General features: G+C 48.0%; 4 protein-coding genes across 7 annotated transcripts; 1 reads left to right on the plus strand and 3 right to left on the minus strand.

The window, feature by feature from the left end:
• Window positions 1–13,664: 13,664 nt before the first annotated feature.
• On the minus strand, window positions 13,665–23,873 carry Pigt (phosphatidylinositol glycan anchor biosynthesis class T). Its single transcript, XM_021660464.2, has 12 exons — window positions 23,647–23,873; window positions 23,348–23,525; window positions 21,411–21,538; window positions 21,012–21,112; window positions 20,766–20,852; window positions 20,191–20,278; window positions 20,010–20,107; window positions 19,756–19,921; window positions 18,945–19,145; window positions 15,029–15,194; window positions 14,848–14,931; window positions 13,665–14,273 (listed from the first exon to the last, which is right to left on the minus strand). Exons 1-12 carry the CDS (start codon window positions 23,831–23,833, stop codon window positions 14,021–14,023), a joined length of 1,737 nt encoding a protein of 578 aa, XP_021516139.1. The 5' UTR covers window positions 23,834–23,873; the 3' UTR covers window positions 13,665–14,020.
• Window positions 23,874–31,355: 7,482 nt separating this feature from the next.
• Dbndd2 (dysbindin domain containing 2) lies at window positions 31,356–35,761 on the minus strand. The gene is made up of 4 exons (XM_021660453.2): window positions 35,625–35,761; window positions 33,413–33,559; window positions 33,084–33,221; window positions 31,356–32,014 (listed from the first exon to the last, which is right to left on the minus strand). The coding sequence occupies exons 1-4, from the start codon at window positions 35,716–35,718 to the stop codon at window positions 31,815–31,817; spliced, it is 579 nt and encodes a 192-aa protein (XP_021516128.1). The 5' UTR covers window positions 35,719–35,761; the 3' UTR covers window positions 31,356–31,814.
• On the minus strand, window positions 33,421–57,801 carry Sys1 (SYS1 golgi trafficking protein). Of its 4 annotated transcripts, none has more exons than XM_021660459.2 (4): window positions 57,578–57,796; window positions 57,150–57,386; window positions 55,768–55,835; window positions 33,421–33,559 (listed from the first exon to the last, which is right to left on the minus strand). In XM_021660459.2, exons 2-4 carry the CDS (start codon window positions 57,309–57,311, stop codon window positions 33,553–33,555), a joined length of 237 nt encoding a protein of 78 aa, XP_021516134.1. In that variant the 5' UTR covers window positions 57,312–57,386; window positions 57,578–57,796; the 3' UTR covers window positions 33,421–33,552. The 4 variants fall into 4 exon arrangements, with proteins under 4 accessions (XP_021516134.1, XP_060238840.1, XP_060238841.1 ...); XM_060382857.1 differs by having other exon boundaries at window positions 33,451–33,589; window positions 57,578–57,801; XM_060382858.1 differs by lacking the exon at window positions 33,421–33,559 and adding an exon at window positions 44,418–44,993 and having other exon boundaries at window positions 57,578–57,800.
• Tp53tg5 (TP53 target 5) lies at window positions 45,330–47,572 on the plus strand. Its single transcript, XM_021660448.2, has 3 exons — window positions 45,330–45,401; window positions 45,596–45,726; window positions 47,101–47,572. Exons 1-3 carry the CDS (start codon window positions 45,330–45,332, stop codon window positions 47,570–47,572), a joined length of 675 nt encoding a protein of 224 aa, XP_021516123.2.
• Window positions 57,802–69,150: the final 11,349 nt, after the last annotated feature.

A 69,150-nucleotide genomic window follows, 5' to 3' on the forward strand; every position in this document is an offset into this window, starting at 1 on the left:
ACCCTGTTCTTGACCTGGACGGGCTCTGGTGTGACCTGAGGGCTGACAAGACTTTCCAGACCTAAGCTGAGGGGAACGGATGTGATGGAGGAACTGTGGTCGCATCTGTTGCCTGGCCTCGTCCTCGGCTCTGGCTTCTGGGGTCAGGCGGCTCAGCAAAGACACTTCACAGACATGTAAGCCATCTGAGATCTCTCCCCGATCTGACCTTGCAGATGTGGTGGGGTCTAAGCTGTCTTTCCAACCGGTGCCTCGGTAGCCCCAGCATCTTCCCCTACAGTGTCAGCACTGAGCAGTGCTTTGAGTAGCAGGATTAGAAGAAGCAGAGGGAAGGAAGAAGGTGCCTTACCCACACTTTGAAGAGCTGCTGGACTCTGGGGCCTCGTAAAAAGTAGCAGAGAAGACAAAACGAGGACAAGGCGAGCATCCAAAAACCAAAGCTGCCTCTTCCTCATAGAAAGCCCTGTCTGAACCTTCACTTTTATGCCTCTTCACGGCTCAGTGCAGGTCACGTGACTTCTGCAAGCATGACACAAAGACACACAGATGCACAGCACACACACACACTCACACATTCACAGAGGACTCCTCGCACAGACTCCGATACATCAACCCACACTTTGTGCACAGGTTGATAAGAGCAATCATTAGTGTCACCGTTGCAGCAGCTCCTATCAATGCTGTCCAGGTGTGTGTGTACTGTGTGTTGCTTATGTGTATCGTGTGTGTGCTTGTGTGTTGCCTTTGTGTTGATGCCTGTGTGTGTGTGCACTTATGTGAGTGTGCATGTCCTCTGCTGCCCTCCCAGCCTCCAAGGGTCCAGCAGTTCTTCAAGTGGTAACATCTTCTCGTCAGCCCTGATGAGGCTTCCTTCAGTCCTGCCACTCAAAGAATGTCCTGTGCTGTCACTAAAAGAGGAGAAACTGGGGCCACAAAGGCAGCTGTTGGAAGGCGGCTGCTTGGGCCCCAGTGCAGACATTACCCCACTTCTGCCAGGTCAGAGCCTGTACCCAAGAGGTGCCAGCTCATTCTGTTATCGCCCTTGAAGGAGCGTTTCTCCTGAGTGTGTTTTAACCAAACCACTGAGACTCACAACAATATCCAGGAAAGCCTAGAACTCATAATCCTCCTGCCTCAGCATCTAAGTAGCTGAAATCACAGGTATGCCTCTCCTCAGCTAGCACTTTCAAAACTTTGTTTGTTTGTTTGTTTGGTTGGTTGGTTGTTTTGTTTGTTTCTTTGTTTCATTTTGTTTCCTTTCTCTGTGTAGCTCTGGCTCTCCTGAAACTTGCTCTGTGGACCAGACTGGCCTTGAAAAGCAGAGATCTGCCTGCCTCTCCCACCACTGCCTGGTGCAGGGCCTTCGAGTCGTCATGTGATTGAATGAGGACCCATTAACACACCAACTTCTATTTGAAAGAGAAACACTTTTCCTGTCCTAACTAGAGACAAACTCCTCAGGGTGTGGAGGTCAATTTTGTGGACGCCATAAAGCAACCCTCATCTCAAAGGGGATAAGAGGTAACTTATTGATGCATGTGGGTGGCACGCAACTTTAATTCCAGCCCCTAGGAGGCAGAGACAGGAGGACCTCTGAGTTGGAGGCCAGCCTGGTCTACACACTGAGTTCTCAGGACCACACAGAGAAACACCGTCTTGAAAAACAAAACAAAGAGGTAGCTTATAATAGAGACATGACCCAAGGACACAAATTTGAATTATCCTGAATGTTCCAACTGTTGCGAGGTAGGCCCACTGGAGACCACCATATGGACACTCTTACAGCTGAAAAGAAAGTCTTTATTGCTTGCTGGCAGCTGCACAGGACACTTGCTCAAATCATGACCCCTGGGTTTTGCAGCCCTTGGTCTTCTATGCATAACATCCAGGCTGTCACACTTCAGTCAGCAGAACCACAGAAGCCAGAAAGCAAAGTTAGTTCCTTTAGGGACTTCCCAGAACTCTGAACTAGGTCCTTGACGGGTTAAGTCTTTGCTCCCACTTTGGCAGGTTCTGGAGGCCTATGTGCTAGATTTTAAGGACAGACTGGAGCCTTGAACATGGTGTCAGTTGTGCTAAGTTCTGAGGGTAGGAGGGGGCAGTTACCCAGCATGGTAGCAGTCTGATGATGCTTCTATAGTGGAAAAACAAACAAGGTCATAAGTCAAAACACTTTTCAAGGGCACTGATAGAAACATTGAATCAGGGGTTAAGCAAAGCAGGGAGAACTTTGCCATGGGGCTCCTATGTTATCTGCTGGCATTCTTTGCCCTATGATTGGTTGGAAAGTAGGTAGAGATCTCTCAATACATTCCAAAGGATTTACCTAATGGTCATAAAGTTAATGGCATTAAGTCATGTGCAGAGGAGTATAATAAGTGGCCATTAAGGGAGCAAAATGATGCCCCAAGATAGTTTGATTTGAGACTTACAACATTCCAAGTGCTCCACATCATTACAGTTCTAATCGGCTCATCAGCCTTCTGGAGGGCTCCACGGAAGGCGCAATTCTTTCCAGGAACTTTTGTTCACAGCATTTAAATGGCTACCGTGTCAAATGGTAGGTAAGACAGCACATTCATCAGTCCCTCACTGGACTGCCACTGTGTAGCTCAGCTAGGCCGATCTGGGTTACTCAGAACACTGTATTTCTTCTTCTCTTCTTTCTCCTCCTCCTCTTTCTCCTCTTTCTCCTCTTTCTCCTCCTCCTCCTCCTCCTCCTCCCCTCCTCCTCCTCCTCCTCCTTCTCCTCCCCTCCTCCTCCTCCTCCTCTTCCTCCTCCTCTTCCTCCTCCTCCCCCCCCCCTCCTCCTCCTCCTCCTCCTCCTCCTCTTCCTCTTCTTCTTCATCTTCTCCCAAAGCCTGGCCCTCCTTTCCTTGGGTTTTCTCACTGTTTCTCTGAAGCTAACCACCTCCATGCAGGAAGGCTGCTTACAAGCCACGTGATTTCTCTCTCCTCTCCATCTCTCTCCTCTGGGCAGCTGCCAAGGCTTACAGTTTGCCTGCCTGTTGTTAGTCTCAAATTCTAATAAAAATTGTCCTGGAGCTTAAAAAAAGAAAGGAAAAGGACAGCATTTTTCACAGTCACATGGACTGGGAGTTTTAGCAAATTAGTGTCTTGGAGGACTAAGTCTCTGAGTTTACAAAATGTAGTTTATAAAAACAGCACACTCCCCCACCCTCCCAAACACACACCGGAACATTAAAGCGGGTATTTGAGACTACAGAACAGAGAGGGCTGAAGTTGGAAACCATAAATAATCCACAGCTTCCAAGAGAAAGGTTTGGATCTTATCTCAGGCCAGCAGAGAATCCTTCTTTTCTCTGCCGGCCAGATAGGGAAGTCAGAGGCCCTAACAGCCTGCACCTGTTCTCTGAGCAGCGCATCTCTGCCTCTTACCCTTATTCCTCTGAGCCGCCAATCAAGCAGCTGCTGATGGAAAGGGTGAGGCGTCTACCAAAGATGAGAAACCGAGGCTGCCGAGATGGGCTGCAGGCAGCCCACGCACTCTTTTGATGTTGATGGCGGAGGATGACATCTGGGTGATGGTTGACAGCTTCTAGGCTCCCCAGCACGCCTTGCAAAGCCATTCCCCAGTCAGACCAGGAGGGGGCGACAACCCCACCCCGCATTAGAAAGCGATTATACAGAGGGAGCACCTAGCAGAGCAAAGAAAATCCATTTGGCCTCCTAAATCCTGACTATTTAGTTCAATATATCAGCACCTCCATAAATGCTTCTTAAAGTTTTGTGAATCTTACTTGACCTCATTCCATCAGAGAAAAGCCACAGCAAAAACCTCTTAGAGATGGGCTCACCTCCATTTTCAGACCTCTCTGAATATTCAAAGACTGTTAAGATTTTTTATTTTCAAGGCAGGGTTTCTTTGTGTAGTCCTGGTTGTACTGGAACTCACTCTGTAGACCAGAATGGTCTTGAACTCGCAAAGATCCACCTGCCTCTACCTCCTGGGTGCTGGAATTAAAGGCATGAGTCACCAGCCCAGTTTGACTGTTAAGATTCTTAAAAGCTACATCTGAGCAGGAGGTCTAGGTCCTCTCCATGCATGGTCCTTGGTTGACGCATCAGTCTCTGCTGGCCCCCATGGGCCCAGATTTTTTGGCTTTGTTGGTTTCCTGTGGATCTCCTGTCCCCTCCCGGTACTTCTATCTCCCCCTTCTTCCATAAGATGTCTGCCCAAAGTTTGGGTATGAGTCTCTGCATCTGCTTCAGTCTTCTGGGTGGAGTCCTTCAGAGGATATCTATAGATGTGTGGTAGGCTCCCTTTCTGTTCCCTCTCTTCCACCGTTTCTCATGTCTTTCCTGTTTGCCTTCTGAAGAGAATTAAGCATCCTCCCTAGAGCCCTCCTTGTTGTTTAGCGTCTTTAGGTCTGTAGATTTTAGTGTGGTTATCCTACATTATATGGATAGTATCCGCTTATAAGTGAGTATACACCATGAGTGTCTTTCTGGTTTGGGGTTATATTACTCCCTGCTCAGATGTAGCCTATAGGCAGCTCAGTCTCCATGTGGGCTTCCTAGTAAGGGGAGCAGGGGCTGTCTCTGACATGAACTTAGTTGCCTGCTCTTTGATTACTTTCCTCTGGCAGGGTGACCTTGCCAGCCCACAGAGGAAGAGGATGCAGGCAGTCCTGATGAGACTTGATAGGCTAAGGTCAGATAGTAGGGGAGGAGGCCTCTGTCTTTCAGTGGACTGGGGGGGGGGGGCTGTGAGATGAGGGAGGGGCCTATAATAGGGATATAAAGTGAATAAATTATTTAAAAATTAAATTAAACTTAAAAAATTATTGAAAGCAGTGAGGTGGGGATGAGATGGGATGGGGTAGAGTCGGGGGGTGGAGAGAGCGTTCAGACTCTAATTGGAATCCCAGCACTTACCACAACCAGCTCCTAACTCCAGCTCCAAGGATCTGGCTCCCTCTTCTGGCCTCTGTAAGCACTGCACTCATGTGCATACCCTTAAAAAAATAAATCTTTAAGTCAGGCACGGTGGCACATGCCTATAATCCCAGTACTCAAGGAGGCAGAGACAGGTGGATCGCTGTGAGTTCCAAGCCAGCCAGATCTACAAAATGAGTCCAGGTCAGCCAAGGCTACACAGAGAAACCCTGTCTCGGAAAAACAACCATAATAATAAATAAATCTTTAACAATTTTAAAGATTCTTTAAATGACTTGCTTATTAGAACCAAGAACTATAAAATATTCCCTCATGATCTTTAGAGAGAGAAGAGGTGTACATGAGTGGTGGAGTACATACTTAGGACATTTGAGGCCCTAGATTTGGTCCTTGGAATTAAAAATATCGATATCTTTTGAAAGATTCTTTCCAGGAACACCTACACATAGCCTCTTCTGGCTGTGTGGCTTTCTCAGAGCACAGTGGCCCCAAGAGAATCAGAATTAGTCCCATGTCAAATCAGAGCTCTGAACAGAACACAGTATAGTTGTCATGGGAAAGCCCCTAAGCCAGATGAAAGCGTCAGGTTACCGAGTGCAAAAAGATGAATCCAATCTTTTAATGTCTTGGCTGAGATAAAAAAGATACAAGGCTTGCGATTTCCCAGTGCCAGGAAACTCTTGTAGGGGAAAAATCATAGTCCACAGCCAAAAGCAGCCGACTGAAGAAATGAACATTGAAGAAATTCTCCAGAGAACAACCCAGACAGCACATCACAGTGAAAAGACATGACAGTGGAACTCAATTTTTCTGTGCTACTCAGTTTTTCTTATTTCTGTGACAACATACCTGGCAACAGCAACTCAGGAAAAGGGTTTCTTTTGGCTCACAGTTTGAAGGGACGTAGTCTGTCAGGATGGGGAAGGCATGGTGGGGATGACAAGTGGCCGATCTCATAGGGTTTGCAGTCAGGAAGCTGAGGCTTGGCTCGATCTCTCCTGTTCACCCATCGAGGACACCACTGAGGTGCGTCTCCTAGGTGACTCTGAACCCCAGCATGCTCAGACTCACAGCCTTTTCTCAGAGTGCCTTTAGGCTATAGAGCACTACACATTAGAAGCCTCAGGCTGTTCTGTGGGGCCGGGATAAGAACCACAGCAGATCTCAAATTCCGGAGAGGAAAATCAAAGAGAACTAACTGGAAAGGACAGGACAGAGCTGCCCATACCAAACACGAGCTGATGAGTGAGAACCACAGAACAGGTCTGTGCCACGTCACGGCTGGTGCTTTGGCTAATACCAGTCAGTCGGTATGGCTGGAGCCTTTAAAATAACCATGGCCATTCATACGAGACAATAATCACATTATTTCAAAATGAAATAAATAAACCCAAGACAAAGAGCTGCTTTCTCTCCGGGGATGTTGAGACAAGTAGCTGCGAGGCCCTGGATGGGGACCAACAATAACAGAAGGAGAGGAGGCGTTCTCTTTCCCTCAGGGATCATGCTCTGACCATCCCACTCATTTTTCAGATCAGAAAACTGAGGCCCCAAGGAGTCACTTACTGGTTCAAGTTCTTCTGGACTCATCTACAACAGTGACTCTGAGGACTGAGAGTCTGAGAGAGGGCAGTCCAAACCTACGAAACCGGTTCAGTCCCCACCACAAGACCCCTAACACAGACAGTGACCCCACCTCTGACACAAGGAGTCCTGTTCCTCTGATGCAGCTCATATCCCCTTGCTCACCCATCAAATGCAAAGCAAGATTCCTTCCAGGGGCCCGAGGGCAATCAGGCCCCCTCTTCTTCAGCTGCAGGTATATGCCCCATCCCAGAACTATGAGCCACTGATACCCCAGAATTCAGCAGCAATTTGTCCTCTGTCTGGTGGGTGTGGCAGGATTAGAAAAACCCTCAAGTAAGCCAGGAGATAGTAGCCCACAGCTTTAATCCCAGCACTCAGGAGGCAGAGGCAGGCAGATCTCTAAGTTTGAGGTCAGCCTGGTCTACAGAGTGAGTTCCAGGTCAACTGGGGCCACACAGAGAAACCATGTCTGGGGGGAAAAAGAAAGTTCTCAAGTATGTCAATGAGCTGAGAATTCAAATTGGGCTTGAATTTATTATTTTATTTTAATTAATTGGTTTGCTTATTTCTTGCAGTACTGAGGATTGAACCCAGAGCTTCTCCTGCAGAGCTATAGCCGCAGCATTCTTTTTAATTTTTTATTTTGAGCCTGGGTCTCATTAAGCTGCCTGGGCCAATGGCCCACAATGAGGGCTCCCTGCAAAGACTGTCCCCATCAGTACTTTTACAATTCAATGTCCAATGAGTGTGAACTTCATCCATGGTGGTTGTCGGCACAATGCCAACAATTTGAGGCCAAAGAAATGTGCTGGAGCCCTGCTGTCGGGTGGATTCTCCCAGTTTGCTGAGGTGGTGGCATGAAGGGCGTGCCGGTGACGGGGCAATAGTGGTGCAGATGTAACCGATGCGTGGCTGGGTTTGCAGCTCAGTTGCTGTGGTACTTGCCTGCTGAACAGAGTCCAATCCACAGCACCATGTAAATCTCACAGGGTAGCATTAGCCCGCAATCCCAGGAGACAGAAGCAGAAGATCCGAAGTTCAAGTTCACCCTTGAACTTGAGGTAAATGGTGAGTTTGAAATCAGCCTAGGACGCTTGAGACCGTCTCAAAAACCCACCGAAACAAGGCAAAAACCAGAAATTGGTGATGAGGGGAAGGTCAGGAAGGAGAGGTGTGCTACCAAGGCGTGGTAGCAATGCTTGTCACAAGGAGGTGTGGGCAGCAGAGCTCAGGTTGGTATGATACGGAAGTCAACTCAATGAAGAAAGCAGGGTGGGCTATTATAGTCGTGGCTTTAAGACATGTGAGGGTGGTGGCAATGATGACAATGGCCATGTGACCCTCAGAGGATGACTGTATCTATAGAGATGATATGAATGTGGCAGTGATCACAGGGAGGTAGTAGAAATGAGACGAGGAACCCACAGGATGGCAAGTGTGAACGGCTTGGAGGAGCAATCCAACTTGGTGGATGTGGCTCCAGGCCACCGAAGGGTCAGGAGAGGAGAAGTGATTGTCCTCTGTCAGGGATGAAGGTGACGTGCAGCTGAAGACCATGCCTGTGGGTCACCTTTGGGATGAGGTGTTGTTCTGAACCCCAGAAAGCTGACAGGAGCTTCTCACAGGGCCCTGGGTCTATCCTGGAAAACCGTTCAGAGCTATCACAGCTCTCAGGGGCCACCAAGCCTGCCTCATCCCAACCCCTACCCACAAGCCCTCACTTCCCTGTGTCCTCAGAAACAGGATGAAGACAACAAAGCAGAATTCCCTCCTAGGAGAGTTGAGGCGGTGTCTCCCAGGAGCTGGGAATGTTTGCATCGTCCCCAGAGCCTGGCCTACTGTTCTCTGCCACCTGCGGTTCCATTTCAAGCTCCTGGAGGTTCTTCCAGCCTAGCAGGAAACATGTGCTGGAAGAGTGTGCAAGGGGAGTGGATCAAGGTCAGGGAGTCTCCACGAGCCTGGGTGGGACCCCATTCCCCACCCACAGCTGGTATAATGTCCCCAAGGCTCATCCATGTGTCAGCTTCCTTCCTTTCTAAGGTTGGACAAGTGCCACTGTTACATTCTTTGACAATGAGCAGGGGTCTGCCCTGGCCTGGCGTGGGGATCCCTCTCATTCTCAATCACTGCTTCTGGTCCTGAACCTAGTATAGCCATTTGCTCTTACAGTAAGGGAAAGAGCTACGCAAGCTCAAACAGAAGCCATACACTGGAACTCCATGCTGCCATTTCCATGACACTCTCATCCTTGAGGATGACATGTCTGGGGATGCCTTTCAATGTTACACACTGCAGATGCCCTGATATCTATCTCCTTTCAGTTGCCAAAAACCAAGTGAATCCTGTGAAATCACATCAGAAAGAGCATGTCAAGTGGCTAGCCCTGGCCTGGGCTGAAGTGGGGCTGCAGAGTGAGTGGAGCCCTGACTGTGGCTTTAGCCCAAGCTGAAATATTTAGGTCAAATGGCCGGGGACACCCCCTCAGAGGCCTCTCCTATTTGGCCCCTCACATGCATCCTGTCTTACTCTTCTTCATAGCACGTTTGTATCTGCCTCCTTTGCTGAACTTGATTGTGGAGGTTCCCTTTGTGGGTCATGGCCAGGTCCCCAGTGCCTAGGACAATGCTTAACATACAGACAATGTTGGATAAAATATTTGTTGAAGAGTGGGTAGAACAAAAAATACAGAAAGACCAGCAGATGTGTGAACTAATTTCCGAGCATCTGTAGAAGCCCAGCTGAAGACAGGACCACTACAGGAGTGGGAAGGGTCCGCAAAGGCTTCACAGAAGCAGAACAAAATGAGCAAGGCCTTGGAGGCAAGAGCACAGGCCCAAGCAGAGACTGGAAAATATGAGATAATCTAAGCAAGGTGGTTCCGCCCTTCCTCCCTCTCCCAGCACTTCCTGCTCCAGGTAGAGGCTCTGCCTCAACCCAGGCTTCTGTGCCTCCTGTCTGTCCTGCCATGGGTGGAAGTTCTTTCCAGAGCCAGGGTGAGGCCCTTCCAGACCCTGTTTACCCAGGGCCCTGCCCTGATCCCTGTGAACCACCCTGCCTGAGAGCACCTGGCAGGTCAGCTCTCTCTCCACGCCTCCTTCCGACTAGAAGGACCTCCTAGCTCAGAACATTTTCTCAGTGGGGTGAGCACAGTCCTCATCTTCCTTTCTTTGGAGGACAGTGGGCCACTCTCCTCTTGAAAGGGTTACTGTATGAGCACAGGTTACAAATCGGTAGCTTGAGCTCTAATCCCTGCCCCATCCCTCACAGACTCTGGGTCCTTAAGCCCTCAAGTTCATCTGTAAACAAACATAATACTTCATGGGGTTGTTATGAGAACAAAGTTATCTTAAAGAGCTTAGCCCAGTGCCTGGTCACCCTATGCTCAGCAAGAGGCTGTGTCCCTGTATGTTGACTACCCTGGCCTGCAGCTTCCCTGCTCCAAGTCAGACACAGTTTGTAACACAGAATTCCCTAGGTTTTTGTTTGTTTGTTTGGTTGGTTGGTTTCTTTTAAACTTGCACTCCTTGTATTCCAGCAGAGGCAGAGGTCCCTGTACTCCTGTAATCTACAAGGAACCCACTACAGTGTCCTGCAGGGGTCCTGGCAGCCATGTAATGAGTGCTGATGGCTAATGAACAGAATGGACGTTGGTTACAAGGCTTGGTGGATGCCCTGAAGAGCTTCTTCATATTTTCAGCCCCTCACTGACTCCCTAACCCTTTCCCTAAGAGTTTTCAGGGACAGGTGCCCTCTTCTTCCACCCTCCCAGCCACCCCATTTTCCAGCCCAGCTCACAATGCCCAAGGGGCTGACCAGGCACCTCTAGCCCTTTCCTCAGATGCCACTTTGTGCCAACTCTGTTGGAGAAGACAATGGTCAGGCCCACACCAGGAGAAGCCTTAGTGGGCTTAAAGGAAATGTTCTTGTCCCAAGTGCAGGGATAAACAGTTGTTCCATTGTTGGCAGAGCAGGAATGCCAGGGTACCAGGTGTAGCTCAGTATGGTCCTGGAAACTTGACTGGGCAACAAGGGAATGAAGAAAAGGTAGACACACACACAGAAAAGCCATGGTCAGGTGGGCAGTGCACACAGCAGCACCAACTACACAGCAACCCAGAACCTCATCAGCCTATTTATTATGCCCAGAACCAGCTGGGGTGAGCTTGCCTCAGTAGGAGGTCTCTGGTAGTCTCGAGTTGCAGTCCCCTGGAAGGAGGAAGCTGCGGTTGCTAGTTTTCTCACACACTGGTCAAGACTTGTCCTTAAGACTTGTCCGTGAACCAGAGAAGGCTTTGCCAGCTGCCAACAGTCTGAGGTGTTGGTCCTTGTCAATAAAACACATTCACTCAGGATTTCATCCACTCCTTACATGTTCACCCAAGGCTTCCTCCACACACTGGGACCCAGAGGCTGACAGCTATCTGGCCTGACTTGCTTAGCAGGGAGCTTTCTGTGACCTTAGGTCTCTCATGTTCCTCCAACCTTCCAAACACCAAGTTCCGTCCAGCCACTGCGGCCGAGGAGCAGTTACCATTACAGTATGCTAGAAGGTGGCAAGGGGCAGAGTGGAAAACAACCAGAAAAGGAACAAACTTGGGCTTAAGAAGCAACTAGAAACAGGGTGTGACCAGGAACACCCCTTAGAAAGCTTGATACTGAAAGGAAAAAAAAGAAGCCAGGAAGGCTGGGAGATGGCTCAACTGGTAAAGGGCTTGCTGAGTCAGCGTGAGGACCGGAGTTCAATCCCCAGAACACACACAAAACAGGCACGGTGGCTTGTATGTGTAGTCCCAGTGGTGTGGAGGTGGAGACAGGCCAATCATTGGGGCCTGCTGCCTAGCCAGCCTAATCTACTTGGCCAACTCCAAGCCAGTGAGAGATCCTGTCTCAAAACACAAGGTTGTGGGCTGGAGAGATGGAAGTTAACAGTGGTTGGCACTGGCTGCTCTTTGAAAGAACCTGGGTTTCATTTCCAGAACCCACATGGTGGCTCACAACCATCTGTAACTTGTCACAGGGGATATGACACCTTCCTCTGGCTTCCGTGGGCACTGTATGCATGTGATGCACAGACCTGCATGCAGACCAAACACTCGGCACGTAAACATAATTAAAATAAAAAGCACAAGGCAGACAGCATCCCTGAAATGATACTTGCCATTGACATCTCGTTTCCGTACACACCCATGAAGCGGCGAGGGCCTCAGCTTGTTTTGAAGGTGCACGTTGGATGTGGAAGAGCTCAAAGATGACGAAAAGGGCTGGGCAGATGGAAAGAGAATGAATGCCACTGACAGAGGGGCACCATGGGTGAGCGCAGTTGGGGTTGAGCAGAGACTATGAGAAGCTCGGCTGTGGGGACTCTAGCCATCCAAATGGGAAGGCAGCTGGGTAAATGACTCCTGGGTGAGATGAACAAGACATGCAGGCACAGTCAGCACCATCTCTAGCCGACCCACTGGAGAAGAATCGGGCCAACTTCGTGCTCTCCTGATTCGGCCCACATCCCACACCATTTGGCTGCCAAGACTGCTTAGCTTTTGAGAGCCACCCACCCACTTACATTTTTGTTTTGTTTTTGAGACAGAATCTCACTATGTAGCCCTAGCTGCCTTGAAACTCACTGTTGACCAGGCTGTCCTCAAACTCAAGAGATCTACCTGCCTCTGCCTCTCTAGTGCTCAGATTAAAGGCACTAGCCAATATGCCCATCCTTTCTTTTTTTTTAATTTGTTTTTTTGTTTTTTGAGACAGGGTTTCTCTGTAGAACTGTCTGTCCTGAACTCACCTTGTAGACTGGGCTGGCCTTGAACTCCCAAAGATCTGACTGATTCTCCTGTGCGCTGGGCTTAAAGGCATACACCACTACACCCAGATCTTCCTTCTTTGTTTTTAAAGAGGGTCTATGTGGCCCAGTTGAGCCTTGGACTCACAATCTTTTTAAAAATATAATTTACTTATTTTTATTGAGTGTTATTGAATGCAGGTGTTTTGCCTGCATTCATGTCTATGTGAGGATGTCAGATCTTAGAATTATAGGCAGTTGTAAGCTGTCATGTGGGTGCTGGGAATTGAACCCAGGTCCTTTGGAAGAGTAGTCAGTGCTCTTAACCACCGGGCCACCTCTCCAGCTCCTGAACTCACAATTTTAACTCTAACCTGGTGTACTAAGACAACCAGCTGTATGCACTGCTCCTAGCCTAGCCACACTCACACCCTTCACAGCCTGCTTATTTGCTAATTTGGGAGAGAGTGCACAGAAGATCATCTAGACCAAGCTGCTTACATGCCCAGGCTGGTGAAAGAGCCAAGTGGCCCAATGGCTGAGCTGAACCAGATAGCAGGAAGTCCGGTGCTGTGCTCACACCTACAGAACTTCAGGGTACCCCTCCCCCCATCCCCATCCAGACGTCACGCAGATGCCACTGCTGACCTGGCACTGGTGGTGTGTCCTGAGATGGGCCACACCCTGCTGAAGGACCTCATGTGGCAAGCACTGGGTAGTGGAAGTTAACAGGCATCTGTGACAAAGCACAAGATAAGTGCAAGGGCCTGTGGGAGGACAGGCAGAGGGCACTGATGACACCCTGGCATGTCAGAGACTTCCCAGATGAAGAATGTCTCATTTGGCTTAGGAAGCAAGAGACAACCAAGCAGCTAAGGGGTGTGTGGTTTGTGAACAATGCATTCTATGTCAAACTGCCACGTTGGGAGGAAGATGTGGGGTAAGAGTGGAGAGAACAAGCGAACTCAAATATGCGGGAGGAAAAGCCAGGGGTGGGAGTGGGGAGCACTTCATTGTTTAGGGACCTGTTCTACAGGGATGTGGGTAGGAGGAGGCTTGGAGCCAGTGGCCTGGCTTTGGAGCTGGTAGGTGGTCTAAGGAGTAGTCCTTAATACCAAATGTACCACAGAGACCCGGCCATTGTGACAGTGCAGTTAGCTGTTCCCACCTCTGCCCTTGCTGGTAGGATTCATTTTCATGATCATAGGTTATATTTACAGAAAAACTTCCAGCCAAAGCCAGAGATGGGGAATGACTATGAGAGGGGTGGGGGAGATACAAGAGAAGGAATTTCTGGCAGGGATGGGAAGAGCACTCATCATACAGGCTTTAGCTGGGAGCTCCTGCCAGGCCTCAAGGAGGATCAACAGGCTAGGAGGACAGTCACTTTATTACAATAGTAAATACAGCCCGCACACAGCATCACAGCTCTTCTGCACACCATTACCCGGGCCATCAGAACGTCCTGCAGTGATGAAAACGTCTCTCTGGGCTGCCCAGTATACAGCAGCACTAGCCACTTCTAGTGGCTAGGGGAGGGAAGAAGGGAAATGAGATCTGGCTGGAGGCTACCACACTGGAAACGTGTCTAAGCCCTGGCCAGGCCCAGGGGGAGTTTGTTTCAAAAACTAACTCTGGGGACAGAGTGGCAGAAAGAGGCCTGCCCGGGCTCCCTTGTGGGGTGGGGAGATGCAGCTGTAGCTGCTGGGAAAAGGGGGCACTGGAGTCTTAGAGAGGAGGGACTCCACGGGCCCGTCGGATGAGGTTGGCCAGCCGCTTGGCCAGGCCGCCTGATTTGGGCTCTTCAATGTGAAAGGTTCGGGTGAGGAGGTTGTAGAAGGAGCCGTAGCACACGGCCACCACGGTGCACGTAAGACAGATCACATTGTAGGGCATGCTGAAGTCAGGGGTAGGCAGGTTTACCAGCAAGGGCTCTGTGTACAGTCGCACGAAGTAGCTGGATCCATCAGACACTGGGAACCTAGGGATGGGAAGAAGCGTTGAGACAGGACTGGCTGCTTCTCCCTCTCGCCCTGCCTTCCCCAACCTCCCGCCACAGCCTGTGCTGCAGTCCTAGTAAGGAAGCATCTCACAGGAAAGTGTGCATACTCACATGCATGCACACACTCTCTTGATTAAAGGAGAGCCACCAGCACTGAAAGGGCTTGCCTTGTCCACTGCCTTAGCCTAAATGGCCTTCCTCAGGAAAGTAAGTAACCTACTGCATACCCCCATCTTCACGCCACCACCGCCACCATTCCTACCTACAATAATCTGCCCTCCGGGCTATGAGCACAGGGGGACAGACCAGGTGCATCAGGTACTTTCTTTAGTCCTTGATACGTGTCCCATTGATGTTATTAAGTTCAGTAGGAATATACTACTGCTCTCACCTATTTGTCTTAGCTGAAGCACCTTAGATCCCTTTTATACATTCTTTACAAATTTCACAGACCACCAGGATTTTCCTGAGGGCTGGCTAAATCTCACATGACTTTGGAAGAGGCCTGGTAGGCAGGGGAGGATGTAACAGCAGAGGATGTGGTCACACTTACAGAGTATTGAAAAGAGGGCTCCCTTCCCAGTCCACTGGTTTGGCTGCCACCACACTGGGCACAAGGGCACTGAGGACAGATGGGCTGCAGAGAAGTAGATAGACAGGCTGTGTTCTTTACTGGCTCCTCCCACCAAGAGTAAGAGGCAGACGTGGGGGCAGTCTATTGGAGAGATTCCCACCTGACATAGAAGCCGTGGTTGGGGTCTGGTGTGTACTCTGTCCACTTGAGCAGGGCCCGCTCAAACTGAATGGAGACCTTGGTGACAGAGTTGGCCGGCAGCTGAATGAGCATCTCCAGGAGGTGGGGCTGCTGCCGGTCCTGGGCAGGTTGGTAGTGGATGTAACCTGGATGGGATAAGAGCCACCTAGACTCTATTCCTAAAACCAGACTCCTCCCGCTCTGTCTTGGGGTCAGAAGTCAAGCTAGGGAAGCAAGAGGATTCTCCACGAAAAGGAGGAACATATTTCCTATATCCCAGGATAGTTAAAAGCGGTTGCCATGGATGCGGCAGACAATCAGTCTTTACATTGCTAAACCTGGGGCAGATGCTATGGGGATGGCTCACGGGTAAAGGCGTCTGCTGCCCAGCTTGACAACATTGCTTGCTTTAATCCTTGGAACCCATATGGTGAAGGAGCCTCAACTCCTGCGAGCTCTCCTCTGACCCCTTCACATGTACCCCAGAACAGACACCCCTCAAATAAATAAATAAATAGACAGAAATCTAAACTGGGGCACCAGACATCATTATCTAATGTAATACAAGAGGAAGCCCAGAGTCGCTTGGGAATTCTTCCCAAAAATATAGGACATAAATCTAATCAGGTTTCTAAATCTAATACCAGCTCACAAGAAATGCACGGGTGAGGAGTACATATTAAATAGCAGCCCAAGGACAAATCCAGAATGTCAAATATTTCTTACACATTATATAACAGATGACCCAGTTTCAGCAAATAACACTTTTTAAAAAGTATGTATGAGAGAGCCATAAGAAAACCTGTTACTTTGTAAGTGAATTAAAAGGTAAAATTAGGTTGGGTGGTGGTGGCATGCACCTTCAATCCCAGCACTTGGGAGGCAGAGGCAGGCAGATCTTTGAGGCCAGCCTGGTCTACACAGCGAGTTCCAGGACAACACAGTTCTAGGCTACACAGAGAGACCCTGTGTCAAAAAAACAAAATAAGCAAATAACTAAACAAAAAGCTGTGACCTGCTATGGACTGGTATTAACACTCACCAAGCATGAGGTTCTGGGTTCACTCTCCAGCACAATCATGTTTTCAGTAGTTCTTTTCGAATTACTTTATTTTTGTTTTATATTTAGGTATGTGTCTGTAAGTAGGTATGTGCACGAGTACAGTGCTCAAAAAGGCCCCAACAGGGGTCAGATCCCCCAGAACTGGAATTAGAGGTAGCTGTGAGACACCTGATATGGATGACAGGAACCAAACATGGGTCCTCTAGAAGAGCTGAGTGCACTTCACCTGCTAAGCCATCTCTCCAGCCATTCCACCACCAGCACTATTATTTAATAAAAATGGTGGTGGGGCGGGGGTTGGCTGAACTCAGTGGCAGAACAGTTGCCTCACAGGCACAAGGCCTTGGGCTCGTCCCCAGTATTGCTAAAAGATCGGGAGGGAAGCACACACAAAATGCAGCACGTGACTAATAACAGAACTGAGTGGAGGAGATCACAAGCTTTCCGAGATTCCCGCTTAATTTTTCCTCAAACCTAAAACTACCCTAAAAAATAAAGCCCGCTTCCTTCAATAATGGACTATGATATGAAGTAGAAGCAAATAAGCCCTTTCCTCCTCAACCTGTTTTTGGTTATGCTGTTTTATCACAGCAATAGAAAGCATAATTAGGACTGAAGTTGGTACCAGGAGTGGGCTATTGCTGTGACAGACATGACCATGTTATTTTAAGGAGGACTGTAGGACTTTGGAACATTGGGCTAAAAAAGCCATTGAGTGTTGAGAATTCAGTGAGCTGTTCTGTAAGATACTGTGCAGGGAATCTTATGAAAGAAGTGGGAAACAGTAAGATTTGGAGTGAACAGGAACTCCACAAGGAGAGCAACAGAACCAAAAATTCTGAGCACAGGGGTCTTTCCTGAGACTGATACTCCAACCAAGGACCATGCATAGAGATAGTCCTGCACAGTTGTAGCCCATGGCAGTTCAGTGTCCAAGTGGGCTCCATTGTGATAGGAACAGGGACTGTCTCTGACATGAACTGATTGGCCTGCTCTTTAATTACCTCCCCCTGAGGGGGAAGCAGCATTACCAGGTCACAGAAGAAGACAATGCAGCCACTCCTGATGAGACCTAATTAATTAGGATCAGAAGGAAAGAAAAGAAGACCTCCCCTATCAGTGGACTTGGGGAGGGGCATGCATGGAGAGGATGGAGGAAGGGAGGGATTGGGAGGGGAGGAGGGAGGGAACCACAGAGGGGATACAAAGTGAATACAGTGTAATTAATAAAGAATTAAAAAAAAAAAAAAAGAATGTTGAGAGCAATACAGACAATGGAGGCCTGGCTTATGAAGTTTCAGAGGGAGGCAAAGACTCTACCAGGCCATTTATGTGAAGAATCTGTGGTGTCAGCTGGAGCTGAAGAATTAGCCACGATTAACAAGAGACCAGAACCACTAAAGTAAAACCTTTGCTTTGCTGGGACAACAGATGCTGGTCAGCTGGGGCTGAAGAACTAGCTGTGATTAAGAAGAAACCAGCACCACTGAGGTGAAATCTTCTGGGAAGTGTTTTCTGAGAGTCACCTAGGTGGTGCTGGTTTGAAGGTATGAAGGTGTCATGACAGCACCCGAGGCTTGGCACTATGTGGCAGGGCTGGGCTCTCTCTGAAGAGAGTTCAGGAGAGGCTATTGGTAGAAGTGCAGCCAAGTTGCAGCAAAAGGCCCTAGCATTTTGGAGATGGCAGTACCATGGGATGACCACCAAAATCAGCTGTAGCAGAGGAGTAGAGCCAGTGGGAGCCTAGAGGATAAGCTATGTATGTTGCAGAGGGCAGAGCCAAAGACATGACCCAAACTCATTTGAGGAGCCCAGAGTTATGCTGAAGTTGTTTTGTGATGCTGTTGGAGTTTGCTCTTCATTTGTTTTCTGATTATGACTGTTCCCTGGTGAGAAAGTATTTAATTTTAATTTTATAGGAGCCTACAGTTGAAAGACTTTTGAAATTTTTGTTTGTTTTTTCAAGACAGGGCTTCTCTTTGTAGCACTGGCTGTCCTGGAATTCATGGCAGACCAGGCTGGCCTTGAACTCTCAAGGCCTGTGCCTCAACTGCTTGGCTGAGACTTTTAAGAGTTTGGATTTTAAGAGACTGGATATTTTAAAAAGATGGAATTCTTTCCTTCTTGACTTCCTTCGTTTTTGGCTTTTCAAGACAGGGTTTCTCTGTGTAGTCTTGGCTATCCTAGATCTAACTCTACAGATCAGGCTGGCCACAAATTTACAAAGATCTGCCTACCTCTGCCTCCCCAGTGCTGGGATTAAAGACATGTGCCACCACTGTGAGGCTAAGAGATAGAATTTTTAAGCATTTGAATTTTTAAGGACTGTGATATTAATGTGTGATTTGGGGGAAGAACAAAAAATGAAAGTTTATGGCTTAACAGTGATGTGTTTGTGTATCAAGTCAACCTCTTTACTTTCCCAAGAAAGGGAAGAAACTATATACCCTACCTCTGCTGCCTTCTCAGCTTCCACCACCTGTTTCTCCTTGCCTGTCCTGTTCTGCTTAGAGGCTAGGTGTCATGAAGCATAAGGACATGCTCAAGGGCTCAGAGAGGAGAAAGGGAGAATGAATGAAGCTGCTGGCCACAGAATGCTCTAAGAATCATCAGCACTATGTGCTCTAACTGCTTTTGCTTTGTAACTTACTTCTGAATCTAACACAGTGCCACTTTCTGCTGCATGTTTTTCAAACTGTTCCTAACCCTCTCTTTCCACCCGCACAGGCCTTCAGGTTTACGCTGGGAAGTACTAAGAAGTGAATCTGGAGGGCTGAAAAGATAAATGCGCCTAGGTGAGCTGGGAGGGCCTGGTTGGGACTTAGCTCCTCACTTGGTTTGTTCTCCTTGCCCTTGGAGGTGATGGTGAGAGTGTGCACATACAGCCGCAGGTACCAGGGCACAGTGTCCAGCAGCAGCACGGGGAAGGCCCGGTAAGGATGGGAGTTGTACAGCAATGTACTCAGCTCGCCCTTCTGTAGCCCGTAGCCACTCACATACCGCTGCGCATGCAGGAAGGGCACAGGTAGGGCCTCTGTGAGGAGAAAAGAGAGTCAACACTGAATTGCTCTTACAGGACAGTCACTTCCCACCCCAGATTCTTGGGCCATGCTCAGAGTCCCAGATCAGGGAGTAGGTGTGGAAAAGCTTTGGCATCAGAACTGGGAAGCCTGGGCTCTGGAATCATCCATCTCCCCTCGCTCCTGAGGATAAGATGATAACTACTACCATGTGCTCATATGTCTAACGCTGTGTCCCCTTCTTGCCCATACCTGTCCCCTCAGGGTGTTCCTCCCTTTCCCTTGATGACAACGATAATGAACAGAAGCTTCTCTTTTAGCACTCTATGTCTGCAGCATGGCATAACTTCAGAACTATTTGGCTAACTGAGTGCACAAATAAACTCTATTTTATATCAATTGTTAATCCCACCCACTAGGTACTAGTGTCCCTGCTTTGTTATAGACAGTAGGGCTTAGTGGAGATAGGCACTTGCCTGGTCACTGCAATTGGCGGACCTGGGTTTAGAACCAGGGACACAATAATGCAGCTAGTTGGGTCCAAATCCCCATGAACTTTAAGAAAAGACATAAAAAAAGACATAAAAAAAGAGAGTCTGCTGCATGGGCCCCTCATCAACTCACCATGATCTGGGGGTCTCTTCCATTTGAGCTGGAGGTTGAGGTTGCGGGAGTTATTGATCATGGCTGTGTCAAACAAGTCATAGACGGCATAGGTCTTCTTGGTCCCCAAAATGACATCCTGATATGTGGAAGTCGGGGGAGGGCTCACCTCCAGTGTTTCGTTGTCCTGGCAACACAAGGGCAGCACTCAGAAACACGCAGGGGGCAGGGTCATGTTGGGGAAGAAGGGTGTGTGTGGCTAGACACCTTGGTACCTGGCTGTAGCCTGTGATGTCCACATACACCAGGCTCTGCGATGCCAGTGGGCAGGCCTCTGTGAGAGTCCGGGAGAACATGCGGAAGAGGGACCAGTCTGGGGGGAAAAAAACAGGGCTGAATAAGGGCAGGGCTAGGTTGATCCATGAAGACAGAGCAGGACTGTGACAGGCAGCTTACCCTTCTTCCCCTGTCCTGTGATAAAGGCATCAAAAACAACCGAAAGGGTCTGCCGCAGCTCCCAAGAGATGCTGGTGCAATGAGCATTCTGTCATAAGGACCAATGGTAGCAGTCAGGGACTTTACTCCCATCCAACATGCAGCCCCATCTCACTTCTACTTTCCTTCCCTGTGGAGCACTTGACCCTGAGCCAGATCCCATGTCAACAGCTTTAGTGCATCAGTTTGATGAACCATTACAACCACCCCAAAGTAGAATCTATTATCCTCGAGTGACAGATGAGAGAATAAAGTTCACGGAAATGAAATGATTTCCTCAAGGTCATGCCAGCTGGCGAGTGACTGAGCCAGCAGCTGCACTCACATGGCTGCTGTTCCTGACTTTGTGCTCCACGAGGAAGATTTATTGAGTGCTCCCCAAGCAACCACTCAATTACCCTGGGGCACAGCCAATGACCCATATAATGAGTATCGTTCCTGCCACGCACTGCTCACTCAGCCAGAGTCAGACATAGCTACCTGCACGGCCTCTCAGAGCCTCTGGATAACACCTACCCCAGCTCCCCATGACTTACTCTACAGATCGGACGGATGTGCACTGCCTGGGAGTGGTAACTGGTGTGGAACAGACGATCTGCCTTGAGCAGCACGGAGAGACCTGCCTGAGGGAGGCAGGAAGAGATATAGGGCTGGCCAGTACCCTGCATGGGGCACCTGACATGGGGGCACAGATTCTCTTAAACATACTCTGGCTGCCAGACTGTGAGGGGACATCTGCCAACTCCCTTCCCCTTGTGGGGCTCTCACCCACCCACACCCACCTTGGAACTACATGGCAAGAGCTTCTTCCATGGGGTGAGGTTCTCAGTGCAGACGACCTCCCGAGGTAGCACAGCATAGCGCAGGAAGTAGTGATCAGTGTCTGAGGGAGACAGAGGTCTATTGAGCGTATATCTGGGTCCTGCCCCTCAGGAGCCACACTCTAAAGATGTGGGTGACCCCACCCGTTCCCCATACCACTCTAGTACCACTGCCAAGTGCTCCCACCTCCAGGTCAGGGAGTAGGCAATGCAGAGACAGCAGTCTTAGGAAGCTACCTGGGACCCGCATACCCACAGCAATTAGGATCTAGCCCAGCTGCAGAAAATGAGACCAGGGAGGAGGCGAAGAAGGTACAAGGGGTAGAAGGTACAAGGAAAAGGCCACAAGGGCTCTCTCACCATTGGCCAGCCCCAGAGGTTTGAAGGAGGCAGTAGGAGTGACAGTATTGGTGGAGTCAATGAAGTTGAGGGATGCGCAAAAGATCCCTGAGAGGACATTACTGAGCTCCTTCCAAGATTTATCCACACTAGAGAGAAATAAAAACCTACTTACTGTCCTGTGGTTATACCTGTGTAACTCCAAATATTGCGTGGCCTCCGTCATATGGCCACAGCTAACGGCCAAGTCCATAGTCGAATGGGGCTGTGTCTCAGCCACAAGACAGGCCAGGTGATGGAAGTCAACGTTACTACCCCTGCTCAGTGATGCCCTCGCCTCATCTTACCTCCTCAGCCCCTTCTCTGGGCATCTCAGCAGCCCTGGAGTCTTTGTCCAAGTGGTTCATCTTTCCTGGCAACACTCTGCTGCCTTCAAATTCTGCTCCAGTCTTATCCCCCTCCTCCAAGGAACATTTTCGCTCTCCTCAAGCACAGCTCGTTTGCACTGCTGTGTTTCTGAGCATTCAAAACCCCACTTAAGTCCTTTTTAGGAGACAGCTAGGTGGTGGTAGCATATTGCCCTAAGCTACATGCTACAGTTGGTGTGCGTAATACTGACCCATATAACAGTCCACAAGTCTAAAATTACTTGTTGATACTTAAATGTCAATTATTGTGTAAAAGTCTGTTCGCTCTTGAAAGTAACACATAAGCTCTCCACTGTCATGGTAACAATCCCTAGGAACTGAGTGGTGGCTACCTACTTCAGATTGTCACACGGGCTCTTGGATTTCCCACAAACCCTGCCACTATTACTGCTCTAAACCTGGTGATATTTGCACTACTGATCCTTAGAGGTCGGTTAAGAGGAAACACCCTTAAATACTCATTCCGGTGCTTCATCAGTGCTTTTACTCCCTCAGTCACTGGTACTTTGTGGCCTAGGGTGAAATAAGTTTGCAACCTCTGCATGGAAAAACTACTCCAGGATGGTCACAGCAGCTACTGGGAGAGTCTCTGTAGCTCACAGGCAACAACTAGAAACTCGATTCTGCTCTAAAGCAAAACACCCAACGGCCCAAAGCTACCCCACAAATGTTTTGTTAGGCATCAATATATATTTTTTTCTAATACAAATGAATGTCTTTTAAAAAAAAATCTAGGGGCTGGAGAGATGGCTCAGAGGTTAAGAGTACTGGCCGCTCTTTCAGAGGTCCTGAGTTCAATTCCCAGCAACCACATTGTGCCTCATAACCATCTATAATGAGATCTGATGCCCTCTTCCAGCATGCAGGTGTACATGCAGGCAGAACACTGTATATATAATAAATAAATCTTTTTTAAAAACTCTATTTGCCAGTTATCTGCGGCCTAGCATCCCACCAACAGGCACCAATCACCAGCTACTTTTCTCTTTAGGTAAATGCTTGTACTGCTTGCAAGTATTCAGGACAGGATTTCACTGAATAAAGTAAAGACTGTCATTCAGTGGTAAGTAATTTCTCCGTTGTTGTCTGTGCATGCACACTGATGCATGTAGGTGTGGAGGCCAAAGGTCAACAACATGTGTCTTCTTTATTCCCTCTCTACTTTTTGGAGGGGTTGCTGGTGGGGGGGGGCATTGGGTCTCTCATTGAACTTGGAGCTCAGTGATTGAGCTAGACTGGCTTGTCCAGCAAACCTGTTCTGCCTGTTTCCACCTCCTCAGTTCTGGGATTACAAGCCTGCATCACCAACCCAGCTTTTTAAACTGGGTTCTGGAAATTAAACTCAAGTCCTCAAGCTAGAATAGCATTTTACTGACTGAGGCATCTCCCCAGCCTTGTAATGTCATTTCTTACTTCCAAAATCAGTTTTAGCTCGGTGGGATCACCTCCTATTGGAGCAGCTGATCCCAAATGACAAAATGACAACACCTTCCCCTGCCACACTTAACAGGCCTCAAGGTGGGAACTCACTCTGTGACAGTGTCTTGGAACCAGACCCAGAGCTCTGCACCTGATGGAGCCTGAAGGAAGGGTGGCCCCCAATATCGGGTCCTCCAAAAGCCTTGCGTGAATGACAAGTGTAGCTCCCTCAGAGAATACTTGGAGATCAACTGTCCAAGGGCTTTGGGGAAGAGCCTGTAATGAGACACTGAAGAAACCAGGGAAGGTGAGTGGTGACCCAGACCCAGAACCTCACCCAGGGATCAGGCCCGCCCCCAGAGATGGCTCTCTTTACGAACTCAACAAGGTGCGACAGAAATTTTTCTCACCTCCTTCTCGCTGCAGATCCGAGTCCCAACGTGTGCGAAACTGGAATGTGGCGGCCACGTCGCCGGAAGGCAGCGGGGTGATAACGAGCTCCTCTCGCAGGCTGTCGCGTGGGCGCTCTGCGTTGGCCCAGCAAGCCTGTCCCACCAGCAAGAGCAACAGCACAGCGAGCGGCATGGCCGCCGCCATGCCTGCGGCCGCTTCCGCCTCCCAGCAGCGCCCGCGCCCATCGAAAGCGGTTATCCAATAGCAAGAGGGTATGAGGAAGGACTTCCGGTACCTTCCCGGAAACCACAGTGTGGTTTCCAGCGGTACACCGCCGCCGCTGCACAAATCCTGGCGATTGCTACCCAGCGTGAAGGTGCCTTGGGCTTGTAGCGGGGGAAGATGGGGCTGGAGTGAGGGCCCTCAAGGTGTTTCCACCCGCTAGGAAGTGCGCAGCGCGCAGCCTGGCCATTTCGTAATTGAGGGAACGTACTGAAAAATCCCAGGATTGAGTTCTGGGATTACCGGCGTGAGCTGGAAATGTCTGTTGTCTCTACTTACCTGGTTCTAAACCTAGCCAGCAACTCTGAAAGCAAAACTGTCCTGAAGGCGAACACCCCCCCCCCCCCCGTGTTCTTTATTATAAATAACTTAAAGTGTATGGCAAAACTGAAAGCATAAGCTGTTAAAACGTGTTTCTCCAACCTTGTAAAAGAATTCCACCGTTAACTGGTTGTTACGGGTGCACGCCAAGTGCACCACAGAGTAGATTTCACACGTGGTTATGCTGTATTCTCGGAATTCCGCTTTGTTCAAATTTCTCTCTTGTAAAATTAGCTGGGTTTTTGATTAATATACCACCGTAACTTGAAACCTCACAGATACAGAATGTTCCTAAAACCTGGGACTGGGGATGTAACTAACACAGTGGGAAAGTGCCTCGCATGCAAGAGACCTTGGGTTCATACCCAGCATAGCACTGCGTGTTGGGACGGAACCTCTACATTTAAACCTAACAACCTAATGTGCCAGAAAACAGTCTAATGCCTCTTTCCTGTCAACATCTATCTCCAGGACGCATTCTAGAGGCAACCATTGTTCTTGTAATAGATTAATATGTTCTAGGACTAAACGTAAATTATACTTGTAATGTTTTGTCTGTTCTTTCCCAAAAGGAATGATTTTGAAACCACACTGTGGTTTGGAGACTGAAACCATAGCTTCATGGGAGTTGGCTCGACAGCACCCTCTCATCTCTAGGGACACAGTGCTGCGTGGCCTCATAGTCCCACGTGTATACGGTTATTTATTCCTGTGCAGTGCTAACACTTGTATCGATTAGCCAGTTTCTCCATTCTGTTGGTGGGCATTGGTATTCTTGGCAGTTTTGCTTACAGTGGGCAAGGCTGATTATGGTCAATACAAGTTGCTTTGCACACTTCTGTTTATGTCCCTTGGGAGAATATTTAGAAGCAGGATGGATGGATCAAAGAGAAAGTGTAAGAAATTGTCAGACCTTTCTCCAAAATCTGTCTCTTAAAATATGAGAGTTCAGCCAGATGCAGCAGTGCATGCCTGTAATCCCAGCATTTGGAGAGGAAGAGTAAGCTTAAGGCCAGCCTGATATACACAGTGAGTTCCAGAGGCTACGCAGAGAAACCCTGTATCAAAAATGAAACAGAAAGAAAAGAAAGAAGGAAGGAAGGAAGAAAAGAAAAGAGAAAGAAGAGAGTTTAGCTAGTTGTAGTGGTGCACTCTTTTAATCCCAGAGGCAGGTGTATCTCTGTGAGTTTAGGCCAGCCTGGTCTACACAGTGAGTTCCAGGACAGCTAATGCTATAGTGAGACCCTGTCTCAAAACAAAATCCCAAATAAACAAAAACAATAAAACAAGAGCTCTGATTGCTCCACATCCTAGTTAACATTTGGTATTTTTAGGTTTAGGAGTCAGCTATCTGGATGATCTCACTGTAGCACCAATGTTCATTTTCCTCACTAATGGTGTTGAGCACCTGTTTGTGCTCCTGTTATCCATTCATGTATCTTCTCTCATGAAAGATCTGCTAAATCTCTTTTGTACACTTTTTTTTTTAACTTTATTATTGAGCTGTAGCTGTTTCAGTGTTAAACTGATTTGGTTTTTCCACTTGCCCTCCAGGAAATACATTCATGAAGGATTTTGTGAACAGACTCTTGGTAAATCTCAGAACTGTATTTCTAGGAAGAGCCCAAACTTTGGTGTTAGGATGGCCTACCAAGATAGACTCCAACAAGAAATGAATTGTTAAAAAGATGACTTGAGGGAAGCTGAAGAGATGGCTCAGTGGTTAAGAGCTACTGCCTGCTTTCCCAGAGGGCCTGAGTTCAATTCCCAGCAACCACATGATGGCTCACAAGCATCTATACTGGCATCTGATGCCCTCTTTTGGCATGAAGGTGTATATGCAGATAGAGCACGCAGATAAATCTGAGAAGGGGGAGGGAGAGAGTGGGAGAGGGAGAGAGATGACTTTAGTGGCTGCAGAGATGGTTCAGTGTTTAAAGAGCATGTACTGGGTGGGCCACTTATAACTCCAGCTCCAGGAGATCCAGTGCCTCTCGCCTGACGGCACTTGCACTCATGTGCACGAGCCTACACACACACATACACATAATCTTAAAAAATTATTGAAAAGATGGCTTCATTCTCCCACATCTAGTATTTCTGATTCCATCAGACATGCTGTAATAAGAGAGAGATTAGGTGTCAGGTAAGGGTACAGATCTCCACAGTGGCCTTTAATCTGCACAAGTATGAGCAACCTGGCCATTGCTTTTTCTCATCTGTAAAAACCTATATGCAGGGGGCTGGAGAGATGGTTCAGTGGCTGGAAGCACTTGCAGAAGACCCAAATACTGTTCCCGGCACCCACTCTGATTGCTCCACAATGGCCTGCTACTCTATCTCTAGGACATCTGATGCCCTTTAGGGCTCTATGGACACACATACACAAATAAAAGGACTTTTTAAAAACCAGCCTACGTTCAGGGTCATGATTAACAGACTAAATTAAATTATGTACATGTTTGAGATTAATAGCCAAACAACCCTACCTATCAGTTAAATAGGACTATCTTCATTTAAAAGATTAAAAACAAAAACCTAAATTAAGCTCACAGAGCTAAGAATAATGGCTATATTGCCAGCCTCCAAATTCTTTTTTTTTTTTTTTTTACAAAGGAAGCTGCCATCATAATCATTTCAGCTTATGCTGTTTCCTTCCGAATTGTTTCCATCATCATGGGCCTGTCCATCTCCTGTTAAGTCTTGCCCTCCTCCTCTTGTAGCAGGCCATAATCATCCATGCAGTTGTACTGTTGCCTGGGTGGTCTCAGTGGGCTGAGTTGAATGTGTTGAAATCAGTCTTTCTGGGGAGGTTGTAGATGCTTCAGGTTGAGATGTGTGGGTGACCTCAGCTGATACAGTTGTTTTGTGAAAATCAATTCTGTTGAGGAAGTTGTAGGTCCCTGAGTGAAGACTGTTTGGGATGTGTCTGCTATTGGAGTTGCTTGTGTTGAAACTGGGGTTTCAACCTAAGGGGAGGTGTGGTATCTCCTAAATGTTCTCCTTCCATTTTCCATGGCATGCCTGCTCCTGAAGCTCTTGGTCAACTTGGTATTTTTGTTGTCTGTGCAAATACCAGCATATCATCAATATATGCAGGTCATGTCTGAATTGAACAGACCTGAGGCCACAGTCCTGTTGTCCTCGCATTACCTTGCTGTTTGCAGGATTCTGCACACTCCTGGGGGCTGTTACAGGATACGGTGACCTGCTGACCTGTGATCCCTCCTGTTTTCTCCATAGCACAAGGTTCTGCAAAGATGAATTTAGTCTTCTTCAGAGTCTAACAGGATGTCTACACAGAAAGCCTTGCAATAGAAAGAAGCCACACTGTGGCTTGGAAGACTGAAAGCTAGGCTCCTTAATTTGGAGTTGGCTCTAAATCAGCATGTCGTCTCCAAGGATACTGTGTGGTCTGAGGAAACAGTGAACTGTAAATGAAGCCTCTGAAGGCTAGCCAGCCCCCTGTGGTTTGGCAGAAAGAGGGGTCATTGTCCCAACCAGGAAGTGGTCTTGTGGTCCCACTGACCCTAGTCTTTTCCAGACAGCGCTGGGGCTCACACTAGCTCAACTGGAGATTTCCCAGGGGATCACAAACAATTCTGTTTCTCAAGAGTCCTGTAGATCCCACCCCCAAGAAGGCTCCTGCCTTAAACTCCACAATCTTAGCATTGTGTGTCTAGAGGACGAAAAGATTTATTGGAATGTTGTTGGTAACCTCACTCTGGAGAAAAGAGGGGTGGTCCTAAGAAGCCCCGTTAGAGCTTGAGTGGGTCCAGAGGCCACAGTTCAAGAGAAGGATGGGCCCATTGAGAGAGAAGTAGACCTTTGCCATGGTCAGGGAAGGTGGGCACAAGACAAGGACTGTTATCTGTAACAGGAGCAACTTAGAGAAATTCTAAGGGTTAACTTGAGGCTGGGTCCCTGGCCCAACTTCACAGATGATCTCAGCCTGGATCCAGACACTTTTGGGCAAAAGACACAAGTTCACAGAGACAGGAGAAAGCTGAAGGGAACTCTAGCTGAATTGGAGATCCCACAAATTTCTCAGTAATGTTAGAGACAGTAGAATACAATGGCTTCCTGGTGGAAAGAATGAAATAGTAAGCAGAGTGTCACTCAGCCTGAAAAGCTTTGGGATTTAGGCTAAAGGTCATTTATCCTGCATGTAGTGTTTTGATGCATGAAGGGGTTGGGGGAAGGGTCTAAATGACCTTTAATGTGAGAAATGAACTGAAATCCTTAAGGCTGGGTCCTAAAACTTCTCTCATTCAACATTCTCTGGGCAAGTTCTTTCTCACTACGGCTTCACTTCCCACCCATGCACTGACTAAAGCGTATTTGCATGTTCATTTTTCAGTCAAATCCTTTTACCCAAATTCCACACTCACGGATCCTGGTCCCTGCTTACCGTGTTGTCTTGGATGTATCAAAAACACTCAAACTCAGTACTGCTAAAAAATATTTATTACAACCTTCAGCCCAAACCCTACAAATCATTCTATAGCATGAGGTGGAAACAATGCTCTACCTTTGTCTCCTTCCTTCCTAACTCACCCAATAAACAGGTTTCCAAGCTTGCCTCCCAAGTCCTCTAAATCTTCCATCTTTCTTTACTCCATCACTTCTACCCTGGCTCTTATCTCTTATTTAGGTGAATGCAATCATCTGGTTTCCAGGCATTTGATCCTTGTAATCAGTATGCCACAAGGGGCCTTCCAGCCTTTCTTTCCTTCCCTAGCCTATTCCTCCTTATTACTCAGATCTCAGCTCCAATGTCACTTCCTCAAGGGAGACTCCCTGGTGACCTCTCTGAATAGGCTGGCTGCTTTGTCACATTAGTCATAGTTGCAAATTTGTATTTGGGCTCCACTACACTGAGCTCTGTGACAGAATCGACTTTTTGTCAATACTGTAGTTGTGATTTATACTTGTTAAGTGACAATATGTAATATTTATGAAGCAGATAATGTCAATTTGTTTATACCCTGCTCCAGCCCGAGTAGGGTAATCACTACAGCCTACTGGACCACTGTTACCACTTTCATACATTACTATATTATTCGTCCATCTAAAGCCTGCCTTCTCCAGAATATTCTCTAAACTGTAGCCAGAATTTTTATTTTTTTCCAACAGGGTTTCTCTGTGTAGCCTTGGATGTTCTGGACTTGCTTTGTAGACCAGGCTGGCCTAGAACTCACAGAGATCTGCCCCTCTCTGTCTCCCTGAGAGCTGGAATTTCAGGCATGCACCACCCTACCTGGTCAGAAATACATTTTAAACAAGCAAGTCCAACTGATAAAGCAGCCTGCTTCCATCTTAAGCCTAAAAGCCATTTTACTGTAAGACAAACTAGGTTTTTCCTGTTTTATAATTAACCCTCTGTTTCTCGAAGATTGGGCTACACCCTAGCTGTAACCTTAACTACAAATGCTTCTGTACTGCCTGTCCCGGGAAGCAGCGACCATGTCTTTGTTTCAAACAGTTGTTCAACCATCTTGAAAACCTCCCTGTTTCAAAAAGTTGTAATGACCACCCTGCTGTGACCATCCTTGTTATGTTCTACTTCTGTAGCCCCACCTATTTTTCCTGATAAACCCCCCATTTGGAACCCCCTAGCCTGAACTATAAAAACCTTATCTTCCCCATGTTTAATGTTGATCTCTTGAACCCTGCCTTTAGAAAGAGGCAGCTTGGGTACATGAATAAAAAAGTTGCTTTAATCAGTTTGACCATGATGACTTAGTCAGTGGTCTTTCTCTCCTTGTGTCTTTGGGATTAGCACAACAGTCCAAGCTCTTTAACATGGCCTCTGTCCATGAAAACTGCTTATGACTACTCTTCTCTTGCTCCTTAGTAACAAAACCCTGACCTGTCAAGGCAGTAGGGGCACCTATTAAAAGGGACATTTCAGCCTCCTACTAGGTGCTCCTCAGAGCAGTTATGTGGTGCTGGAATCTGGTGTACTGACAGTGCGGCCATTTGAAAGGGTTATTATCTTTCCAAAAGCTAGACTTTCCTTTTCTAGAAAATGCTGTGTCACAGTGTCTATAAAATGTCTAAAATGAAACATTTTCTGTTACAAAACTCTGGGCAATGAAACAGAAGTGAGTACCATTTCTTACAGCTTCCAGATAGAATAGACCCTAGACTGTGCCCTCTTTGCCCATTCCCCATTTCTTCTCTTGTTTTCTGCCATGTTCTGCCATGCTAGCTGATGCTGTTAGCCATCTTAAACATGAGATACGGGTAAGAACTGACAGCATATGCCTTGCATGGCTAAGGAGAATGACCCAGAAAGCAGCTGTTGCTCAGTTACTATGGAGCTTCCCTACGGCCCTATATTTTGGGCTTCTTTAGTATGAGGAAATAAATTTGTATCTTAAGTCATGATCTTTTACTAGCTGTCAAACTGAAACATAATACAGGCTTCAAAGCATTTCACAATCTGACCTTTGTCAAGTTTACCTCTCCCTGTGTATTTACAAATCCAACAATTTAGCAAACCTGAATGCATTTTAGCTTCTCTAGGTTAGTCTCTCAGTCATTTCTTCTTCTTTTGCTTATTTTAACTTTATTTTTTTTTTAATTTTTGAGAGTCTCATGAAACAAGCTGACCTCAAATAATGTAATGAAGCCAAAGCTATCCTCCTGCCTCCATCTCGTAAGTGCTAAGATTACAGACATGATTCCCCCATATGCAGCTCAGCTTTCCATTTAGTGTTTAAAAGCCACAGCTTCTCCCTGGACAGGTCTCTTCCCCCCACCCCACCCCACCCCCGCCTTGCTTGGCTACTCTTCAGTGTCCTACATTTCGCTGCTTAAGAAATCATTTCTTCAGTTTATTTCCTGATACCAGAGGAGTACCCGACCATGTTATCTACTATACTGTGAAGTTTATATGTGAATCATTGACCTGATTTTCTCCACCACAGACTAAACTCTGTTGAAACAGGAAAACATTTCATCTTACTCAGAACTCTTTTTCAAATGCCTTGCAGAGATGACATTAAATTCTTAAGTACTTTTTGACTACATGGAGTAAATGAATGATGGAGATATGGCACTGGTTAGTTAAAGACAGTGGGTTTTGTATCTTTGCAATATGAAGAATGAGGTGAAATGAGTGGTATATTATTATTTATTATTTATACCATATCCTGTTCCAAAAACGGACTTAAAGAGGCAGGACTGCTGGAGTACAACCTCACAGAGCTCTGAGTGGAACTCCTCAGAACTCCTGCTCGGAGACACAGACTTTGGAGACCCTAATGGAAGACTACAGGATCACTTGGGGCAGGAGGGGGACTAGAAAAGCAGTGGCATCTTGTCCTACCTCACCTTCCAGCTTCTCACTAGGAAGTCCTACCTCAGAAGAAAACCACTGGTGGGAGGGTCGCAGCAGGAGAAAGTTAGCAGTAAAGCAGGGGAGGCCAGCTCTCAGGCACACCATCCACCATCGTTTCCTCCCCTTGGTGCTGATGTAAGTAAAGTGTCAGGTCTTCTCCGGAGTACCCTGCTGGGCCTAGGATCTCCTCTCCATAGAGAGTTATAGATTAGTCAGTCTGTAAGGGGCCCAGTGCTAGCTGCAGGGGCCAGGCTCCGCCCCTCCATCATCCCCATCCTCCTCGTCAGACTGTGCCAAGGGTGTGTCTGCTCCCCCATCACTTGGATTAGGACTTTGAAGGTTGGAGGAGTCAGAGGACAAAGAGGAGGTCCGGGATGTGGTTCTGTCTGGTGTGGGTACCAGCAGGCTCAGCTCCTCTGGATGGTCATCCGCTCCTGCCCAGAGAAAAGAGCTGGTCAGGGCCACACAGACAGGGCTTTGGAGAACTCAAGAGATAAAAACTGAAGTACAGAGAAAGGCGGGCAACTGTCCAGAATCACTTCCCCAGTCAGTAAGGAGCCAGAATTAGGACCTCTAACCCCTTCTACATCACTATAATCTCTTATGTTCTGGAGTCAACCCAAGAGTTCAGGCTCTGCCTCACTTCTTCCTGAGGAGCTTCAGGCAAGTAATTTTTCTCTACTAACGACTGTTTTTCCTGTGAAAGGGATACCTACATTTCTAAATTTTTAGGGTAACATCCTAAGAACGTGTATCAAATTTCTAAGAGGCTGTTAGGAAATAAAAGCAGTTTGTTCTTTTCAGGCTAGGTAGGCCTTGTTTTGTAGTTGGCTTCAAGCTCATGCCTGTCCTGCCTCTGTTCCTGAGGGCTATGATTAGGAGAAGCTGTCAATCTCAGAAGCAGTTTTAAATAAGAGTAAGAGTCTTACACTGTTTGGAGCCAGGCAGAGGGTTTGAATATGAGCTTTTCCACTTCCTCCCTATGTGACTGAACTTTTCTGAGCCTAATTTTCTTTCTCAGCGCCAGGGTTTTGTACATGCCAGGCAAGCATATTATGTAAACTGTGCTTCTGAACTCATTCCTAGCCCCTAACTTCCTTCTTTATGAAATGAAGAGTCTACTCCCCTGCCCTGGTAAGGACCAAGAGAAAATACGTGAAGTCCTTTAGCACAGTATTAAGAACGCTGTAAATCCTCCAATAAAATTTAATATTACGACTAAAACTGCTTAGGTTGTCTAACATGATCATTATATTTTTGCATTATTTTAATTATAGTAATTATGATTATTTGACAAACATAAGAATTTAAAAGCTCCAGTACCTAGCCATTGCTAGAACTTTGGCTGAGGAATGTGCAGCCCGCTCCCAGAGAGTCAGAGCAGCCAGCTGTTTCTCTACAGACACACTCTCCCAACTTCTACTTAAGATTCTCCCCCAGCCCAGACCTGTAACCTCATTTCTGGCCAAATGGTCCTCGGATCCCTAAAGCAAAGAGGCATACCAGCCATCTGGGGGGTTGGCGGAGAATCCTCACACGGCAAGAACACATCTGCTCCATCCTGATCCGCAAGGTCAATAAATTCCACCTGCTCCAGTGTGTCCACATTCACTTCCATGGACGAGATGCTACCTATGGGGGCTGGAGATAAGGGAGGGGTAGGCAGGCAGACCAGGCTAAAGCCGAGAGGATCATCAGACTTACCTGTAAGATCCCAATTTCAGAGTTTACTGGGCCACAAAAAAACAGGGAGACAGCCCCCAAGATTCAGGAATCACAAGGACATCTACCCCAACCTACTCAAATTCGATTCCTTAGGACTTGAAACTTACGTCTTTGTGACTCGAGATGCAGATGGGAAAGGGGAAAAACAAATTCTGTGTCTGGCTGTAAAATGTCCTCGAAGAACTTCTGCCGCTCCCTGAGGCGCAGCTGCTGGCGCTCCAGGGCTGCTCTCGGATTGGCGTCCATGTCAGCCGCTGAGGGGTAAAGGAGTAGGACAAGTACAGCTGTGAGGATGAGAGAGAAGGCTGTGGGGGCCTGGGCTCAAGGAGCCCCACAGCAGCCGACATCCCAGCAACACGCCCTTGCCTCCAGGCAGGGCAGCTCTGGACACAGCAGCCTCTTTCCCTTCTGTAAAATAAAACTCATCCCACAAATTCCAAGATTCACACCGAGGCAGGGCTGGCCCAGCGTCCACAAAGGGGATGTCAGTTCCAGGCACCACAAGAGCCTGCTGTTGATGAAGGCTGCCAATGGCTGGCTAACCGCCCATTGGCCCTTCTGAGAGATTGGGAGAGGCTGGCCATTTCGTGGACCCAGCTCCTCAGAAGGCCAGGGAAGAACAGGGTGAAATGGTAAGGTTCAGGGTGTTGCAGATCGTTTTTCCCTTCACGACCCACAGAAAGACTATATAGCAACTTTGCTCCCCCATGCTTTTCTCTTTACACACACACACACACACACACACACACACACACCATTGATGCTCTCCATCACCTCCAAACCCTTTCTCTGAAGGCAGAGACCTACCTTCCTAATTTGCCTCTGCCTCTAAGAAAATCATCTTCCTGGCCCCAGGGCTCCCACCCGAAGGTATTATCCAACCTAGTTGAAACACTCCGTGACAATACTCTGTAAAGGAGAGCTGTTTAGGAAATTGACCACTTTTCCTCCAAACTGTAAGAGTTGTCCCCTTCCTCTCACACATCTCTCTGGCTCATCTCTCCTGCTGGTAAGTACCAACTAGAAGGGTGGGGCCTGGCTACAGTTCAGTTCAGGCCTCTGGATGCCCAACGCTGAGTTTTGCAGACCACAGCTCTGCTGCCAGCCCTGTGCATTCATTCCCATTCCTGGTATACTACTCTGAACCCATCACAAGGAGCAGAGGTTATCTAGGGTGAGGACCAGACTGTCACCCTCCATAAACCTCATTCGGGACACGATGTAGCTCAGCTCTTGGCCAGGTCCTTAGGCACTGGGGTATATCAAGAGGGACCTGAAACTAATGAGCTAGGAATGGCCAAGGAAGCGCTGGGAGCTGATGTGGCTGCCGGCTGGGGCTGGCCGCGGAGACGGGAGACGCTGACACTGACTCCAGAGAAAGACTCTTAGAGCTGCCGCCCAGGTCACAACGCTAAAAATACCCAGAGCCCCAGGGGCGGTCTGCAAATCTGCGGGGAGGGGAGGCGAGCTCACGAGGAAGCTGCCGCTGACCCCTGGCCACCCGGTCGCCTCTCTCCTCTCCCCTCCCCTCCCCTCCCCTCCCACTGACGCTGCAGTCTTACCAGGTTGAAGGGTTTGCCCACCAGGGGCCGTGGAGCCCAGATCTGGACCTAGGTAGTTGTTTACCCGACCATAGGTGTTGGGAAGAGTGGAGATTTGGAGACAAGAGGCTGACACCCAGGCAGGAGGCAGGGAAATGGAGAACGCCCTCTGCCCCGGCCCCACCCGCGCCCGAGGAGGCAAGAGGCAAAGAATTCCCTAAAAGGGGACCAGCGCGTGGGCGAAGCCGGGGCGGGCGAAGCAGAGCGCTCCACGTTTTCGTGCTGCCGGGCCCCAGTCTGCCGCACCTGAGCCCAACCCGCGTCCCCCCCTACCTGCAGCGCCCGCACCCCGCTGGCTCTCTGGGTGCACTCCCTACAGGCGGCGGCGGGGGCGTGGGAGCGAGCAGCGCCAGGCGGGTGGGGCTGTGCCTGCGGGGCTCCCTGGGGACCAGCGGCCCTGGGAGCCGGGAACGAGGAAGAGGCGGGAGGCGGAAGTGGGGGCGGGGCGGGTACTCGGAGCCGGCGGCGGGGCCAGCCCCTCGGAACGCCGGGACCCGGACTTGCGGGGCGGGCGAAAAGTTCCCGCACGCATCCCTCCTCGCTCCGGAGCCCGCGGGAACCCGCGCGGGGCTGCGCGCGCCCCGAAGCACTTGAGGCACCCCCGCCCGGCGCACAGCGGCTGCGGGCACACGCTCCGGCTCCGGCCCACGCACACTTGATGCGCTCCGACTCAAGAGCAGCGCCCACGCGCACGCGCCCGCTGCCCGCCTCTCCGCACCTCGAACACCCTGGCCACGCTTACGCGCGCTCCTCTCCCGAAGGTGCGGGAAGGGGAAGCGAGGGTCGGCTGCCGCCCAGCGAGACAGGTGCATTGCGGCTGATGACCCCCAGACCTTGGGCCCTCAGTTGGGCCCAGGACCACATCGGGCCTCCGCCCTGTGGATCAGCACACTGGGCGAGTCAGGAGGGGAAGAGCCGGCGCCGCACCCTACACGCCGGCAGGGAGCCAACACCTCGAGGTGTTAGCAGAGATGCCAGACGTCCAGCCATGCGTGGGTGGGCGGTCCAGACGGAAACTGCCCCTTTTTCAGCACCTCCTGGCTCAAGCCAGTACTAGCAGTGTCCAGGATAGCAGCCCCTGGATAAAAATTCTGTCTCCCTCCGCCCCCCCCCCCAACCTTTTCCCATCCATCCTCTGGGCTCTGAAAGCAGTGAGGATGGACCACAGGCTCTGTGTGTGGGTGTGTTTTCCATTAGAAATCTCTGTTGGGGTAAGGCTACCAGGAAGCTATCCTTGAATCCTTGGCATCCCCCTTTCCTTTGAGGTCCCCATTAAGATACACCTCCATTTCATGTCATTTTTCTGGTTTCTAAGTATGTTTCTAATCCACTCCTAGGTTTCCACCACTCTGGTTTAGCTGCCACCATAGTAGCCTCCATCAGGTTTTCCTGTGCCATCTCTTGCCTAGCCACATTGTCCACACAGCAGTTAGCTTGCACAGTTCAGAGCAAAGTCTCACATTTTAATCTTCCTCCTCCTTTGTTAGAATAAAATCTAGGCGCTGGAATCATAATTCAGTCTGTCTGTCCGTCTGTCTTTCTGACAAGGTTTCTCTGTGTAGCCTTGACTGCCCTGGAACTTACTCTGTAGACCAGGCTAGCCGCAAATTCAGAGAGGACTCAAGAGATCCTCCTGCCTTTGCCTCCTGAGCCTGCCACCATGCGCAGCTTCTAAATGGTCTTAAAAAGTAGGGAAGGAGGGCATGGGCAAAGGGATGGATGGAGACGCATGCCACGTGACGCATGCACGTCTGGGATTCCCTACAGAGGGATAGTGCTCCAGCAATACCTAAGGTACTGGCTCTTCTGTGTGACTAGATTTGTGGACAGCCCTGTGAGGTAAATACAGCAGGCAGCCTTTGTCACTCAGAAGAGCGTGAAGTGGTTAAGATTACAGACATTGTAGTCAGACCTCCTTCATAAACACTGAACCTACGGCAGCCAAGCACACACTTCTCTGATCTCTTAGCCTCACTATTAACTAGGAATAATTAAACCCTCCCTCTTATAGTTTATACAAAATTCTTAGTGTAGTAGGACTTTGGACATGCTGGAAATACTCCATAAACCATAGCTCTCTTGGTTGGGATGGGTTCTGAGAAATAGAATGAACTCTGCCCTGAACTTGAGATATTATAGAAAGGGAGCCCTAATTATTAGCACTTATATGGAAGTTGCAGGCACTTCTGAGGTAAATGCCTTTATGTCCACTTTACAGAAACAAAAACAGGTAGAGGAACTGCTGAGGTCATACAGCTAATCACTGACAGGCCTGGCACTGGAACCTGGGCTGGCCGCCTCCTGAGACAGCTGTCACCATGGCGCCTACCACACTGTTTTATCCTGTTGTAATTTTCATTTTTCAAGAGATATTTTAGTAATTTTGAGTCTTATTTCTCATTAGTGGATGGAGTAGATACTTGGTCTCATTTTCTACCACAGAGCTGAAGCTCAGTTCCCAAGGTCACATCTCACTGTATCTCCCACCCCTACCCCATTTCAGACTCATCACTGGAAAAAAGACTTTTTTTTTTTTAACCCATTCAAGTGGCTAGGCGAGGTGGTGAATACCTGTAGCCCCAGCACTCCAGGAGGCAGAGGCAGGTAGGTCTCTGTGAGTTGGAGGTCAACCTGGTCTACGAAGTAAACCCAGGACAGCCAAGGCTACAGAGAGAAACCCTTTCTCTGGGAAAAAAAAAAAAGTCAAATTCAGTAGTGAAAATGGGGGAAAGTGTAGAACAGCCTGTAACTGATTGTGAATGATAAACTGAACCATTGATTATTTTCAATGAAATATCAGCAATATCTGTACCTTCCTATTGCCAGATACTTGCCAACAATTGGTTAAGAGAGGGGGACATTGAGACTGAAGTTAACTTAGTGAGCTATACTGGAAATGTGTTGTTGGAAAGAATGACCCAGGATGATGAGGAATGGACTGGCCAAGAGAGTTGAAAAGAACAGTAAAAAGGAGAGTCTTGATACTTCTTGCTTCCAGCTGGGATATGGACAGCTGGGAGGAGCAGTATCACAGTGATAGCAGTTTCTAAAACTTGCTGGACAGTTGTCATAGCTTTTGTCAACCTTCAGAATTGAGGTTGCAAAGCGACTTATTCCTGAGGACAGGAGCCTCCAAGAAGACACAGACTATAAGTACTGGTTTACTTCTGAGGGGGAATATGAAATATCCATGCATGAAGATAAGAAAAATTAGAAACCTAGCTAAAATATTTACTAAACTGTTAAAGGCCCACTGTGGCTTAAACAGGGCAGAGTCTGTGGGAATCAGGATGATAGAACAATGATAGAGACAACTCAGTCCCTCACACTAATGGCTTCTTACAAGACAGCAATTTCTAGGCACAAATAACACTGTAGTTAGTGCCAGCCATTTTATGTACTATGTCCATAGATTGAATAAAAACACAATAAACATACAGAAACACAAAAACTGTTTGTCAAGAGTCGAAGTCAGAGACTAGGTGGTGGTGGTGCACAGCTTTGATCCCAACACTAAGGAGGCAGAGACAGGCAGCTCTCTGAGTTCAAGGCTAGTCTGATCTACAGAGTGAGTTCCAAGATAGCCAGAGCTACACAGAGAAACCCTGTCTTGAAAAAAAAAATACACACAAACAAAAAACGACCAACCAAAAGTCAGGACCCTTTGTCAAGAGTCAAAGTAATCAGGAAGACCAGATCTAATACCCAGATGCTGCATCTGTCTGACAGAATTTAAGAGAATGATGATACGTGAAATGCTCTCATGGAAAATGGGGACAACGTAAATGAACAAAATTTTGGCAGAGAGCAAGAGACTTATCATATGCAACATTAGAAACAGACACACTCAAGATTTGAAGAACACCTTTGAAAGCCTCATCTATAAGTTCAGCAGAGCTATGGAAGAAACTGGTAAACTTGACAGTTTAGTCAGTCGGAGGAGCCCCTGCCCAGTAGGCACAAGGCTCTGCATGAAAGCTGGGCCTCCTAGCTATAACATAATCTCAACACTTGGAGGTGGAGGCAGGAGGACAGAAAGGTCACCCTTCGTTGCATAGAGAGTTTGAGGACAGCTTGGGTTATATGAAACCCTGGTGAGAGAGAGAGAGAAGGAAAATTGTATGTCAAGTGAAAAATGTAGGCTAGGTATGTTGAGGGCTACACAGAGAAACCTTGTCTTGAAAAACTAAAATAAAATAAAACCAACTTGTAGCAATCCTCCCGCCCCTTCTCCCCGAACTCCTCACACTCCCCCTTAGTTCTTTGTAATTCTAGGTGTCTGCCATCATACCCTGATGTGGACTCTGCTCTTGATCTCTGTTCTGAATCAACCCACCTTTGTGTATTAATTTGCAGTTGAAGGTTTTCAACTTGTACCTGCCAATAGAATTTTGGAGTCCAGGGGCCTTTTCTCACTCAATTTACATTTATTTACTTACTTAGATCTTGCCACAGTATGTGTGTGAGGATTAGAGAACAAATTGCAAGAGTTGATTTTCTCTTTCTACCATGTGGGTTCCAGGAATCAAGCTTTGTAGCAAGCATCTCGTTCCAGAAGCCATCTTACCAGTCCTAAAATTATTTTTAAAAACTTGAAACGATTATAGATTCAAAAAAGTTGAAAAGTCTTACAATTCCTCGGTCTACAAAAGCATGATCTCATCTTCCGGCGTTGTCAGCTGTATTAGACTGCTCAGAGCAAAGGTCCTGACTGCAGTTAGGAATTATGCTGGTTTAGTAAGGAGGGGAGAAATAGTTCTCTAAGATCCACAGCAGCATCTTTACAACACAACTCCTGTGCACAGGGGTCAAAGAGCATCAAAGAAGAGGAGGTGGGGAGATTTAAGAGCCAAAGGTCCAGGAGGTTGTGTTTCCTAGAGACGACAGCGAGCTTTACCCATGACACTGCGACAGCACGGCTGCCTAAGCAAGAGCTGAAGAATCACAACATCAAACGGCATCCTAACACGGAAAGGGCAAATCTCATGAGGCCCTCCTCATGCTCAATGAACGAAGCAATGCTGACAGTGGGAGAAACAGTCTTCCCTAGGAACGAGCCTCCTAAGTTGTTTATCCAGTATCAACTAGTCAGCTTTGAAATCATATACTGGCAAGTGGCGTATTCTTATATATATATATATATATATATATATATATATATATATATATATTGTATGTAACAATAACAGTTTTAAAAGAGGCCATGAGTTTGAGAGGGAGCAAAGTAGGGGGGCAAAAAAGATGTAATTATATTTTAATTGCAAACAAAACAAAACAAAACAAAACAAAAAAACATTGGAAAGACAAACCACACGCCTAAACACAGGAGGAAGAGTTTCTTTGGGGGTGGTCTCAGATACCATGACCAGGGCAACTCTCATAAAAGAAAACAGTTAACTGGAGTTCCAATTACAGTTACTTGCTTACAGTTTCAGCGAGGAAGGCTGCTATCAGCATGGTGGGAAGCAGTCAGGCACAGCACTGGAGCAGTAGCTGACGGCTTTGCATCCTCATCCACAGGCAGCAGCGGAGACACACCAGGCCTGGTGTGGGCTTTTGAGACCTCAAATCCCACTCCCAGTGACACAGGCCTCCAAAAACGCTACACTTCCTCATCTTTGCCAAACAGCTCATCCACTGGAGACTAAACAAGGAAAAATACAAGCCTAGGGGGCTGTTTTCAGTCAACCCAGAGGCAGCGGCCGGTCCAGGCTCTAGTAGATGACTCTGTACCCACGAGCATAGAGGCAGGACTAACTGGACTCAGTGTTATAATAACAGAGGGTGTTTCAATTGGAAGATGTGTTTGGGACAGGGTCCAGGGGGAACTGAGAGGGAGGAAATGGGAGTAGATATGTCTAAGACACACAGTGTATGTGTATGAAACCTTCAAAGGATAATAAAAAATTAAAAAAAAAAAAAAAGCCCGGTGGTACACACTTTTGATCCCAGCACTTGGGAGGCAGAGCCAGGTGGATCTCTATGAGTTTGAGGGCGGTGGTACACACTTTTGATCCCAGCACTTGGGAGGCAGAGCCAGGTGGATCTCTATGAGTTTGAGGGCAGCCTGGTCTACAGAGTGAGTTCCAGGACAGCCAGGGCTACACAGAGAAACTCTGTCTTGGAAACAAAACAAAACGGAAAAAAGAAAAAGAAAGAAAAGAATTAAGATGGTAAATTGAGAATAAATTGTAAAGAAAAAATAAAAATTAAAGATGGTAAACTGTACCTACTTTTAAAAGTTTTCTTGTATTTATTATTCAAGGCTTACCACCTGTGTCATTGGGTAGGTCTCTCTCCCCCATGAAAGCATTTTCCCTAACGTAAATGGAAAGAGCAATCAAGATAAAATATGGAAAACTGCTCATGAACCACTGTTAGGAAACAACCTGGTCTTCTGAGTATGAGATGTTCAGGTGGCTCTAACTTCAGAAGGTGGGGAAGCAGGTAAGGAGTGACAGCAGGGCATTGCAAGTTTGAGACCAGTCTGCACTATATAGTGAGTTCTAGGCCAGGCTGGGCTATGTAGCAAGACCCTGTGTTAAAAAAACAAAACACAAAAATTGGGAAAGGGTGTCCTAGGTACAAGCAGATGATCAGCAGCTGCAGCCTCTGGTATTTACCCAAAGGAGAAGAAAGCATATGTCTGCACAAACGCCCGAGCACAGGTGTTCACAGCAGCTTTATTCACAATCGCCCAAACTGGAAGTCACCAAAGATGTTCTTTAGTAGGTGAAGGATAAATAAACTGTGATGCTTACAGAAAACAGTATTATTTAGCGCTAAAAAGAGGTGATCAGGCCGGGTGTGGTTGTAGTCCCTTTAATCCCAGCACTCTCTGTGAGTTCAAGGCCAGCCTGGTCTACAAGTGAGTCCAGCACAGCCAAGGCCATCACATAGGGAAACCCTGTCTCAACAAAACAAAACAAAACAAAACAGGTGATCGGTCAAGGTATGGAAAGACATGGAGTATGTATAAATGCTACTACTAAAGAGCAAAGCCAATCCGAAACAGCTAGATACTTAATTTTTAAAATCTGATCACAGGACATACTGGAAGGCGAAGCTATAGAGACAACAGAGAGGTCAGTGTTTGCCAGGGCTTGGTGGAGGAGGAGGCATGAATAAAGTAGAGCACAGGGATTCCTAGGGCAATGAGACAGTTCTGTGTAATGCACTATCAAGGACACGCCATCAGACATTCGTCCAAACCCATACAGTGGACAAGGGCAACGGGGAACCCTGACATAAAGGATGGCCTCTGGCTGATAATGTGTCACCGTATGTCCATCAGAAACTAACTGGTGAGATCGGTGGAGTGGGGAGGGGACTACTCCCCACGGTAGAAGGGTTATGGAAAATTTCTGTACATACTTTTTTTCTTTTTGAGACAGGGTCTGGGTAGGTAGCACTAGCTGGCCCGTAACTCACTATGTAGACCAGGATGTCCTTGAACTTACAGACATCTGGCTCTCTGTCTCCCAAGTGCTGGGATTAAAGGTAAGCACCACCACCACCATGTCCAGCTACTTAGTTTTGATATAAACCTGAGACTCCTTTGAAGGATAAAATCTCACAAGCATATTAAAAGATGTACGAACTAGACCACAATGACAAAGGCAGTCAGCCTGGGCCCAGTACAGAATCTAGCCACCGTGTCTCCACAGCTGAGCCTTCCTGGTTCTCTCAGACCTGACTCTAAGGCTCTCAGGCTGGATCCTAAGCACATAGCCCTAAGTCATGCTCACTTTCCCAGGTCCACCCTGCCATGCTTGGCTTAGAACTCGACTGCATTCCTACATGCTGTAAATCCCCTCTAGTGAGAAGGCCATGCCCACCTCATATCCTTTGCCTCGCCAATCCCTAGTCCCCTCAGATTGGGCTGGGGTCCTCTTTTACCCTTGTCACAGATAATGATATATATGTATATATATATATATATATATATATATATATATATATATATATATATTTTTTTAACTGTTCTTAACCTGATTATGACCTATGATCCTACCAGACACAGCTCTAGGTCCTGGGGGATTTATCAATGACTGAAATAGACAAAAATCCCTCTCCTTTGGGAGCCTACATTCCAGAGGTATCTTTCCCCTTGGCCTATGGGCTTGAAAGGAGGCAGAAAGGGGACATGCTCTTCCTTTGGTGTTGCTGTCCTTGGTGCCTTGCCCATAGCCCAGTCTAGCCCCTGGAGCTAAGAATTTTAAGAGGTTCTGATGGAACTCGCAAGCATCAAGACCTCAAACATCTGCAGTCCAGAACAACCCACTTGATAAGCACTGTAGTGGCACTAGCAGGAGCAGGATACCTGGGCAGGCAGAGGCCAAGGAACACAGGTCCACAGAATAGGGATTGTCCTTGCTATCTTCCTTCCCAATTACCCCGTTATCTTCCCTGAGGCAACTTAATGCCCCCATACATCTTCATATTATGGATACAGGACAGTTAAGAAATCTAGTATGGAGTGACTCTAAACTTATCAGGTATCAGACGGGCCAGGGAGTAGAACAGTACCTGAAAAGCTATTTCTTACAAGCTCTTTGGATTATTCTGATGTAGCCAACTACACACCAGGACTTTAGATAGACCATCTCCTTCAGGTTTTCCTCCATCTGTCCCTAGCTCACTAAAACTCCTCAATCTCATGTTCTGATACTGCAGCTTCCATTTCCTTCAGGGCTCTGCTCAAATCTTATCTTCTGATAACTATTTCCCAAACCAGATTTCTGCCTCCAAGGGAAAAGTTGTTTGTGTGTGTGTGTACCTGAGTGCAGGTACCTCTGGAATCAGAGGTTGCTGGAAGCCCGTGGAACTGAAGCTACAGGTGGCTGTGAGCTGCTTGACATAGGTGCTGGGAACTGTCATGTCCTCTGGACAAGATGTGCTTTCAACCAATGAGCCATCTCTCTAGCCTGGTTCTTGTTCTATCTTAGAGATAGGGTCCCTCTGTGGAGTTAGGCCAGTCTTGATCCTCCTACCCTAGGCTCCCAAGTGCTGGGTTCCAGGCTTGCACAGCCACATTTTTTAATATAGCAGACCCCTTCCTTTACACTTCTTACCCCCACCCCCACCCCCGTTGATCCAGCACTTAGCTCTGTCTGCTGTAAGTGACACCATGCTAAGTCTGACTCAGAGGTCCAGGAAGGTCTACCCTACCATTTTAAGAAGCTCTGCAGGCTGGTTCTAACATTCGGCCACCATCAAAGGCTAAAAGACTAAACTTATAATTATACGAATGATACTGAGCACCCACAAGGTCAAGATGTGTCTCTTTCTCACCTTGAGAGCCACCATTTGTATGTCTTCCTGGCAGTCTTTACCCTGCAGAGCTGCAGAACAGTAGACAGGATGCAGAAAGGCATCAGGGATTCAAAGGCATCAAAGGCTCCTGAGTGTTTTTTTTCTCTACTCTGGGTCCAGTGACACCAACTGGTGAGCCGAAATTAACTGCAGTAGGAGTATTTCACAGAAGAGGTAAGCATGACAAACCAGGTTAAGATGTATTGTTTTATTGATTTGTCCCCAGTTGGCATGGGCAAAATTCAGTGCATCAGCTGTATTTATAGTCTTCTTGCAATAAAACCATGCCCACTCACTTACATACTATCTGTAGCTGCTTTATACAGAACCAAGGCAGGCAGTTACAACTATAACTGAAAAGTAGAGGCCCACTGTAGAGGCCCTTTACAAAAGAAAATGACTGGCCTTAAGAAAGTAATGGAAGCTGGGCTTGGTGGTGGGCTTCAATCCCATTACTCGGAGGCAGAGGGAGGCATATCTCTGTGAGGGGTCCATCTTCTTACCTCATAGGGAGGTTGTGATCATGTACACTGCTGCCGGTCTCCTAGTGTGTGTTTTTACACAAATGGGAGTAGCCTTTTGACCCTCCACCTTTCACCCCCGGAGACAAAGCCCTGATGCTATCACATACTTCAGTGATGTCACAGCTCCCCTGCCTGGCAGCTCCAGCATCATCATATGTTGCTCACCCCAAGTGCTGGCTGAAGGAGAGGGGCAGGGTGCAGGCAGCTCTGGGTTCCTCCTTGCTCCTACAGCCCCAGCATGTGTCCATCTACAAAGAAGAGGCCCAAGAATAGAGTGGCTTATAAGGTCAGACTCTGTCCTGGAGGCCAGTCAAGCCCCACAGAAGGGATCTCACCAGAGAATCCAGCCACATCAAAGGCAGGCTTTCCAGCCTTGCGGAAAAGGGAAAGGTGAAGGGTAAAAGGAGGCTAGCAGAGTTAAAATGGTCTCAGTTCTGTTTCAAAACCAAATTGACAAGACTCCCAGTCAAGAACGGGTCAAACCATACTCGGCCAAATGGGAGAGGCACAATACAGGAGTGCAAGGAGAATCCTCCTACTCTAGCGCTCGCTCTCTCCCTCTCCCTTTCTCTCTCTCTCCTCAGATGCAAGATGAGAAACTGCAGGACAAGAAACAACCTGTCAGCAAACTAATTGAGCGGAGCCGACTTAGAATGGTGAGATGTTCCATTTTAGCCCCTGCTTAGGGGAGCCTAACTTCTCCCCTGAAGGGCTGCCCCCAGGGGCTAGAGCCAGTGACCACAGGAGCCAGCAGACTCAGTTCTGAGCTGAGCCAAGCCACAGGCAGGGCATGAAGGGCTGTCCTGGGAGGGCTGGAGCCTCTAACTTTCTGGTTTCTTGACCCTGGCAGGTATTAAAAAACTTGTCCCTCTTGAAGCTACTCAAGAGCTCAAACAGTCGGATCCAGGAATTGCATAGCCTGGCCAGAAGGTGCTGGAATTCAATTATCAGAATTCCAAAGAGCCCTCAAATCTCTTCTGGGTGAGCCCTGCCGACACCCCCTCCTCATACACACACTAAACGGACCCAGCAGTTGTCTTTCCTAGCAATAGGCACTGTGGAGTGCTAGGACTAGAAACAGCGGCCTACCTTACATAAGGGCTCTGTGCAGCGGGTGCTTATGCAAGCTCTCTCACTGATAGGGACTGAAAAGCAAGAGATGAAGTGATCTGGCTAGGCCATCTGAACAGATAATTGGCAGAGTGCCTGTTTGAAGTTGTTCCCTCCTGAGATCAAAGCTGTGGTTGTACTTGTGACCATGATCATCCAGTTAAGGGCCCTCCTATCAACTGTGGTGCTGAGAATGTATGTGGGGAGGCTCTCTCTTCCTCTTGTGCCTGGCAGTCCAACCAGAGACTCAGAGGCCGCCCTCTGAACCTGATGATACATGTATGTTGCTTGGCATCTGATTACTTGTGGGTCACCCTAGAATTTGGGAAGCATTTTTCTAAGTACCTGCTAAGTGCCAGCATTCTGCTTGGCATATTCCATATGTACCCCCACTTCCTTCTTTCTCCACAACAATCCTAAGCACATGACAGTGCCCCAGTTTTATGGTGGAGACCCCAGGCTCTAGGAGGTTAAATGGCTTATCTCACCCAAATGATCTGAGTCTAGCAAGTCTATCCCCAAAGACTGCCCTACAAACTACTACTGCTTCATTATCTCCTACTTAGCAGATCTTGACAACAGACACCTAGTGGCCATCACTGTCATCAGCCAGGATGAGCTAGCATAGAGCTCTGCTGAGCTCAATCTGGTACATATACAAACACCTGAGGAAAATCTCTTTTCTGGTATGAAAGCTGTTAATTCCTTCCTAAATTTCTTTCTCTCATGTGGTCTCCCAGATACAGGCAACTAGGAAGCCCAGAACCAGAAGAATCAGGGTCACAGACCACCATAGTTTGTTTTGTTTTGTTTTTTAAACACACCCCAACCCTCAATGTGAGAGGCGTCTTGCCCTCATCCTGCCTTCTACCCAGGACAGGTTGAGGGTACTGTAGTGCCTCCTCAGAACCCCATGATTTCTCAGACTGTAATTTAAAAGGAACACGGGACAGTCTTTCCTCTTGGCTGAGACAGAAGCCTAGAGTAATGGCAGGTGCCAACAACATGTATACCCTTAGGCTCCTCAGATACTGGCCATGCCTCCTGACTTCCCAAGGTCTCACACTAATTCTGCCAAAACTGATCTTACATCTACCCCTGTCCCAGGCATTAGAGACAGTTCTTTTCAGTCTAGCTCTAGCTCTAATAGGCTCCACAAACCAGCTACACAGCAACTGCCTCAGGCCTAGGTTACAAGAACCCTCTTAGTGTCACTCTGCTGACAGCTGTTCCTCTCCCTGTCAGGGGCAACAATGTCTGCAAAAAAGTGAAACAAAATAATGAAGAGCTCCAAGAGGTTAGAGCCCTTGGGAAGAGACCAGAACCTAAGAAAGCAGAGTCCGTAAGGGAACCTAAGGGAAAAACGTCCAACGAGTGGAAGCCCAAGAAAAAGCCTCAGGGAGCTTCTACTGCAGTGCCACAGAGAAAAAAGCAGATAAAGCCTAAAGTCCTCAAGATGGCAAAGAGTCATGGCTTGCACACCAGAGCCCAAAAGAGAAAACACCACGTTAAGAAGCCCAGAGTTGTCTTCCTGAAGACCTACCACCACAGAACATCCCCGGGGGACATGAAGCCACTGGATACAACCGACCAGTTGGTGTGGTTTGAGGGGCTTCCCACTCGCGTCCACCTCCCGGGGCGCCGGATCATGTGCAGATCGTCTGCCCTGCGCTGTATCAAGCGCGCCTGCACCCGCTTCTGCTGTGCGTCGCTTTGAGCTGCCTGTAAGCCTGTCCACCAGGTGGGTGAGACGGCGCCGCTGTTCCGCAGGGAGGAGATGCCGCTGCCCAGCCGGGCCTGCGACTGAGCCCTAGACTCGGGGCTGTGGGTCTGGATGGCTGTGGCCGCCCATCCTGGGAGGCTCCATACTGAGACGGTGGGGGGGGGGGGAGCCATTGACCAGGCCACACACGGGCTACTAGCTGGGCTGAGGACTAGGTTGGGACTCTAAACTGCGGGGCAGGTGCAAGGGGAGTGTGGATCAAATGTGTGTTAGCTCATTGTCTGGAGGCCTCAAGAGAGTGGGACCCACTGTGTCTCTGGGTCTCAGCTGATGTTTAAGGGAGAAGAGAAACTGCCACTCCGGGCTTTGCTGCGTCTCCTCCCGTTAAGCCAAATCAACTCTATTTGATTTATTCACATTTTAAACACGACTTCTGCTAAAAAGAAAGTTCTTAAAGCAAAGATAACAAGAAACTCTCCCCTTCGTGGGTGGAGGTCCCCATGAAAGGAAGAGGGTGACTGAATTCTGAAGTCCACGTTAAACGATTTCCCTTTGGGAAAACCAGATAGCTCCAACTTGCCACGAAAAATCCGAAGCTCCCCGCCTTATGCCCACTCACTGAACAGCAGCGCCCTCTAGGGGCGGTTTTCACGACTAACCTAACTCTGCTCGCAGGTGGTGTAACCGTGGATGGGAAGGAACCTCAAGTGTAAGAAGAGTAGTAGAGAGCCTGCAATCTGCTTAATGGGAGGGAGAGGCGGGAAATTCGCGAGTCTACAAATAAAATCTCCCATAAGGCACCACTGGCTCTGCCTGTCTTGAGGCTGGCAACCACATAAATTAGGAGAAACGGGGTCTTGGGTGGGGCGGGGGTGGGGGAGTATGGAGGGAGTTTATGTCAGGAGTTTCTGCTGCCCTGGTCCCCCCTAGGCTAAGGTCATATTCTAAAACCAGAAGAGAAAATCTACCAAGTTGTATCCTTCAGTCTCCCCTAACTCCCCGACAAGATGGTTCCTTTGGGCAGCACACACTTCCTCTATGAAGTCAGAGGCCACTGGGAGCAGATGCCTCACAATGGCCCTGCCATCCAAGGAGAGGCAGACTTGTATGCCTATACAGCAAGTGACTCACCCGGCTTGTTCAGAGAGGAGCCACCGGAGCAGAACCTACCCTCGGTCTCCTGGCTACTCTCTATTCCATTCGGCTCACCACTGATTATGTGCATGCGGTGTCAAGAATTGGGCCTCCTGGGTCACACAGCGTGGAAAACATCAGGACAGGTGGGGCATTGGCGCCGTGTCCCACAGCTGAGGGCTAACAGCATATTCACTCTCAAGCCTGAGCCCTGGTAGACTTTCTCTGGATCACCACCTGTCAGTAAGAGCCAGAGGGCCTTGCACACACAGTTGGGGAGGTGGGTCAAGGGAACCCAGGTTTTCTTAGGACAAAGACTATAATCTTTCTTAGAGTCCCCTGACGCTAGCTGCAATGGGTGTGCCCTCAAGTGAGGTACCTGGCCTCTGAGCCACTGAAGAGCTGGGCCACAGAGCCCTTCTGTAGAGGTGGGCACTATTGAAAAGATCTCATTTGGGGGGCTGGAGAGATGGCACTGGCTGCTCCTCCAGAGGTCCTGAGTTCAATTTCCAGCAACCTCATGGTAACGAGGTCTGGTGGCTCCTTCTGGCCTGCAGGTTTATGTGAAGGCAGAACACTGTATAGATAATAAATCTTTTTTTTTTTTTTTAAGAATACAAAAAAACCCTCTCATTTGGGAGGGGGTGTAATGGAAGGACAGCTCCACCTTTCCCTCATTCTGCCCCTCCCTATTGTGCCTGGTACTGCCATGTCAGAGAGGCAGCCTCAGATCATGGACCAGCCAGAGCCAAACTTGATACCAGGCGTGTCCCACTACACTGCTCTTCCTATGGGCGGATCCCAGGGGCATCTGAGCACTCTACCTGGCCCTTCTATCACCAGCCCTGCCCTTTCCCAGCAACCTCCTCTTCCAGCTGTTTTCCTGCTCAGTGATCTCCATTTGGGTCCCATCAACCTTGGTAAATAACCTTAATTCAATCTCCCTTTCTTTTCTTTAAGATTTACTTAAATAATTATTCACACAGTATTCTTTCTAACCTCCTGTTTATCAAACTATGACCTCAGATCACCATCCTGGCCAGGGCAGCCAGCTTCCTGGCAGCCTGTTCAGAGAGGGATTCACTAATGGAGAAGGCCTGGTCAAGGCTGGCAGCTTGCACTCTGAGCCCAGAGAGAGGAGTTAGGCTGAGGCCTCCTGCAGAGTTTGAGGGAAGGAGAGCACCGGGGAAAGGCACGAGTGCCTTGCAGCAGAACTTCTCCCAACCTCATCCTCAAGCCCCTGACATTTAGGAGGGCCACTGGCTTATGTCCCACTGCCCGCTTTCCTGTATTTAACCACTTATGTCTGAGGTTCTTCTGGGTTTGCTAAGACCCATTATTTGAAGGAAGAACATCCCAGAAATGGCTAACAGTGTAGCACATACACTCCGGAGGTGTGTCCATTTGATCAAACTGAACTCACATCACTGAACGACTGAAGTCACAGGACCTCCTCTTTTTTCCCTCTTCCTTTTTTTGCTGGGTGCAGGGGATCAAATCCAGAGCACTGTACATGGTAGCCAAACATTCTATTCTACCACTCTACCACCACAATGAGGCAGACCCCAGCTTTTTTTTTTTTTTTTTTTTAATCCCAGCATCTGAGAAACAGACAGATGTAGCTCCATGAATCCATGGCCACCCTGATCTATATAGCAATTTTCAAGGCCACACAGAGACTTTGTCTCAAAAAAGGGGGGGGGAAGGGGACCCATTTAGATGGCTTCAAGTGGACAAGGCCTAAGCAGGAAGTCTATGGGGTGCTGAAGGATTTTAGCTTTTCCCTAAACTTCCTTCACGGTTCTGTGCCGTAACATCTCAAGCTTGGTTCTGCCTCTTCCTCACAAGATTTTCTAACTGCCTACAAACAGGGAACTACCTATCAGTTTCCTGAGACAACCCAATTATCTGGATCAAGTCCAGGAAGTGAGGTGTGTGGTGTCGAGCCAAACTGTGAACTCCCTACAAACCGAATGGATGAAGTGAGAATATACATTAACCATTTCGCCAGGGTGCAGCTGTCGGGAGAGAGCAGTCGCCTCTTCCGTGAAGTGGGAGGAAGCCTGGTAACATTTAGAATCACGGGCCACTTCCTGCTTTCCAGATACTTCGGTACATGTGGTCGCTCAGGAAATTCTCACAATTATCCAAAGGAATGAGTACAGTGTGCCTCCACAGCCCTGAGTTCTCTACATGCATACATTCTGTGTCCTTCGATTCAACCACCTGTAAATGGAAAATACTCAATAAAGATGTCCATCTGTGCTGAATGCACACAGACCTTTCTTGTTCCCTGAGCAATACTGTATACCCTCCGCTCCACCCTGGCACTGTACCATCTGGAGCACGAGAATGCATAGAGTTCTATGCAAACACCTCTATCTTTTTCAGGGGTGAGGGTTGGAGAGTGTAGGAAATAACTGCACCCCAGCCAGGCAGGCCTCAATCAACCTCAGCAATTCTCCTGTGCTCCACTGCAGCTTTCTAGTCCTGCAGCCTGCTACCATTCCCAGTGAGCAGGGAGTGCCAGGACGACTCAGCTTCCGTTACTCTTTCCTGCCCCAATACGGTTTCCATTAGTCACTTTCCTACAAGATGTGACTTCTAATCTGACTGCCCTTTGGTCATAAAAAGTCACCCTGGGGCCACAGAGGAGAATCCCAGAAACTCAGCTTCCAAGATGGCCTTTTGAATTATGAACCCTTCAGGATTTAGGAGGGCCTGTGGCCTTCTCTCAAATCCCTTCCCTCCAAGATGCCTGGCTTCCATGTACTTCATCAACATGGGGCTGCCTAGAATGAGGAGTTGGAGGTGTCTCACTTATCTTTTAGGGTTATAAACTGTTTAGAGTGGCAATTACATAAGTCTCCACATTTCAAGTGGCTGGAATTCAGGTGTTAGCTAGAGTGAAGGGAGAGGCGGAAGCAAAACTTCAAGTCTCCAGAAAGACGTGTGTGTTCACTTCCTAAGAAGCTGGAAGTAGGCTTTTGACTGCAGCCTTCACCCTCTGGAGGTAAACACTCAGCCTTCATTCCCATGTCACCTGTTAGCCTGTGGACCTTGTATTCTGCCCATCCATTTTTCTTGACTAGCTAGTTTGTTTGTAAAGCTCTATTCAACCTAATTTAGAAAAATACAGTGAGATCTGAAGGCATGACTAGGTGGTTATAAATTGATGAACAACATCAGAATTTACACATCCTAATTAATGACCTCTGCTGCATGAGCTCAGTGTTATCTCCAGAGCCCAAACTTTGAGGCTGACAAGTTCCAGTTTTCTCATCTGTAAGAGATGGATGATGGGCCTTCCTAATGAGGTTGTCACATGAGAAGAGGCAAGTCCCTGGCCTACTGCTAGACAGACACCTGGTAAGCACTCAACAGATGCATTTACTATTGAGATGATAAATTTCACGGCTGCTGAAGACTGTAACTCACCTCTACAAACCATTCACATTGCTGCTCAGAAACTGTACACATCTGAAAGTCACAAAATGTGAGTTACACATGTGGGGAGTATAGAGGGTGAATGTGTGGGTGTGCACACATGACGACCTAGAACAGGGTATTCCAGTGTTTTTTTTCTATCACTCTCTGCATCACTGCGCTGAGACAGGACATCTCACTGAACTGGAAACTTGTTCTTTCATCTAGGCAGTGTGGCCTGCCAGCTATGGAGAGAATACCTGTGTCCATACCCTCTGGGGAAGGTTATATAATTTTTAGTCAACTGTCAATCAGCTTGGTCATTATATTGCTGGGGTAAAAGGAAACACACACACAAAAATCACCAGCCAGGCATAGTGGTACTATAATCCCAAAGTGTACACCCATGGTACTTCCCAAGTATAATCCCAGCACTTGAGGAGGCAGAGGCAGGCAGATCTCTGTGAGTATGAGGCCAGCCTGGTCTACAAATCGAGTCCAGGACAGCCAAGGCTACACAGAGAAGCTGTCTTGGAAGAAAAAAAAAAAAAAAATCACCTTGATTCCTTTGATTTTGCAATTTCCAAAAATAAAAACATCAGTCAAAGAATGCAGGTTTCTCACCAAAGAAACTATGCAGGAAAAGCAGGCACAAACAGTAAAAGAAAACACAAAGATATATTCTTGCCTGGAGCAACAGACTGCACGGCTTAAGTGAGACAACAGCCACACTGCATTTCCTAATCCCTCTATTCAGTCATGACTGAAGAGCTTGAGTCTAGGAGGAAACCCACCAATCCAGCTGGGCTCAGGCTTGGAAGCCAGAACCCTGAGTTACCAAGGGGCCTCACTCTAGCTCATGCCTAGCCTTTGCCCAAACATTTTCATTCTCAGGTTTTCATTCTGCCAGCTCAGGACTCCCTATTCTACAAGGCTGAGAGCCAAGAGGCAGGAAGAAAAGCTTGTCTGTAGCTGTGATACGCAGCCATCTTGGGCAAGCTCCAGAAATCAAAGAAACCCTGCCCGATTCACAAGTGTATGCCACCGCACATATTCGGGAATCACAAAGGGGGGAGATGGCAGTTTCCCCAGGCAGTGTGGAGGCAGCTGCAGGTCGAGGGCAGAATGTATTCTGCTCAGTTTTTGAGATGGGTTCACTATATAGCCCCTGAATTTGTCATGTTGCCCAGGTTGGCCTCAAACTTATGATCCTCCCACCTCAGCCTTCCAAGTGTTAGGGCAAGCAGGTGCTATCACACTTACTCTGGCATTTAGTATTTTACCTGAATGGAGAAGTAACTATGAGGCCCAGGAAAGGAGGAACACAAATTATTTATAGCTCTTGTGCATAGCTGACCTCTCTTGGTGTCCCAACAACATCAAACGCAAGCAGAGGCAGAACTGTGGAAAATACTGTATTTGTATTCCTACGAAGGAAGCCGCCAGCCCCTCACAGAGGAAACCACTCTAGAGAAAACTCTAGCCTTAGCAGCAAACTCCTATTTCTTCCAGCACCATCAGTATACCCTCCGCTACCACAGAATTCAAATAAAACAGGAAACAAAAACTCGATGCCACAATCCAGTGGGAGCTGGATGCCTGGTCATTCCTAGAGAGCAGACAGTGGCTTTTATTATGAAGCTAAGGCCGGGAGGGATGCTGGGATCTTCTCTGGGTCCTGTGGCCTGCTGTATTGAGAGATGGCAGCAAGATAGGGTCCATACAAGGAACTGGAGGAAGTCAGGCATGGGTTCTTGAATGCACAAAGAACACACGGGTGTGTCTAACGGGCACAGGCTATGCATTTTTCTTGTGCTTGATGCTTCCTCCATCTGTCGTCCTCTGTCAGCAGCCTAGTACTTTGTACCTACATCTCTTTCTGTGGCTGTGGACCCAGAAATCAAAATGTTTCTTCACACAGAGTCACTGTGGTTTGGTAACATGGCGAAGGTACCAGCTGCCCCAGAGGGTAGACAGATGAGCAGAAGAGTGGTTTGCTCCAATCAGATATCCTTGATTTTTTTTTTTTCTTTTTTTTAAAAGTAACAGGCTGGTGACAGAATGATGGCTCAATAGTGACATGGTTCCAAATCTGTTATTTCCAAATCAATGAAGTCCCCATAATGGCCTCCACATATCAAGGCTTGAGCAGGCAGAAGCCATTCTTGCAGCTGTGATCATGACTGCTACCTGACTTTGTGACGGGACCTCACTATCTCTCCACCAACAGACTTCACATTTCCAGGGTTCCTCTCAGACTTGGACTAGACCCCATCTAGAGGTGTGAGCAGCCCAAGGTGACAGGTGGCCCAAGTGCCAGCAGTGTCCAAAGAGCCCAACTTTAGACATTGGATTTAGGGGCTGAGCTGAGGGGGATCTCCTTGAGCTCCGTCCGCATGCACAGGTACTCGCCAATGACGGCCATGAGTGCAATGCACACAGCTTGAACCAGCCACCAGGTCAGCGCCGAGGGGAAACGGGAGCTGTAGAGCCAGCAGCCCAGAAGGTGAAAGAAATGGACAGTGACAGTGAAATCCAGACACTGCTTCCCTCGCCGGATGAAGTACAGCAAGCCCAGGGCACTGTGGGGAGAGGACAGCAGCGGTTGTCACTGGGTTGTCCTGGCCTTACATTAGATTCTTGGGGAAGTAGGGACAAGGCAGGATGACAGCACGGTGGTCAGAAGTGAGCAAGGTAAGTGAGAAGCAAGGGTTATCATGGCAGATGCCTAGAGTGGGGAACGCCAAGAGTGGATCTGACACAGCTGGGGAGCGGGGGTGCATAAGTTTGATGACAAACAGCCAACCAGGAATGGTACAGACTGGTGAGTATCGGGAAGTATATTCTATAAAAATGCAGACAAAAAGCTACTTGCATCTAGGTGAATCTTATCATAGCATGGAATCAATCCATTTTCCCACTATTCAAGAGAAGCCAGACATCTGTACATTTTCCCATCGTCAGTGTAAAATCATAATACAACATACAAGGCACTGTCTGAAGTACTTCCTATGAATTACCATAGCACTTTACAACTATGAAGTAAGGGATTGTATTGGCCCCACTTTACTGATAAGCAAACTAGAAATAAACTGTCTAAAGTCACCACACTGGTGGTAAGGTCGTGGAAGATTCAAAGCCAGGTGAGTCTGCTTTTAAGCCTCAGACTTTGGTTTCTATGCTAAACTGATCCTCAAAAGATGGGCAATGGTCACGAATGACCTTAGATGGTAACTAGTCCCACCCCTACTATATACACAAGGAGACTGAGGCCTAGAAAGGAGGAAAGTAAGTCAGTCAATGGCACAGAACAAGAATGTAATAAGCCAATTCTCCAGGCTCCTGGTCTAATTCTTCCCCCACCTCATTCCACATTAGAGCATGCCATGAGGCGGCAGCACACATGAACACACGAACACACGAACACACACACACACACACACACACACACACACACACACGGTGAGAGATGAGCTTTCATGGGGGTCCATGACAGGGCCAGTCCACCCATTAGGCTCATCCACCCATCTCACCACTCCCAAGGAGCGCCAGCCTGCCTCATGCTTAAATTCAGAAAGTCAGTTCCAATCAGACCCCAAAAGATGAGTAGTAGAGCTGGTGATACTCACCAGGTGAGGGCGTTGAGGACGAAGGACATCATTGAGAGCCGGCCTGGAGGAGTGGAAAAGCCCAGAATCTGAGGGAAAATCACAAAGGGAAATCTGCTGGAGAAGTGACTTCACAGGGCTCCAGGCCCCAGGATCCTAGCAAAGAGCCCATGGCACAAGCTTTCTCCCAGGGTACAGGGACAGCATGGTCCCTCCATGCGCATCCTCTCCACAGAGGAACCTCTCCACAGTTGAACCTCATCTGAGTAGGTGCGGAGGTACCACTCTTTTACACAAGATGAAAGAGTTTAAAGAAGTTGCAATGTTTACACTATAATCGTCGACAGAGTACTAAACATCTGTACCACACTGCAGTTTGCGAAGGCCTTTGACACCCATGATCTCACAACACTATCACCGTATCTTTCCACATAGTTACCCAATGGCTAACGCAAAGAATAGTAGCAAAAACAAGGACTCCATCCCAGGTCAGCTGGACCAAGCACTCTGCTCATTACCTGCCAGCTATCACAGCTGCCTTTCCTCTCTAACAACCACAGGCTTCAACCATATCTTATGACACCTTATTCCTAGGCCCCTCTGGGCCTTTTAACATTTCACTGTGCATGACATGACAGGATTATTCTGCTCCCTTTCCACAGAAGAAAAGGACTTGGAAAGGTTAAAACAACTCAAGTTCTTCAGCTTTAAACTGGACCCTAGGCACTGGCAGGCTCTTTGTGCTACAGTTTACTAACTAATGCGAAATAGCACGATACTGCAAACAGAAGAGAAAACATTGACCCCAAGTCACACAGCAAACAGCGGAATTTAAAGACAGGCCTGTCTGACCCAGTCTTAACAGTTCCTACTGCATCATACGGATGACCCTTTATCTACTCCTCCTCCCACTGCGGCCCCTTGAGAATCTAAGCTGAGAGAAGGTAAGTCACTTTTCTGGAGGGTCTCAGGAATAAAAGACTTAATCTTGTTTGCCTGGGACACAAGTCTGTGATTGTAGTATCTGCCATGTGTGTCCAACCTCATACGTCAACCAATCATATGCTGCTGCGAACTAGCTATGAGTGCAGACAACACAAAACTGTAAAGCTACTTAGAGCCCTATACTCGAATGTGCAGCTCCTGTATGGGAACTTTGTGGAGGAATACGTCGTTTCCCAATATCTGAGTACTGGACAAGTCTGAGAGTGAACTCATCTGACTCCCGGTCTTCAATCATTCCATTTTGCACTTGGGTGCGGGGGGAGGGCGGGGGGCGTGTGTGCTCGTGTGCAATAGAATTCCTTGTTTTCTTAGGATCACGGAATGAGAACGTGGCCCAGCTGGAGCTAGAGTTCAGCGGTGCCGGGCCACAATACCCTATTCCATCCCGCCAAGCCTACCTCTGCGTCGAACATCTGGTCTAGGGAAGGGCTGCTGCGCACCAGCGCATCCACCAGCGCCAGCCACAGGCCCAGCGATCCATAGTAGACCGTCTGCATGAGCACGATTTGCGACAGGATCAGCAACGGGTCCCACACGTAGCTGCGGAACTGGCCCGCCATGCCGGCCCTCGGGGCTCGGCAGCCGCCCGCGCCTGTCACCGACGCCACGCCATCGGTCCGCGGCCGCCGAGCTACCTGCGGGGATACACACGGAGCTTCAGCCGGCCGGCCGTCGCCTTGGCAACGCCGCGGGAGGGAGGAGGGCCTGGGACCCAGGAGCGAGCCCATTCCAGGGGGCAGAGGGAGGCGGGGCGGGCGGACCCACTCACGGCATCAGAGGAAACCCTGCCCGTTCCGGCCGCCGGGCTCCTCCCGGGTTCACTCACCCGCGACCGGCTCGAGGATCGAAGCTCCGAGCGGCGCGGCCGGGCCTCAGCGGTGCACTCCCGAAACTGCGCCGACAGACAGGACCATGGAGCGGAGGACCAGCCGGCCTAGAGAGGCCGAAGAGCTTGCGGCCCGCTGCTGAGTGGGAAGGAAGCGTTTCCGGGGACGGCGGCCGAGAAGGCCTGCCGATATCACGCAGGCGCAGTGCATGCGCCCCGACACACCATCCGAAGGGCCCCTGTGAGCAGCCCGGAAATAAACTGTGCACATGCGCAGGAGAAACGATGAAGGCAAACGGAAGTGAGGCACAAAGCCACGGATCTTGCGCGCCCTCTTGAGGGGGAGTTTTTAAAACCAAAAGGTTCATTCCTAGGAGGGAAGAGAAACGAATAAAATAAAAAAAATATTCACTATTTGGGGAATTGCAAGATGGCTCAACGAGTTGAAGGGCTTGTGCCAAGCGCCTGACGATCAGCGTTCAATATCTGAAACTCACAAGTTGAAAGAAGAGAACTGCAAGCTGTCATCTGATTATCCCACTTACATAAATACAATAATAACAAATTAAATTTAGCATTTTTGACAGAGTCTCACTATGTAGCCCTGGCTGGTCTGGAACTTGCTATATGCCAAGACCACATGGAATTCACAGAGACGCGCCTGCCTTTCCCTCTGAAGAGGAAAAATAAATGTAAACATTGACCATTTTCATCTTAGATTCTTAAGTGTGTTTTTTTTCTTAGTTAACCTAGAACTTTCAGGCTTCTTACACATATTTTCTTTTGTCCACTGCTCCCATTATACAGTTGTTTAAATCCAAGGCTGGAAAAGAAAGGCAACATGCTGTCTAAAGACATAAAGTTAGCCTGACAATGGTGGTGCATTTAATCCCAGCATTCAGGCAGACGGATCAAGGCCAGCCAGGCCTAGAGATGGGTTCCCGACAGCCAAAGCTACATAGAGAAACAACAAAGTCAAAGAAACTAAAATAAATAAATTAGTTAATTAAATAAAGTTAATAACAAAACAGACTTTTTAATTTGTTTTTGAGTGCTTTTTTTTGGTTTTGTTTTGTTCTGTTTGAGACAAGGTTTCTTTCTCTGTGTAACCACCCTGGCTGTCCTGGAACTTGCTTTGTAGACCAGATGGCCTCTGCCTCCTTAGTGCTGGAATTAAAGTGTGTGTGATACACTCAGCCAGTCATTATAATTCAGGCGTTTCCAGAGAGTGCAGTGCTGGGTTTGTATCTATTGGAGGCTGGGAAGGTCCGGACACCTGAGACATTGCCCTACACTCAGACAGGGTTACATTAGCTAGCAGGGAAGTGGGTGTTGAGGTGAGCATCCAATGGAAAGAAAACACAGCCTCTTCGGTCACAGCTGGACTCACACCACGACCTTGCCTGCCTCCACATTCATTTTTTATCTCTGCCTTCCCTGAGGCCCAGTAGTGGGCAGTCAGTAAATATTTGTTGAATGAATCAAGAACGGAGAAAGGGCAAAGGCAAACTCATGACTCATCTGATTTCTGTTCCCAAAGACCCAAGTTGCCCAACTCCTCAGAAGAACACAAGGAAGGGAAGTGAGTGGTTCTAGGAAGAGACTGGGCTTCGGGCTGGCTCTGCCGCCTGCTAGCAGTGTGACCACAGAACAACTCCCTTCTTTAAACGTAAGCTTCCCTGTTTATGAAATGGGGATGGACTAGAAGAACATTTTCCAATATCTAATTTGCACTACACTAATTATTTTCCCAAATAAACAGTTTATGAAAGCCCCATGTATCTGCTAGTCAGAGTTTCTGAAGAGCAAGTGGTGGCCAAGTGATCACTTTGAATTGATAGAACTCCAGACAAAAGTAAAGAAACAGGCTATGAGATTTCTCTTATCATCTGGGAACTGTAAATAATTCACTTGGACTCTGGCTCGAGGATTGTTGAGGTACTTCTCAGCTCAACCATCTTTCAGGCACCTCAATTCAGTTCAGCACAAGTGTTCAGACTCCTCTAGTCCACTGACTCACAGGACCCAGTGTCTGTGAGACTGTCAAGTACATACATGAGCTATGTAAGTCTCAAAGCCCAAGACTGTTGTAAAGAAACTGAGGCTGGCCAAGTGGTGGTGGTGCACACCTTTAATCTCAGCACTTGGGAGGCAGAAGTAGACAGATCTTTGAGTTCGAGGCCAGCCTGGTTTAAAGAACGAGTTCCAGGACAGCCAGGACTACACAGAGAAAGCCTGTCTTGAAAAATAAAATGAACAAAGAAAATGAGAGAAAGAGAGAGACCAAAGGAGGGAAGGAGGAAAAGAAGGAGGGGGAAAGGGAGAGGGAACGGGAGTGAGAGACAAGCTGAAATAAAAAAAAAATATCTGACTGCAAGAATAAAACTCCTTTCCAGATGATAGGAGAAAGAAGGGAGGAAAGAGAGGGTGGCCCTGTAAGAAAAGGGAAAAGAGCAGTAAATCCTTCATTCAGCCTTGGGATGAGGGATCAGGGAAAGGAAAGAGGGAAAGTCTAGAAAAAGCACAGCATGGAGAGGTTTGTCTTAGTTCTCACAGGCACATGTCACAGCTGGGTTCAGTTCACCCTATCTCGTCCCGAATGGGAAAAGTGTTTCCTGTCATCCTGAAATAGGACTCACAGGTGGCTTTAGGACTGTGTAGATGGGTAGCATATGATGTAATTCCTGCAGAGGAGAGCTTGCATCTGGGAAAGCCCCACTGGCTGGCCACATCCTCACCTGCCCTGTTGTTTCCTTTTCCCTTTGAAGGTTCACCTTTTGGGTTCTTACCTTGCTGAGTCTGGGAAATGGCCATGACCCTGCGTCTTAACCTGGCTCCCACAAGGCAAATAAGCTCCAAGGGGATTCTGACAGCCTCCTTAGCCTATTTCTTATATTCGATCAAAGGGTCTAGGAAATGTCATTGACTTGCTGTATGACCTCGGGCAAGTCCCTTCGTGGGCCCTAATATTCCAAACTATAAAGGAAATGCCAGGCATTGGATTCTAACTTCCAAATACAATGTGGGGTGACATCTGAGCCCCTTGAGAAACAGGGCGTATTTGGATTCTTCTACGAAGGGAGAGCTCAGTCTCTTGGGGCTGTTGAGATGGCGCAGCAGGCTGAGGCACTTGCTGCCGACCCCAAAGACCTGAGTTCACTTCCTGGGACCCACATGGTGAGAGAAGGGAACTGACTTATGGGTTGTTTCCAGTCCCACAAGTGTGTGTGTTTGTGTGTTATGTGTGTGTTGTGTGTGTGTGCTGTGTGTGTTGTGTGTTCTGTGTGTGTGTGTGCGTGTGTGTGTTTTCAATGCTAAAATCAAATCCAGGGCCTCACATTACATAAACACTGGGCTTGACTACACTTCCTGTCAAAATCTATACCCTTAAAGCTAACCCCATGCATACTGACACACACGTGTTCCCTACACTCAGGAGTCTAGAGGCAGAGATAGGATTATGAGTTCTACAAAGCTTGGATATATAGAGACACCTTGTCTCAACAACAACAATGGTTTTAAAAGAGTGTATCGGAGCTACATATCTGGCAACCACAGAAAATGCTCTGTAGTTGACCCCCAAAACCAACTCCTCCATCCAACAGAAAAATCTGTGACCTTGATGTGTCTGCAGCCCTCGCTGAACTGTAGGGTTTTTTCCATTTGTAATGTGAGGGAGTTGGACTAGAATAGCTGGTCCCCACGGGGCCTTCCCACGTTGCCAAGTCTGTGGTTACAAACTTATGAATGAAATTCAAACTTTGGGTCAGAAGCAGAGGTGGTGGCGAGCGGCCACAAGCTGGGACAAACTGTCCTCTGTCTGATCACTTGGTCACTTACATCAGGCCCACACGGGGGCCTAACTATGAGCATGTAAGGACACCCAGTACCAGGGTCACCTTCTGATCCACCCTGGGAAGTCACTCGGGTCCCATGGGATTGTTTAGTCAAATCCTGGCTCCACCACTGCCTTGTTGGGTAACCTTGGAGAACTTATTTCATACCATCCCCCTTCCTCCCCCCTGCCACCCCTTCCTTTTGGTTTTCTCTTCCATAACACAGGGATCACAGTAGCACCCCTATCATGGGTTGGACTGAGTATCAAATGTGTGCTTAGCTTGATAAACAGTCAGTGTTGTGTAAATGTTGGCAGTATTAATTACTGCTGTTATTTCTTCCTTTGGAATGTGGGAGTGGAAATACCTAAGCTCCCAGAATTGAGACAAGGATCTTACTATAATAAGTCTCCGACAGAACGAACCTAGAGTCTAGGACATAGTAGATTCCCTCTCCGTCTGTCCATCTTTTAGTACTGGGGACTGGACCTAGGGCCTTGCCCATGCCTGGGGAATGCTCTACCCTTGAGTTGTCTCCTTGGTCCTATTTTCACTTTTTATTTTAAGGCAGAGTCTTGCTAAGTTGCCCAGGCTGGCTCTGCACTCTTTTTGTATTCCTGACAGCCTTCGAACATGTGATCCTCCTGTCTCAGCCTCTGCCATAGCTCAGATTACCGGCCAGGGCCAGCAGGGCCAGCAGCTTCCCCGTCCAGTCTCACCCACACACCTCAGCTCCCCTCCTCCCTCCTGAGGTTGCTCCACAGCTCTATTCCTTTTGGGGAATAGTTTGTGGAAGTTCCCTGAAGACATGTCCTGGCCAGGTTATGCAACACTATGCTCACACTTTTTGGAAACTCCATGTGGGAGGCTGGCATTGGTTCCTGTTCTCCACACTATCCTGGACTCCAGCCAGTGAGTTCCTTTCTTAGAATGGAAACTAGAGAGAGAGCTCATTGGCTGCCTGTCTTCTCCTCCAAACTGAGAACACTCTGTTACTCTGACGGCACTAAGGGCGATGTGAGTGCACGTGTGTTTGAGGAAGCAACATTTGCTGGGCACCTACTGTATGTCAGAGGCTTCTGTTATCTCATCTGGTCCTTATTTGATTTCTCAAACAAGCCTGTGAGTAGTAAATACGATTAGTATTCACACTTAGCAGATAAGGAGCCGGGGGCTGAGAGAAGAGCTCTAGTTCCCCAAAGCCACACCTCCAGAAAGGAGCAGAGCTGAATTCCAACCCAAGTCAGCCCGACTCAATACGTCGCCTCTTCCCCACCAAGTGCACTGGATGCTAGAGTTTACATAAAACTCTCACTATATAACCTCATCCATTTCCCCCAGCAAAGTGAGCACACATATTGCCCCATTTCACAGATAAGACGGGGAAATCCCTCATAGTTCACTGGGGTATAGTGGGCTTCTTTAGCAGGGATGATCAAAACTAGGAATCACGAGCTGGGTAGTGGTGGTGCATACTTTTCATCCCAGCACTCTGGGAGGCAGAGGCAGGCAATCTCTGAGAGTTCGAGGCCAGCCTGGTCTACAAAGCCAGGACAGCCAAGGCTACACGCAGAGAAAACCTGTCTTGGAAAAAAAACAAAAGCAAAAACAAAACAAAACCTCCAAAACAAAAATCCTCAAGCTTCACGAAGGCCACAGATAAGCAAGGCATGCAGCAATGAACTCTTTAACATCAAGCGATAAAAAGTGTGAAGGCGCTGGTGAGATGGGGACACCCAGGAAAGACACCTGCTCCTGTTAACTCATGGCACCAGTGGGACATGAATGGAGGAACAGTGTCCGGGGGAAACAAGTGAAGAGATGAAAGTGGGGAGCGAATCTGCTCACTCAGGTGCCATGTCCTACAAGTGTTTCTGAGGGCTTCCTAAGTAGCGGGCGCTGTGCTAGGCTGTGGGACCCAGCATGAATGCAAAACAGAGTCAGTCCCTCCTCCTAGAGGCCTTAACAGAAAGAAGGAACAAGGGCACAAGCACGGACACAGACACATAGCTTCGGTCATGTCAGTGTGGTGATGGACTGATGAGATGGCTCAGTGGGTAGAGGCGCTGGTTGTGCACAGCTGATGCTCTGAGATCCGTGAACTTCATGGGCCTGTTATGGCACACATCCTGCTGCCCCGGCCCCTCCCCCACCAAACTGATAATAATAATGAAAGGTGATAATAAAAATGACAGTGAGCCAGGGCACAAGCCAGACATTGAGTCAGAGAGGTTTGTTTTTTGTGTTTTTTTCTTTTTTTTTTTCTTTTTCTTCTTTCTTTTTAAAAAAGGTTTAGTTTACAGCACTCTGCCTACATGTGGAGCTGCACACCAGAAGAGGGCATCAGATCTCACTACAAGTGGTTACGAGCTACCAGGTGATTGACTGGGACTTGAACTCAGGACCCCTGGAAGAAGAGCCAGTGCTCTTAATCTCTGAGCCACTGCTCCAGGCCAAGTCAGAGTGTTTTTAACAACTGTCCATCAGCAAATAGATGGAGAAAAAAAAGCAGGAACCTAAGACATGGGAGAATCACAGGCATGTGCCCGAGAACTTCAGAACCAGGCATTACATTAAGATTGTAGCAGACAGTTCCACCTTCGCTCCATGCTACGGATGACCCGGAGGCTTCATGCACACTACATAAGCAAGTTCTCTGCCTGCACATCTTTACCTCCCTTTCCTAGTACCTTTCTCTGTAGCAACAGCTCTTTGTAATGAGCCTATTCTGGTTTCAGTAACATCTGGAGCACAGGTGCACTGCCTTCTCATTGGCCAGATGTTGAATTAGGCAAGAGGACTTCAAGGGAGCACGGAAATCCGGAAGGCTAAGAAAAACCTCAGACAAATGCCTACGTCACAGTCCTACAGTCCCCACTACACTGGGCTCCAGGAGCTAGGACATGCAAACTGCATACATAGCACTGTGCCTATCACACAGGGAAGTGCCAGAGGATTTTTTTTTGTCAAGTAGACACCAGCAGGGTGTTAGAGAATTAGCCCAGAGCCAGAAAACAAGAGATGGGTTTCCAAGTAAATCTTTGCCTCCCGGACAACTCATTGATTTCCTCTAAGCTTTGGTTTCCTCCGCTGCTGGACGACCACAAGAGTGGGTGTAGATCAGTGGTGGGGTGCTTGCTCAGCACCAAAGTGCAGGGAGGGGCAGGGAAAGAGGGGCTGTGACAGCACATACCCTTTAAAAACTACTGTGCGTGTGCGCACATTCGTGAGTGTGTGTTGTCTATAGCAGGAAATCAAGAGGGAAGCTCAGGGGGACAGAACGGGAAGGCAGACGGAATTAATGAAACGTGGGTTTGAATCCTGTACTAGTCAGTTTTGGTTGCACAACCAGTAGCCCCAGGCCTCAGTGGCAAACAGCGGTGGCACATTTTACTCAGTGGTGAGTTTGCAGGTCAGCTGGAGCAGTTTTGTTACAGCCTTGCTGTCATTTCTCCTTTCTCCCCTTCCCTCTTTCATCTCTTTTCCTAGCCAAGGTTTCACTATGTAGCCCAGGCTGGCCTCCAATTCTCCACCCTCCTACCTCTGCCTTCCAGGTGCAGAGACCATAGGCACGTGTGCCTCTGCATCTGCCTTCATTTTCTTCTTCACATGTTTGAAAAGGCGTGTTCCTTACATTTGCAAGAGCTGGATTAAAAGAGAGAAGATGCCAGCCTAGAGTACAGTGCACAATGTTGTTGTGTGACAAAACTTTTTTTCTGAGGAGAGCTCTATTCATCCCAGACAGGAATTCCACGACAGATCAAAGTATGGATACCACCAAATCCCAACCTGGTAAGCCAATGAGTTTGGGATTTCTTAACAGAAATACGGGCAAGGAGCAGAAATGACTCAAAGACAGTTGCATCACCAAGGTGCACCCAGCATGGGTGACAGCTCACAAAAGCTGGGAAGGCTGGAGCACACTGCCTAGCCTGCACGCAGCTCAACAGATTGGAGAGTGTCCTTTCCACACCACTCTGGTCTCAACCTCTTCCAGGCAACTTGGCTGGTCTCTGACACTTGTTTGCAGCTTTTGTTCTTCTGGGAGTCTTCCACGGTAGCTTCACTCTGCCTTTCAGCCGTCTTTGTTTGCTCTGACAGGGAGGGGGCTAGTGAGTCCTGTTAATTTCAGTGACTTCCTGGAGCTATGTTGAGTCGTTTACCTTTTCACTTAAGTTGCTTCACTGCAGAACTGAATTTTGTGTGTTTGTATTTTGAGACAGGGTTTCTCTCTTTATCCCTGTCTGACCTGGAACTCACTGTGCAGACCAAGCTGGCTTCAAACTCAGTGATCTGCCCACTTCTACCTTCAAGAGTTTTAGAAATAGAGGTGTGCATCACCGAAGCAACAAGTTATAGATAGATAGATAGATAGATAGATAGATAGATAGATAGATAGAGTGAGCCATAGATAGATCCATAGATCCATCCACAGGCAAGGCAGTATCTCTGCCTTATTTAACTTGTATTCAACAGGCAAAACAGATGACAAGTGAAAAAACAAATCCATGATGTCAGATGAGGAAAATGTTATGAGAAAGAAATTAGGCAAAGCACACAGAGTAACTAAAGGAGCTATTTTCAGAACCTGCAAATACCTCTGGTGGCTGCTGACTCTAAGAAGTGGCCCTGGTTTGCCTATCTCACAATGGAGGTACTGTTGGACCTAGTGGTTTGGGAGGATCCTTCTGGCCAGAGTGTTTCCAGTTTCTGTGGTTATGCAAAGCAGCGGCTGGACATTCCACAAGCTCTGGAAAGTCAGGCTGTCATTATGTGGAACTGAGAAGAATTTTGCATGGAGTGAGGAAGATCAGAATTTGTGACATTCTGGGAGTGAGAACGCCATGATCCAGTCCTTTAGCTGTTCTGAAAAGTGTGGGAATCTACTGGAGAGAGGAATATCTCAATGTGCTTACAGGGGAGACTTCATTGATTATAAATGGCTTATGAGTAAGGTACTGTGTTAAGTACCATAATGTCAACATTCTCCCGATGACCCTCAGGTAGAACATGGAAACAGAGAGGTAATGTCTTGCTCCAGATCTCACAGCCAGGGGTGCACCCCCAATTCTCTCTGACTGAAGAGCCTGTGCCTTCTACTATAAGTGAAAAGTGTTGTGAATATAAACACATTTTTGCTTTGGTCCTAAGTGTGGATGTGGGACTGATTCAGATCGTCCACAGCAGCAGACTATTTGCCTCATGTGGGCTCTGAGAGGAGCTCTTTGCCATATGCAGACAGTTTGAATCTGAGGACTCTGGAGAGAAAATAAATGCCAGAGCCCAGAGAGTGGAGCAGAAAGAAAGAAGAATGCTGCTCCTGCTTCCCCCTTGCTGCTCCTGGTTGCTGTTGTGAGACAAGAAGTTGGAGATCTACTGAAATGAGGACTGGACTGGCTTTAAGGAACCCGACAACCCTAACCAGCAGGAAGCAGCTAAGAGAACTGCGCCCCCTCTCCCACTAACCCTTTCTCTCTCCTACCTGGTGTTGGGGTGCTGGAAGGGATTGGGGTAGAGTAGGGACAAAAAGATAAAAGAAATGTAAATAAAGAAAAGAAAGTATGCCTACAGGGAAAGGGACGCTTGCCCAAAGGGAGGAACAGCAGATTAGCAGAGGGAGAGATGTAAGCTAGAAGGTGAAGGATCCAGGACTTTCAGGAGACGGAGCATCTAAGGACAGTTTGTTAAACCTTGGGCTTGCTGTCTCTGATGTTCCAGGTACGCACCCAGGCTCAGTTAACTCTGGCCTACTCCAAATCGCTTCCGTTTGCTTGAAATGAAGCTAGGGATGATGTGTGTGGCCCATGATGTTCCTTGAACTCCGTCCCCCCAACTCAGAGATAGAAAATAAGGAAACGATAGCGGAAACCACAACTGCTGAGTATGTGCTACGCGCCTGCCACCCCCTCTTCGTTCTCCTAGTCACCCCAGGGGCAGGGAAACTGGCTTGCAACCTTTCCTCCTACTAGCATTTCCCGGAACCAGCTTCTGACTATGACAGCTCTGTGAGTACAGTGCTTGTAGGACCAGCCTGCTGACGGAAGAATTCCATCCAGAGACCGACATAAAGGTGGCGGGAGAGAACCGAGTCCACCTACTTACCCTTGGTCCCTCACATTCTCATCACTACACAACGCACTACTCCTTCATCACATACACACATACAAGGTGATGATGATGATAAAGCAAAGTGTTTTTAAAAACTAGGTTTTGTGTTGGCCAGATCTTTCTTTCTTCTTTTTCATTTTCTGCATTTTTTTTTTTTTAAGCTTCAGCTCTATGTTAGACACTGGGGACCTTAATTTGATATGTATAGGTCGGAGTTCAACCTCAGCTGTCATTTCCTAGCAGCTATTCAGCTTCTTCCTTTTTTTTTTTTTTTTTTTGACAGTGTCTCCCTGCCTGGAACTCCCAGATATTTGCTTGCCTCTGACTTCTGAGTGCTGAGACCACCAAGCAAAATTTCTTCTTTTTTTCTTTCTCTTCTTTCTTTCTTTCTTTTCACTTTATATCCCTGTTATAGTCTCTCCATCTCCTCCCAGTCCCACCCACCCTCCCTCTTCTCCCCTGATGCCCCTTCCCCAGTCCACTGATAGGGGAGGACCTCTTCCCCTTCTGTCTGACCCTAGCCTATCAAGTCTCATCAGGGCTGGCTGCATCATCTTTCTCTGTGGCCCAGCATGGTTGCACCCCCAGGGGGAGGTGATCAAAGAGCCAGCCACAGAGACAGCCCCTGCTCCTCTTGCTATGGAACCCATGTGGAAACTCAGCAGGGAGTCTATGTCCTCTACGTGGACAGTCCTTGGTTGGAGTATCAGTATCCATCTCTGCAGGTGCCCCTGGGCCCAGGTTTTATGGCTCTGTTGCTCTCCTTGTGGAGCTCCTGTCCCCTCCTGGTCTTTCTATCTCCCTCTTTTTCCATAAGGTTTCCTGCACTCTGCCCAAAGTTTGGCTATGAATCTCAGTATTTCCTTCCATACCCTAATGGGTAGGAGTCTTTCAGAGGTCCTCTGTGGAAGGCTTGCTCCTTCCTGTTCCTTGTCTTCTCCTACTTCAATGTCTCTCCTGTTTGCCCTTCTGAGTGAGGTTTTAGCCTATTCCCTAGGGTCCTCTTTGTTGTTTAGCCTCTTTAGGACTATAGATTTTAGTATGTTTATCCTAAATTATATGGCTAATACCCACTTACATGTGAGTATATACCATGTGTGTCTTTCTGCTTCTGGAATACCTCACTCAGGATGATCTTTTCTAGTTCCCACCATTTGCCTGCAAATTTCATGATTTCCTTGTTTTTAATTGCTGAGTAGTATTCCATTGTGCAAATGTACCACAATTTCTGCATCCATTCTTCAGTTGAGGGACATTTAGGTTGATTCCAGATTCTGGCTATTATGAATAATGCTGCTATGAACACAGTTGAGCATATGTCCTTTTTTTAAATTTTATTTATTTATTTATTTATTTATTTATTTATTTTGAGACAAGGTCTCTTTTTGGTCTGGAATTGGATGAATTAGACTGGCTGGCAGCAAGACTTAGGTAATCCAACTGTCTCTGCTTCCCCAGAGCAGTGTTTGTGCTGAAGCTTCCCACACCTCGTTAGGACTTTTCATGTTCACTCTTTGCTCCCAAGCCAAGAAGCCCAGGTTCAAATCCCATAAACCCACGAATAACTGCAAACACATTTGCATCCTTTCAAGAGATTCTCAGAACTTGAAAAAAGGGACAAGGAAGTCT

The sequence above is a fragment of the Meriones unguiculatus genome, chromosome 4, assembly GCF_030254825.1.
Source record: "Meriones unguiculatus strain TT.TT164.6M chromosome 4, Bangor_MerUng_6.1, whole genome shotgun sequence".
Classification (NCBI taxonomy): Eukaryota; Metazoa; Chordata; class Mammalia; order Rodentia; family Muridae; genus Meriones; species Meriones unguiculatus.

Coding starts and splice junctions, on each gene's coding strand:
- Pigt (XM_021660464.2), bottom strand. CDS start 23,833: ATGGCGGCGGCCATGCCGCTCGCTGTGCTGTTGCTCTTGCTGGTGGGA. Junction 21,113..21,410: donor ACCTCTGGGGCTGGCCAATG/GTGAGAGAGCCC, acceptor TGTCTCCCTCAG/ACACTGATCACTACTTCCTG. Junction 20,279..20,765: donor ACATCCGTCCGATCTGTAGA/GTAAGTCATGGG, acceptor TCCTTATGACAG/AATGCTCATTGCACCAGCAT.
- Dbndd2 (XM_021660453.2), bottom strand. CDS start 35,718: ATGCACCTGTCTCGCTGGGCGGCAGCCGACCCTCGCTTCCCCTTCCCG. Junction 33,560..35,624: donor GCGTGGCCAGGGTGTTCGAG/GTGCGGAGAGGC, acceptor TTTACCCCTCAG/CGGCTGACATGGACGCCAAT. Junction 33,222..33,412: donor GCATCTCGAGTCACAAAGAC/GTAAGTTTCAAG, acceptor CCTTATCTCCAG/CCCCCATAGGTAGCATCTCG.
- Tp53tg5 (XM_021660448.2), top strand. CDS start 45,330: ATGCAAGATGAGAAACTGCAGGACAAGAAACAACCTGTCAGCAAACTA. Junction 45,402..45,595: donor AGCGGAGCCGACTTAGAATG/GTGAGATGTTCC, acceptor TGACCCTGGCAG/GTATTAAAAAACTTGTCCCT. Junction 45,727..47,100: donor AGCCCTCAAATCTCTTCTGG/GTGAGCCCTGCC, acceptor TCTCCCTGTCAG/GGGCAACAATGTCTGCAAAA.
- Sys1 (XM_021660458.2), bottom strand. CDS start 57,311: ATGGCGGGCCAGTTCCGCAGCTACGTGTGGGACCCGTTGCTGATCCTG. Junction 55,836..57,149: donor ACCAGATGTTCGACGCAGAG/GTAGGCTTGGCG, acceptor ATTTTCCCTCAG/ATTCTGGGCTTTTCCACTCC. Junction 54,721..55,767: donor GTCCTCAACGCCCTCACCTG/GTGAGTATCACC, acceptor CTCTCCCCACAG/TGCCCTGGGCTTGCTGTACT.